At 35.5% G+C, this 72,089-nt stretch overlaps 1 protein-coding gene across 6 annotated transcripts; it reads right to left on the minus strand.

Moving 5' to 3' along the window:
- Nucleotides 1–28,414: 28,414 nt before the first annotated feature.
- LOC138700332 (uncharacterized) lies at nucleotides 28,415–56,268 on the minus strand. Of its 6 annotated transcripts, XM_069826886.1 has the most exons (6): nucleotides 56,173–56,264; nucleotides 51,656–51,696; nucleotides 45,185–45,229; nucleotides 39,881–39,925; nucleotides 31,772–31,816; nucleotides 28,415–28,888 (listed from the first exon to the last, which is right to left on the minus strand). In XM_069826886.1, exons 1-6 carry the CDS (start codon nucleotides 56,222–56,224, stop codon nucleotides 28,589–28,591), a joined length of 528 nt encoding a protein of 175 aa, XP_069682987.1. In that variant the 5' UTR covers nucleotides 56,225–56,264; the 3' UTR covers nucleotides 28,415–28,588. The 6 variants fall into 6 exon arrangements, with proteins under 6 accessions (XP_069682987.1, XP_069682988.1, XP_069682989.1 ...); XM_069826887.1 differs by lacking the exon at nucleotides 31,772–31,816 and having other exon boundaries at nucleotides 56,173–56,267; XM_069826888.1 differs by lacking the exon at nucleotides 45,185–45,229 and having other exon boundaries at nucleotides 56,173–56,265.
- Nucleotides 56,269–72,089: the final 15,821 nt, after the last annotated feature.

The raw sequence follows: 72,089 nt of genomic DNA on the forward strand, positions 1-72,089 counted from the left end.
TTTTTGTTAAAAGTTACATAGAGTGGCCAGTGTTGAGGAACATGTGATATGCTCAATTGTCAGGATCATGGAATTGAATTAGGGATAAGATTGTCCACATTATAGCGCTGTCAAAGTACTTCCCGTATTAATTTCAAAGAGAATTTACCAGCAGGGACCAACATTTTTTTATCTTTTATAAAATAAAACTGCACTTCCTATTTTATTTTAGATTTTCCATTTATAGTTTATATGAATTTTTTGTGACTTCATTACTACATAACAATGATTGCATCCATTAGTTTCTAAGGTGAATTGTCATGCAGTTCTATCATAATTTCTGTTCTGTACTTATTTTTTTAGGGATTATAATAGACTTGGTGTTGTGTTGATCCCATGTCACTGAGTCCTGCCATTTGTATTTCTGTTTAGTGTAAGATGGAGACTTGTTTAACAGAACAAGAGAGGCTAAATCTCGACAAGGATAACATGCCTATAAAGAGAATCAACTTTAACTAAAACAATAATTGTAAATAAACCACTGAATAATTCCCCACCTTAATTTAGATTATATATACCTGGGGGAGGGGGGAGGTAGCAAAGCAAAAGATTAAAGTTATGAAATGCTTCACTATAGATTTATGATTATTACTTTCTATGAACTTTATTCAGGATACGAATATGTAGGATATTTCTTTCAGGGTTTAATTAAATCTTAAGATGATGCTTCCTATTTTTATGGAAGTCTTGAGTACGTGAAGTGCAGTATTTTGATATCCTGATAAAGAAGAATAAATGGAAATCTGGTATTGAACCTGATTAAAAATGTGTTCTTCCTATTATTTAAATAATTCTTTTCACCACTACGATCATCTTCACAGAATAAAGCTCACATGTTGTTCTCTCATTTCTATCAATTACCTCTCTCTTTTTGGCTTCTATTTTTATTGTTTGTCTCGATATTCTATTTTTTTTCCATCTTATGTGGAAATTCCAGTTAACTAGACATTTTGTGTTGTTCATTTAAGCTGCATACAATTTCCTTTGTATTTTATTCAATTTTTAAATTACCAATTTGATAAAATCTTTTTATGATCTCAGACAATGTATTTCTACTGTTTTCCATTATACAGGTGTCTTGTAGTTCGTTCAGTTTTCTCAAGTGCAGTTTTACAGAAAAGATTTTGCCGACTGACCCTCTATTGCTCCTTACTAATTGGTTATAAATAAATGTCTTTCTTTACTGGGGCAGAATCTTGTCTTCGTCTGTTAATAACCAACCACAACCATCGTTTAGAAAAACTGACGGCTTCCCTTCATCTCTACATGAAGAGTTGTCACATCTGTGAATAAACTGAAGTAGCTTTCATTGAGGGGTCGAGATTGCTAAGAATGTGGCAACTGTGTAGAGTTGTTTGTGTAGAAAGTCGCAATTCAATTAATCTTTGCTCAAATTCTCTGTCATTATACATAAAAACAATTCATGTCTGTCACGGAAATGCTTTCTTCTTAATATTTTTTCTTTCTAAAATTTCTTCATCAGAAGAATCCATTATGTCGAAAACAATATTGTTACGCTGTAACTATTTACTATATAAATTACAGTAACTGCACTATAAAGAGAACAACATAAATACTTGATCAATGATCAGTCACTTAACCAGCAAAAATCTGTTGATCAAATCTGATGGAAGACTGATCTCCGATCAAATACTGATTGTTCTTTCTGCAACAGAAATAGAACTGATGGCCAATCAAACCCTCCTTGATCGCCAGTCATAGTTTGATTGGTGTTTGTGCAACCGGGCCTGAAAATTACTCATCCTCTATCCCTCATCATCTCCTTTGTTTTTACTTGTCTTTAATCCAGTTCTATATTTAATACAGGCATAACTACTCTCTTGTGGAATGTTTTTTTTTTCTATTCTTATCTTGTTTTATTTACTTTCTAGCTATTGTTTTACATATTGATTGAAATTAAGTTTTCTTTATTTTTATGTCGAAATTTTCATTGGAAGTACAAGTAGTCTAAAAAGAGAAAGAGACTTATGAGTTTGTCTTCAGTGATCAATTTTGAACAGAAAATTTGAAATTTTGAGAATAAAATTTAAGAAGAACCTATATTTTTGGACAACATGACAAATTTACACTAGCACAAACTTCAACGCGATACAAACCAAGTCTGCTTGGTCTCATATGCAATCTTACATTGAAGTGTTTTGGCCACATATTAAGAAATGAAGACTTATTACATAAAACTATTCCACATGGATATTTCGAGGGAAGACTATTGAGACGCCCCTTATGTACTCTAGTATCTCAGGAAATAAACATTTGATTGGTCCCTTAAGCTGGTAGATGCTTCTTGTTAGAATATTCCTTTTCAGTTCTAGAAAAGTGAATAGACGTTCCAGATTAGATTACTTTAGTGTGGAGGGTTCTAAAATTTTGGAATGGTGGGCTCTGAATGGCAACAGGTTTTGAGATTTTGTTAAAATCATTAAAAATAGACGAAGGCCTTTATTAATAATTGTAATAAATAATAATAATGAAGATAGAAAAGGAAAGTCATGTTTCCAGAAAACTGTTACACTTGAAGGTGTGTTGTTGTATACAATAACTCTTGTTGGAGCTTTATGTTTTAAGATACTCCAGGGATTGGCTGAAGCAAGCAATACATAGCAATCCCAGCGTGAAGAAGCCTTCTTAACGAACGTGTTTGTACATGGTGGTGTTGTGCTATGTGTGTAACTTTTTAAACGATGTGTTGTTGTATGCCAGTATTAGCATGAACATGTAAATTTGCTTTCAAAAATGCTAATAACAAACACCATTACATAAAGAGTATTATTTTGTTTGAGATACTTAAATGTGTAACATATCATTAATAAAAATTGCACCAAATAGCTTTCTTCTCAATTGAAACTCTATCCACTTCACAAATGTAATGATCCCCTCATCAAGCCCCCTTGCCAGTGTTACCAGTGGCGGCTCGTGATAAAATGTTACGTGCGTTCACAATTTTGTGTTCCAAAACCGAATAGAATTTGAAATCGTACGTTTAGCCTAATATGAAATGTCATCGAAAAACCGTAAATAATAATAATAATAATAATAATAATAATAATAATAATAATAATAATAATAGTACCCAGTCTCTTTATTTCCAGTTTTTCCTGGTAAGTCAGTTTACCCAGTTCTTTACTGTTCAAAATTGCTTGAACACAGTTCATTGTTTACATTTGTTAAAAATTGAGTGCCGTTATTTAAAAAAGCGTGTTCAGTAATACATTTTGGTTTACAACACACTGATACACTATAGCCTATACCAGTACTGTGATCCCATTCGCATCGATTGATTACTATAAATACATGCCAGTAAATATTATTTTTAAATAATATAGACCACCATATAGATACTTAAATTCATACCACCATCACATTCAGCCAGCACGTGTTTGAAAGCCATATTATGCTAACACTAAAGTGTAGTAATTCACGAACTACTCTCTCGTAGCAGCACTGTACACACATCCACACAAAGTAAACGCTCAGAGGGTGAGAAATGCTGACATCTACAGGCTAAAATACAGACTATTAAATTTCCTCCTCGAGAAATAGCACGTGTACGATAGGCATCGATGCACCTGATATCTGTAGGATAGATTCACTGTTCACTTAACGCTTTGTGCTCTTGACGAGTCATAAGCGGCCAGCGAAAGACAATTTTCTCCCGCGCATGCGTGAAATTCCTGTAACCTTCTTGAAAAGAGCACGGCTTGTACGTGAACGGATGTTGCTAAGTTTACATAAGAAGATTATGCAAGATGCGGGAAGTTTAAAATACTCGATTCTGATATTATACATCCCCACTACGCCAATACGGTATTAAATAATAAAACTAGTCGGAAATTAATGGAAACAAGGCGTTCACGTGCTCTTGTGCTCTTATTGACGCACCGCCACTGAGTGTTACCATACATAAAGTTAGTCAAAACAGCTTAAGTGAAAGCAAGAGGAAAAATGAAACTAGTGTAGAACGCAAATTATACCTGTGTGTGTGTGTGTGTGCTCGTACCACAGCTGTGACTATGTGACAGACCTCGAGGGAGTCCCTTGTCTCTATTTCAGTTGCATCATTATGTATGTATTTATTCACACTGCAATGGGTATATACCCGGTGGCAGTGGTAACTAATTCCTCAATAATGACAATAATAAATTTATTAATTAAAAATGCAATTAATAATAATAATAACAGGGAATATCCTAAATTCAATGAAGCACGATCACTTAAAATAACATTTAGAATAAATCTAATTTGTATCTTAAATCTAAGTTCGAACTAAAACCCACGACTATGATATGTTCATATCTGCACAAGTACCTTTCAACACTACACTCATTTCGCTGTCAACTCACTCACTGCACTGGAACTACGACACATTTCACTGATTCTCTCCTGATTTCACTAACACTTCAAAAACATTTCACTGTTCAAATACTTTGCACTGCCACTATAACCTATACAGCTTCACTGACAGGAACACGTTTCACTTACACAGCACACTTCACTGACACTACATAATTCTTCACTGATACAACACTTCAATAACAACATATCATTTACACCCTTTAAATACTGTGTATAATTACCGTCTATTAGTAAAGTCCTTAAGCCTATTTTTAAATACATTTTTGGTTGTTGGTAAAGCCTTTAGTAAGTCTGCAGGTAAAGCATTCCAGTCCCTGATAGTACGAAGGAAAAATATTTGAATACTGAAGAAATTTTGAAGTATTGGCAAAAGAGCAAAACTGAAGCTGTTCATTGTCTTGATATCTAGTGTTAACTTGCATAAAAATGACGTCAAGTATTTAAAAAATAATTGTTTGTACTTCTGAAAAAGTTCACCTTCTGACAGCTTAATATAGCCTATTTCCGCCCTGAAAATTCACCCCTTTCTTTAGCCTTTTAACTGACAAAAACTTCATCTGTTTTCACGAAATCCATCCGAGTTCCATGCCGATTTTTTAATTCCAACTAACAAACAGGGCCAACAAAACAATTTTTCCAAATAACTACCGCACAGCCACTGGTATTCACTGTACCACGCACTTTTAAAATGTTTGGCGTAAGATCTTGCACCTTTCCTTTTTATCTTTTTTGGCAATATATTAATAAGTGTTGGTTTCTCCGCTAACAATTTTTTTTTTATTTTAGTCGGTTATTTAATGACGCTGTATCAACTACGAGGTTATTTAGCGTCGATGAGATTGGTGATAGCGAGATGAGGCCGATGATTCGCCACAGATTACCGGTACCTGAAATTCACTTTACAGTTGGGGAAAATCTCGAAAAAAACCGAACCAGGTAATCAGCCCAAGCGGAGATCGAACCCGCGCCCGAGCGCAACTTCAGACCGGCAGGCAAGCGCCTTAACCGACTGAGCCACGCCGGTGGTTTCCCCGCTAACAATACATCTCTTTCATCACCTTCAGTCTATTGCGAAAATGGTGTCTGTAACACGCTACACACTATATCGTTTATAGGATACATTCCTCGTTGTTAATAAAAATATTTGAGTCACCACTTTTAATAGTACATTATGCAACGAGCCTATAATGGTAGCAATTAAGACGCAAGTATGTTTGTTCATGAAACGAGCGCAAGCGAGTTTCATAATTTTCATACGAGCGTCTTAATTACCATTATAGGCAAGTTTCATACGACTTTTTATGCTCGACCATATTTCTAACTTGAAATTATTCAAAATTAGGTCATGTTATGGTTATGTGCGAACTGACCTGAATTGTGAGATGTGCGCAGACGCGAAAGTATTGATTTTTTTCCGAGGCCGAATGTCATTGACCTTGATAGAGAATAAGATGAACATTAGTCTGATATAACCTGGAAATTGATTTAGAATTGAAAAACGAGATGACAAATTGAATTTATTTGAATATTATTTACAATTAACGCTAATTATTATAGTAACAGAACATAACCTTCTGCGACAGTATTGGATTTCCAGCCTTCGTGACTTTTCGCTAATTGTCTTTCGATTGCATATCCGAGAATAATCGATACTTGCGGTTTTATAGCGGTACAAAGGTGACTTGTCATTGGCTGAACACCTGAACTTTAATGAATAGGTGTACTTTAATTAGGTGCATTAAAGGGCTACTACCAGGTGTATAATTACTACATTTCGGCATGGTCGAGCATAAAAATAATTATAAAACTATCACTAAAGATAAATAACTGCTTAGTTAACTTAATCTTCTAATATATCGTTTTAGCAACAAGACATAGCACAGTCACTTTATTCACAAGTCTCACAAACTGAAGTTAACAGGTACAAAGAAGTGTGAACACTGTGAAAGACAAGGAATTTCATCTCATTGTATTCGCTTGCCGTTATTTTCCTTTCAAAAGAGCCAAGCCAGGAGGCTGTAAGAGTGTTTGCAGCTACAAAAGAAATGTTTTGTCAGCGATTCAAGTACCTTCGCAGACAGGCTCTATAGAAATCTTACAAGGGTTCGTTGCCATGGTTACCCGTAAACAAATTCGCAAATTGAGAAGCTGTACCTCTGAAAGAGGGATATAGCTGCAATTGTCACCCCTTCCTCTGCGCCAACCAATAGTGACAATAGGACAAAAATGAAGTGAAATAAAATAAAATATTAAAATACTTGTAAATAAATGAAGTTGCGCTTAGTAAACAGGTGAAGTGCCCTTTTATGAGCTTCACCCAAAAAACCGCCCCTGGTATATAATAGACTGTGGTGATAATGTAAGTAGTGAAACGTTTCTATTGGTGAAGAAGTGATTATTCAGTTTGCAAAGATTAATAGAAGTGAATATGAAAGTGACATATCGGAGAAAAGAAAAACGGTAAATGTGAAACACAAGAAGAAATGGGAGGCAATAATGACTAGCTTTATTATGACGACAATCGAGACGGCTCGACGTGTTCTGTAACGCGATAACCTCGAATGCTATAGGCCTATTCTTCAGTCTAGCGTTGGGAACGAAAATCTAAAACAGGTCTGCACAAACGGCGCTCATCGAGCGCGGCCACTCCTTCGGAGCGGGAGAGCCGTCCAAACAGCTCGCCGGAAAGGTACGTCGAAATGACGTATGCCTACTATAGGTAGAGAACAGTCCACGCAGCTATCTGGTGTAGCTATTTCCCTTTGCCTATCTAGGCTACATAATGGAGGAATCTAAAAGACGGAAAAGTGATCATCAGGCAAATTCTTTCAGTATTGCAAGGGAGAATGCTTATTGTTTCACAGCAGCTGCAGTCAATACTTATCTGCCACAAGAGTTTGAAAGAAAGAGGAAAACATAATATAATGCGTCATGACTAGTCCACGCATAGAGATACGATGGTTTTGTTGGTGAAGATCGCAGTGAAAAGGTTCAGGAATTGAAAGTTGCATTATTACATGAGGTAGGGTACGTTAGAATTTATTAGGCTAATCTTCAACGATTTATAAATATCTCTCTTCAGGGAAAAGGCCAGCTCATTGTTGATGTGTTGAATAAATTACGGGATTTCAGTCGTAAACTTACACTTTTCGTAAGTCATTTTTCGGGAAGGTAATATGGCTCACTTTCGAACAATATAAACTGCTCGTGATGAAGCCATGTTAAACCATTATGTACAAATATTAATTGAAATTCAAAATGAATTTAATTCTAGGTCCCAAGATCTTGCCTTAATTGGAAAGAAGTTTAAAGTTATAATAAATTCCTTCAACACCAGTTGAAACAATGTCATACATAACATTTAAGTGTGCTTAAATGCGACAGGCTCAAAATTCCGGCACACGGGCGACGCTGATATTACCTCGGCAGTTGCGAGCGTCGTTAAATAAAACATAACATTTAACGATTTACAGCTCGGACTTATTGATCTTCAATGTGACCTAAGGGCTAAAGATCGTTTGAATAATACTACTAGCCTGGTTGAGTTTTACAAGATTAAACATTAGCAATAATGTCCACGACTACACAGGCTGGCTGTGAAAATGATTGCTATGTTTGGCTCAACATTTATATTTGTGAGCAACTGTTTTCTATAATCAACTTTAATAAAGGCAGACATCGAACATCTGTAACTGGTGTTTCATTACGATCAGTAGGCTACTGTTCCTTTCAGCTGCCAACAGCATAAAACCTCGTTTTCATGTACTGGTAAATAAAAATATAACAAAATGATATTGTACATTTAAGTAGCTATGAAATGTCTATTACTTCTGTAAAATAAATATTTCTTTATTAATTAATAATAGTCCAAGATAGTTTTGCAAACACTGAACGGGAATTCATTTCATAAGCACTCGTAATAGTACTTCCTTTTGTGTACATTTTGTACGAGATCACCCCTTCTTCCAGTCCACCCTATACAGAGCGCAGCTAATATCTGCATTCCGCTCCTGAGCTGTGAGCCGGCTCGGAGAGCGCAAACCTTGTGCAGGCCTGGTCTAAAAGAACTTGTGTTCGTTTGTGGTGCTTGCCAGTTTCTACAGACACAGCAGAACGATCTTTCAGCGCAATGACTCGCATTTGCATAAGACTCCGAAATCGAATAGGACAAGAGAAATTTAATACATGCATGAAAATCTGTATTGAAAGACCAGAGGAATTACCCACCAATTTCATAGAGGAAGTGATGGACATATGCCAGGCAAAAATCTCGGCGGATAAGAATATTGTAAAGGTAACACAAGCTTCAAATTCATTATTATTTGCTTTAATATTTGTGTAGGCTACTCGTTGGAACTTTTTATTTCAGAGTCATTTTATAGTGGACAAAGGAGAAATATGCGAAAGTCAACATAAAAAAAATTGCTGTAAATAGTAACTTTCAATGCAAAATATTAAACCAATATAAAATAACTCTGAAATAAATAGTTCCCGCAATAAATGTTTTTATAATTGCTCTTCAAAATTTTCAACCCCTCTTGGGGAATCATTCCCCCCCCCCCAAACCAAAGTGGCTGGATTCAACCCTGTTCCGAGGTTTTCCCAGCCGTAAGGTGAATGCCGTGGCGAATCGGTCATCTCGCCAAATACCATGTCGCTATCACCAACCCCATCGACGCTAAATAACCTAGTAGTTGATACATCGTCGTTAAATATCCAACTAAAAAATCACACGAAAACTATCCGTACTCATAGTAAGGGTTCAAGTTTTGGTTGCAGAAAACAAAGCGTTTTTGGCAGTTTGACGGTAAGGAATCAATGAATAACAGTAAATAATATTTGTAATAACGAAAACTCATTAAAGACAAATGCCATGCGCTCGATTCCCGCTTGGTTTGATTACCTGGTTGGGTTTTTCCGAGGTTTTTGTAAGACAAATGTCAGGTAATGTATGGCGAATCCTCGGCCTCATCTCGCCAAATGCCATCTCGCTATTACCAATTCCATCGGCGCTAAATGACATCGTAGTTGATACAGCCTTAAGCGTCAAAATTACATAAATTCTTACTTAACAGATTAATTACTTATTAATATTTGTTACCAATAATGAAACTAGCATCTGTCTATTCTTATTATTACCATAAATTTCTCTAAATGGAATACAACACTTCTAATGGCAAAATTTCATTACATTAATATTCTCATTATATAAATATATTTTAGATTTATATTTTTTCTCCCTGTAACATAGTTCTAGTAAACTTATATTAAATTAATTCTCATCATTTTACTAGCTATTTCAACTTAATTATAATTGATTATTACTTTATTTTATAGGTTTATCTAAATTACTGAACTAAGCCAGTGGCGGCTACGATGTTAGTGCAACAGTTAAAGTGTTAGCTTTTTATGCTATTGGACAGAGTTGAAATCTCGGTGCATTCAGGTGGAATTTCTGAAGAGTTGTTTTCTCGTGTTACTCCCGTCTTCCCCTTCATCTACCATTTACATATCTAATTGCCTGCCGATCAGGAGTTGCGCTCGGACGCGGGTTCGATTCCCGCTTGGTTTGATTATCTGGTTGGGGTTTTCCGAGGTTTTTGTAAGACAAATGTCAGGTAATCTATGGCGCATCCTCGGCCTCATCTCGCCAAATGCCATCTCGCTGTTACCAATTCCATCGGCGCTAAATGACATCGTAGTTGATACAGCGTCGTTAAATAACCAAGTAAAAACAGAACAAAAAATCGTAACTATGGCGAATCATCTCGCTATTATCAATTTCATCGACGCTAAATAACCCAGTAATACAGCGTCGTTAAATAACCAAGTAAAAAAAAAGAAACATCGTAGTATGATGTACAGATTTTAAATTTTAAGGATGTTATAATCTGACAATCGCTGTATAAGTAAAGACTTGTTTACAGCTAAATTATATTTGTTCACGGTGTCTCGAAATACCACCGTGGCATCTATACCTAATATTGTGATTAACTTCCTAGCTATGCAAATGAATGAGATACAAGAATTTCACTTTGTTTTAGATTTTTAGCTACAAACGTCTTTAACTTCCAACTACATATACAAGGCAACGAACATGTCTTTGAAGACTGAACTTGAATTTTTTATACCTTAGTCCTCTCCAACTAGCTTCCCCGTCTCTTGTTTCAGCTTACATGCACGTGTTGCAGCAGTGAACAGTTTGGTATATTTGACAGTGATTTAAAGTCTTCAGTCCAGTTCTGTGTGATTGTGTCGTTGTTCATTTGCTGTAGATTTAATTTAGTGAGGAAAATTGATAAAGAAATTGTGTAAGTGAAGTGATATTGCAAGTGTGTCGCAAGTTACAAATATTAATACAGATCAAAGGAATTGTTACTATATAAGGAGTACCTTCGAGACTGGAGACAATCTATGCGAGACTGTGTAAGTAAACAGACAACCTGTATAAAGACGGTTTTAATTTAAGTTAGAAGCTTCTAATTAAAAACATATTATAGAATTAACTAAGTGAATTCCAGATCCCATGTTAGCAACCTCTTAGATAGGCTATATTAATTCCATATAACAAGACTGACGGCCACCGGCGTGGCTCAGTCGGTTAAGGTTTCTTCCGAGGTTTTCCCCAGCCATGGGACTGAAGCCGGGTGGTCTATGGCGAGTCCTCGGCATCAACCCCTTTGATTTGATTACGTGGTTGGGTTTTTTCCGAGGTTTTCTCCAACCAAAAGGCAAATGCCGGGTAATCTTTTGCCGAATCCTCGGACCTCACCTCATGTCACTACATCTCGCCAAAATATTGTAAAAAATTGCACAAAATTGTAAAGATTGTAGAAAATTACTAAATTGTAAAACTGTAAAAATTTGTAAAAATTGTAATTGTAATATTGTAAAATGTTGACTTGTTCCACATCTTAAAGCTTCATTGCTCATGTAAGATCTATGGAATAGAATGAATGAATGAATGAATGAATGTATGAATGAATAAGGCGCTTGCCTGCCGATCTGAAGTTGCGCTCGGGCGCGGATTCGATCCCCGCTTGGGCTGATTACCTGGTTGGGTTTTTTTTCCGAGGTTTTCCCCAACCGTAAGGTGAATGCCAGGTAATCTATGGCGAATCCTCGGCCTCATTTTGCCAAATATCATCTCACTATCACCAATCTCATCGACGCTAAATAACCTCGTAGTTGATACAGCGTCGTTAAATAACCAACTAAAAAAAACAAGACTGATAGCTACCGGCGTAGATATGCGATGTGCATTTCACTGCTGGTCCGGAGCTGCGCTCGTGCATGGGTTCGATCCCCACTTGGACTGATTACCTGGTTGTGTTTTTCAGAGGCCTTCCACAGCTGTAGGACGAATATCAGGTAATCTAAAACGAATCCTCGGACTCGAGACGCTGTTATCAATTCCATCAGTGCCAAATAATCTAGTAGTTGATTCAGTTAAATAACACAGTAAGAAAATAACACTGACTCATGCTTACGTGATTTTTAAACAAACACAATCGTGGAGCGCTGAAGTATACGACAATATATGAGGAAATGCCGTCGTTGTTATGTTTCCATAGTTACCAAGTATGTTTGCTGTTATGTTTATGTTTCCATCGTGAATGATGGTATGACTTCTTGATTTTACCGTAACGTTTATATTCTTAAGTTAACGCTTACGTTATGTTTAATTTTCATTGTGAATGAGCCTTAAGGTTTGACATCTAACATACTGAATTAAATTACCAGTAAAGTAAATAAGATAAATCTAGATCTACCACCGCCATTATAAAGTATTAACGACTTTATATACATATCCATTATACACCACCTTCATAGCACATAATCACTTAGCCTATGGCCTATGACTAGAGCCCTGCGTTTGGTTTTCTAGTCACCAAGCAGCCCGTTACAGTGTAGTTGCGTATAGATCAGTGACACTGAATCCCAGGTACACAGTTCAGATCTACCTTCAGTGAGTAAGGCAGTGAACATGCCGAAACAAAACAAGAAGCAAGTAGTCAATGTAAATAATTTTGTTTTTACTACGATTTATTGAATTATTTATACAGGGACATCATTTTATTTTTACCAACATTTTTAATATTAACCTGGCTATACCTTTGGATCAACGCCGTTTGCTACCCCCTTCCACGACTGGACTTCTATGATACTGGCGTAATGTACAAACAAATCACTTTACTAGGTATAGGAGGGAAGAAAAGTAGTTCATCCATTTACGTAAAGTAGGAAATATCGCGATTCTGAGTTTGATCATTTTCATTAGGTTTTTGTTTAATCAAAATACAGTACAGTATTAACAATGAGTGTTTTTACTTACGAACTGAGCTGTCCATGTGGACGTATTCATTATGCAGTGTATATTATACTGTCTATAGCACATTAGCGTACAATATAGAGAATGAAGTTAAATTGAAAAATAATCATAATATGGATATTTAAACACATTTTTGAAAATGGTGAACGTTCATTTCGATACAGGCTTCAGTTCTAAAGTGTATATTTTCGCACTATAGACTATTGTACCTAATCTCAATTACCAGTTTCGTCCTTCGTACTAGTAACTCATGTTGAAATAATTCTGTACCTACTCTATAAAAGAGTACCTTACGTACTGTAAATTCAATCTTCACTTCTGCCCGATCCGAAAAGATAAAATTACTCAGACATGCTATCTACTGTCCGTCCAAGTGGTTATGTCGTAGGGTCGTAGAAAGGGAGGAAATCATGTGACAGTTAATTACTTAACGGGGCCCTTTTATTTAAGTTATTTTAAATAGTTGTATAATATTACGTAGACGTGTAATTCCTAACAGAAATTAATGTTTTCAGAAAAGAGCTAAGACGGCCCAGCCACTAGCTGGCGAATAAAAGTAGGTGGGGGAAACCGGGATACGACGTAGGCAAATGGACGACAATACCTGTGCGAAAATGATTCAATATTGAATGCTATGATATTTTTCTCGGTCTTCAATTTGTTTTTTTGATAATATTGTTGCTGTTACTATAATAATTGTTGATAATAATATAATTATGATAATAGAATATATTGTTAATATAATTATTTATCTTGCTTATACAAACTTTTTGATTGGAAGTCAAATATACTACGCAAACATATTTTTGGAATGTACTGTTCACTATGACCGTAAGGCTACTATGCCTGTATATGCGGTCTTGGATCTGTGTGGAGGACGGTTGAACTTCATTAGTGGAAGGGTTGGTATTGAAGTACATTAAAAAACTCAGGTACAATAAAAATTGAAGTAAAAATAAAATGATGTCCCTGTACATATTGTATTCATGTATTTATTTATTTATTTATTTATTTATTTATTTATTTATTTATTTATTTATTTATTTATAGATCTGTACATACAGTAAATAGCCTGTGTTCACGTGTAGAACAAGTATTCATAATTTATACAATCTGGCATTAGAGACGGTAATACAGGGAGACAAACAAACCTACGAACATTTCTAAATGAACGAAATATGAAACATCAGGGTCGAAATATATTGTATATAGACTTACTTATGGCTTTTAAGGAACCCGGAGGTTCATTACCGCCCTCACATAAGCCCGCCATTGGTCCCTATCCTGAGCAAGATTCATCCAGTCTCTATCATCATACCCCACCTCCCTCAAATCTATTTTAACATTATCCTCCGCTCTACGTCTCGGCCTCCTCAAAGATCTTTTTCCCTCCGGTCTCCCAACTAACCTCTATATGCATTTCTGGATTCGCCCATACGTGCTACATGCCCTGCCCATCTCAAACGTCTGGATTTAATGTTCCTAATTATGCCAGGTGAAGAATACAATGCGTGCAGCTCTGTGCTGTGTAACTTTCTCCATTCTCCTGTAACTTCATCCCTCTTAGCCCCAAATATTTTCCTAAGAACCTTATTCTCAAACACCCTTAATCTCTGTTCCTCTCTCAATGTGAGAGTCCAAGTCTCAAAACCATACAGAACAACCGGTAATATAACTGTTTTATAAATTCTAACTTTATGATTTTTTGACAGCATACTAGACGACAAAAGCTTCTCAACCGAATAATAACAGGCATTTCGTATATTTATTCTGGGTTTAATTGCCTCCCGATTATCATTTATATTTGTTACTGTTGCTCCAAGATATTTGAACTTCTCCACCTCTTCAAAAGATAAATTTCCAATTTTTATATTTCTATTTCGTACATTATTCTGGTCACCAGACATAATCATATACTTAATCTTTTCGGGATTTACTTCCAAACCTATCGCTATGGTACATATTTCAGTAGTAACTCATTTTCAATTGTGAATATTCAAATTTCAATCTTTTCAATAACTTGTCATATTATTTATTTCTAAACTTATTTTCATTTTGATAAATATATCTTTGCAATCATAGCATTAAAACACGCTTGGTATGACCCGTTTATGGTGATCAGTTTCACGTGCTAAAATAAACTAAGTTTATAAATATCTAGTTGACTAGTTTCAGCTTAGTAGGCCTAGCAGCCATCTTCTGAACATAAAATACAGATAGTTGATTTTTATAAAACACTTCAGACAATAAATATTTCACATTTGTTTTTGTTACTGTAATGCTGCGGGATTTCTCTTTCAGTCCGCCTCGTGTTGTATTTGAGTGCGGATGTGTTGTTACGAAGCTCTGCGTAGTTTTTTTGTGTCTGCCTAACTTCGGGATAAATTCAGGTAAAAATACAGTCTTATTATTCTATTTTGCTGTATTAGTTATATTCGTACTTAATATTTTTCACATTTAAAATAGTCTTGAATAATCAGGTCTACTTTGCAATATTAAATAATTCAATGAATTTACATGTTACATGTATAGACAAATATTGACATTGCTTTTATTCTGTTGTATCTAAAGTAAAATTATAGCTATTATATTTAGAAATGTGTTATCACTTGATGAAACGGCAGTTTTAGGAGTATAAAAGCTCATTCACAATGAAAATTAAACGTAACGTAAGCGTTAATTTAAGAATATAAACGTTGCTGTAAAATCAAGAAGTCATACCATCATTCACGATGGGACACAAATATAACAGCAAACTTATTTGGTAACCATGGAAACATAACAACGACGCCATTTCCTCGTATACTTCAGCGCTCCACGATTGTGTTCTGTTGCAAATCACGTAGCCTATTGTTCTATTGTGCTATATTAATTATATTTTTCACATTTAAAATAGTCTTGAATAATCAGGTCTATTTTACAATATTAAAAAATTCAATGAATTTACATGTTGCATGTATGGACAAATATTCTGTTGTATCTAAATTAAAATTATAGCTATTATAATTAGAACGGTGTTATCACTTGATGAAACGGTAGTTTTAGGAGTATAAAGGCTCATTCACAATGAAAATTAAACATAACGTAAGCGTTAACTTAAGAATATAAACGTTATGGTAAAATCAAGAAGTCATACCATCATTCACGATGGGAACATAAACATAACAGCAAACATACTTGGTAACCATGGAAACATAACAACGACGCCATTTCCTCGTATTCTGTCGTATACTTCAGCTCTCCACGATTGTGTTCTGTTTGCAAATCACGTAGCCTATTGTTCTATTGTGCTATATTAATTATATTCGCACTTAATATTTTTCACATTTAAAATAGTCTTGAATAATCAGGTCTATTTTGCAATATTAAAAAATTCAATGAGTTTACATGTTACATGTATGGACAAATATTGACATTGCTTTTATTCTGTTGTATCTAAAGTAAAATTATAGCTATTATAATTAGAACTGTGTTATCACTTGATGAAACGGCAGTTTTAGGAGTATATTAATACTGCAGGAAGCTGGAACAGCAACTTGCTTTGATGGGACGTAGTTCCAGAAGAAGTATAAAAGTTATCTTCATTGTGTAGAGTCGTATTTGCAATTTGCATTTTGTGCTGTAGTGAATTTTCCACATACCTTACTGCTACAGAAGCATAGTACCAGCCACCATGTCTTTCATCTGTCAGAGTATCGCCTTCTCTATTATTTAGTAAAGTTGCAGACGTTCTTCTGAATTCATGTCCAGTATACAAATCTGGATCTTCTAGTTTGAGAAACGTGGCAATGTTAAAGAGGCACTCGTCCCATAATATTTATTCCAATAACTTGATTTACGGATTTGCCATTACGAATTATGTAAAACCAACAGGATTTCATTTTTTAGGTCTCAGTTTTACATACGGTAGGCCTACCTTCGATAAATGTACAAAAAATTGACTTCTAGGTTGGATTTGTTAGAAATAGTAAATGTTCGAAGTATAGATCTATTTGTCTGTGTAATAGATAGGCCTAGATCAGCGGTGACCAAACTGGGTATCGTGATTACATCGTGTAATCAAAGACATTCATACTTGTAAGGGGAGTTTCCTGTACATTGCTCTCTGTCTCGCTCACGTACTGAAGGTAAGCAGTGTCGGTACCATGTCGCTCTACAAGCCCTCTGTCTCTAGCAGGAACAGAAGGTTTCGTACAGAATGGGAAGAGGAATTTATTCGCTGTTCTGTCGGAGAAAATGTAATATGTTGCTTTGCTCAACGGTTCAATTAGTACAGGGACATCATTTTATTTTTACTTCAATTTTTATTGTACTTGAGTTTTTGAATGTACTTCACTCCCACCCCCTCTACTTACAACCGTCCACCACACAGAACCAAGGCCGCGTATACAGTCAAAGTCGCCGTACAGTACTGAGTTAGTAAGTATAGTACGTTTAAGAAATATTTTCGAGTTTTCCAGTGACGAAAGAGCTTTCAATATTGAACCAATTTTCGCACAGGTACTATTTGGGCTGTCTTAGCTCTTTTCTGAAAACATTAATTTCTGTTAGGAATTGGACTTCTATGTAATTTTATACAACTGTTTAAAATAACTTAAATAAAACAGCCTCGTTAAGTAATTAATTGTCACGTGATTCTTCTCCTTTCTACGACCCTGCGACAAACTCACTTGGACGGACAGTAGATAGTATGTCTGAGTACTTTTATCTTTTCGGATCGGGCAGAAGTGAAGATTGAATTTACAGTACGTAAGGTACTCTTTTATGCAGTAGGTACACAATTAATTTAACATGAGTTACTAGTACGAAGGACGAAACTGGTAGGCCTAATTCAAATTAGGTACAATAGGCTATATTTCGATAATATGCACAAAAGAACTGAAGCCTGTATTGAAATGAACGGCCACCATTTTCAAAAATGTATTTAAATATCCATATTATGATAATTTTTCAATTTAACTTCATTCTCTATATTGTACGCTAATGTGCTGTAGACAGTATAATACACACTGCATAATGAATACGTCCGCATGGACAACTCAGTTCGTGAGTAAAAACACTCATTGTTAATACAGTACTGTATTTTTATTAAAGAAAATCCTAATGAAAATTATCAAACTCAAAATCGCGATATTTCCTAGTTTACGTAAATGGATGAACTACTTTTCTTCCCTCCTATACCTAGTAAAGTGATTTGTTTGTATTTTACTCCAGTGTCGTCGAACTCCAGTCGTGGAAGGGGGTAGCAAATGGTGTTTCCGTTTCTAAATTGTTAATCCTAAGGTATAGCCAGGTTAATATTAGAAATGTTAGTAAAAAGAAAATGATGTCTCTGTAGTAGTATATAGAAGCGACATTACAGGGCACTACGCTGAATACACAGGCATAACAGGTATTATTATTATTATTATTATTATTATTATTATTATTATTATTATTATTATTATTATTATTATTATTATTATTTATTAGCAAGTGTTACCATAATTCTTGTATACGTGCCTCAATATATAGGCCTACATCTTCCCTTGAACTATAAAATAATTACTACGTTACATCTCCATTTTAATTTCTTTTTTTAATCTTTTGATTATTATCAGTTATTTACTAGTTACTGATTTAATAATAATAATATAAATAATTGATAAAATGGCGATCTTACTCGTGTTAATTATGTAAGCATGTGCGGCTTACAGCTGTTTCGGTGCTACTTGACACCATCCTCAGAGCCTTCTGTGTCTCGGCGCCATCTCAACTTCGCTGCCTGTTGTGTGGGTGCGTTCGTGTGATGAAGAGTTGTGTCAAATAGTGTGTGTGTTCTGAAATTGATCTGTGTGTTGAGAATTTGATCAGGGTGTGTTTTAGTGTGTCTGTATATTATTTCGTATTGTTCTAGTGTGTTGAGTTTTTGGGTTGTATGTGTAGGATTTCCATGTCTGTATTTATGTTATTGTATGTATGGTTAGCATTAGTTATGTGATCGGCGTATGTAGATGTATTGTGTCCTCTGGTTATTGCTTTAATGTGTTCTTTGTATCGAGTTTGGAATGATCTGCCTGTCTGTCCAATGTAGAAACTGTCGCAACTATTGCATGTGAGTTTGTATACCCTGTGTGGTCGTATTTATTTGTTTGTGTGTTTGAGATGTCTTTGTAATGTGTTTTCTGTTCTGTATGCTATGTTGTATTTCTGTTTTCTGAATGAGGATGCGATCTTGTGTGTGTTTTTGTTTTCGTATGTTAGTGTGATGTATTTCTTGTGTTCTTGTTGTACATGCTTACACAATTGACACGAGTAAGATCGCCATTTAATCAATTATTTATATTCAAGTGTTAAAAGTAGTGTACGAAAGATTCAACATGGATAATAATAATAATAATAATAATAATAATAATAATAATAATAATAATAATAATAATAATAATAATCTATACTAATAATAAATCTGTAGCCGACATTTTTCTGGTAATTTTCGATTTTCCAAAAATAATTGGTCCTAACATATATAATTAACCACCCTGAAACCGGAAATCGCATTTTTGAAATTTTTGTTTGTATGTCTGTATGTTTGTTACTTTTTCACGCGATAATGGCTGAACCGATTTATATGAAAATTGGAATATAAATTAAGTTCGTTGTAACTTAGATTTTAGGCTATATGGCATTCAAAATACTTTATTTAAAAGGGGGGTTATAAGGGGGCCTGAATTAAATAAATCGAAATATCTCGTTTATTATTGATTTTTGTGAAAAATGTTACATAACAAAAGTTTGTTTAAAAATGATTTCCGATAAGTTTTATTCTTTACAAACGTTTGATAGGACTGATATTTAATGAGATAAATGAGTTTTAAAATTAAAATAACGCCATCTAAGACGGTGCAATGAAATAACAAATGACTTCTTCTATAAGGGGCCTTGGACAACAACAATCGAAACAGGGGCCTTGGACATCAACAATCGAAAGCTATTAAACATAGCCTACAGAGAATGTTTCTGTATTTGTAAGAAGTAATATTGGAAGCTAAATTAACCGATTTGTATAATTAATTATTATTTCACCATTGGAAAGTGTAGTTTCTCTAGATGGACATAATGCTATAATGTTATTACAGTAACTTCTGAGTGAATCGAGGACAGGTAAGATTAAAATAGCTTCTTATGCACAGAAAACTTGATAGGCTATACTGTACATTCGTTTCATGTGTTTCCTACAATAATTTTTATGTATATATTCATTTTTATCTCAGAGAATTAACGAACAACGAGAGTGTATTGATTTAGTATGCAGTAATAGTACGTTAGCTTAGCAATCCATTATTGTATAATTCAGATTTTAACTATGCTCAATTGAATCGTGTTAAAATACATAAAATATATATGCAATAAATGCAATGCAAAAAATTGGGTAATGAGCCAAGCAGATTATCTTGCGCTGTTGTAAAAGTTGTTCCCTGGATCAAACGTCCTATTTTAATTATGTAATTACTTTATATTTATTTCTAACAGGTGCAGCGGAGCGCACGGGTACGGCTAATAATAATAATAATAATAATAATAATAATAATAATAATAATAATAATAATAATTAATAATAATATAATAGGGAACTGATTGAATATCACGTGCTAGTGTAGTAATGAAGTGATCTATTAAACTCGAAGAACTGAAATCAGCTTAAAAGCTGTTAATTTTTTCAAAAGAGCACGATATCGAAAGTACAATACATTTTATCGTCTGCTAGGCAAAGGGTGTGTGATGAGGCGATAGTAGCGATCCTGGTGGTTAGCAACTATCTATGGATGCATATTTATACGATAGTCGACTTTGGGAAGTCTTCATCCAAAGTCTCGTTTATGAATACGACCGTAAAACACGTGCATTACAACAACATGCTTGACGTGAAACTCTAATCGACACCGTACCATTATTGGTTGCACGTGAGGCAAACTATTGCATTTTGCATTTCGTATATGATTATGGGTTCCAATTCAGAGGATAATTTACAAAGAGGATTGTATACATTAAATAAAATATTAAAAGATTTTGGGATGGAAATTTCAGCACAAAAATCAAAAGTAATGGCATTTTTAGGACAAGACCCAGTCAGAAGTAAGATAATACACAAAACCAATGCCTCGAACAAGTGCAAAATTTCAATTATCTGGGTTGTGAAATATCTTATCAAAATGAAAGAGATGTGAACAAGAAAATTACCAAATTTACACAAATTCTAGGAATAATAAACAATACATTAAAAGCTAAATTAGAACAAAAATCTACAAGAATAAAAATATATAATGCACTAGCATTACCCTCCCTTTTATACGGAAGCGAGATTTGGTCATTAAAGAAAAAAGACATGAACAGAATCAAAGCAACGGAAATGAAATTTTTCAGGAGAACAGCAGGATATACTCTTTTAGACCGAAAAAGGAATGAAGAAATTTTAGAACAATTAGAAGTAGAGTCAGTAGAAGAAAAAATCAGCAGATACAAATTCAATTGGCTAGATCATGTAAGAAGAATGGAAAATTCAAGAATCCCAAAAATTATGATGCAGTATAAACCTAGAGGACATCATCGACCAGGAAGACCTTTAAGAAGACTGCTAGATGGGGCCGAAACAGGTCTACAGAGGCCTAATTCGTGAAGGATGATTATGATGATTATGGGAATTGTACTGTGTTTATGGAATCAACTATGAATTCGTATAGGCCTCGAGTGAACACAGACGGCTGCTGTAAACGATTTGTAGTAGTCATATTGGACCAGAACGCACCTACCGAGAAGGCAAACGTGGTCAAAGTTTACTGTTTTGTGGCGTTCGTGAGAAGAGTCTTCTGTGAACAACAGAAATATTGAAAGGTCTCTGATAACAGTGACATAAGTACTAATAGCAGTAGCAGCAAAGAGTACTACGTACTGTAGATAGTAGTAAACTACCCGATATCTCAAAAGTGACACCGACAGCAGGGGCGGCCCGTCCTTATGTGCTACAGTACAATGATATTTTTTGCTCAAATAAAGTGTTTGCAATACCATAGTATTTGATCTGCCATTTGACAATTTTCCGTGGTTATGTTCATGCCGCGTTATAGAGTGTTTAGTCTTCGCTCTTCGTTCTTTGGTGCCTCAGGGGGGTACGTTGTGCTACTCAAAACTTACATGAGAATGTAGACAGTTAATGCGCATGTGCGAAGCTGAAATAACTGCTCTGATTGGCTATTTTTACGCGGGGAAGTGCTGTAGTCAGCTTCAGCACAACACAGCTTGGAGATTGCAAAAGTAAAGCATAAGGAAAGAATGCTTGTTTGTGGAGGAACTCGGAACCACAGTCTAAGACATACAGTCACGCAACTCATACGTATAAAATATGCCAACATTTGACAGCTGGCGCGACAGTAGCCCTCTAGCGGCAGGCAAGTTAAAAGTGTGCACACGACATATGATAACATATCAGAAAACGGGTTTTGCGTAATTTGTTTTATATTTTTATGCTATACAGTAAGTGTATATGATTCTTATTAATTTTAATTTAGAATCCTAGAAGAATTTCACACGCAGTTAATCTACAAGTTTCAGAAGCTGAGAATAAACGTAATTCTTTCTGCTCCTTACAACTGAATCATGGAGCTGTTCACGTATCATGGTTTGAAATAATATAATTGTTCGTACGTGGATGGTTAATTAAATTCATTCCTGAATATATTTATGAATCATTAGAACTCTATATTTCCTGTGAGAAGAGTCAAAATTAGTAGCTTCAAAATTGTAGGTTACATTGCGTGGTGAACGCCTCTCCCTATTTCCTGAGAAATTAACTATTTTCCATACCGCAAATTGGGGTAAACTCGGCCGCTGAGGTAAACTTGAAAATAAAAAAGGGGAAGATTTAAACCTTAATATGACAGACATTGATTTATGAAGTTTATTATTTTTCATTTCTTAAGAACCGGTATTTCCTTTATTATTTTGAGTGACAAATAGTGCTGATATTATGGTTTAAATGTTTATGGCAAGTTTACCGCATTTTACATTACATTTCCAGTTTTCACACATAATGCCTAATTTTAACTTATCCTACCTATATAATACGTAATTTACATGCCCTTACTGTTAATATGACGTAGGTGAAAACAAATAAATGAACACACAATTTTGTTGAAAAAATTGTGACTTCAATTAACTCAGAAAATGTAGGCCTAATTTTATTTTCAGAGCAGAAGTGGTGTAAGTCAAAATGGGTAATGAGGGTTAAAGTAAACATTCTTTAAAATACAGCGCAAAGTAGCAGTTAATATTGAATTTATTTAAACTATTAGTAGTCAGTGAATAGCACGAAGGATATATTAATTGCTACTTTGCGCTGTATTTTACAGAATATTTACTTTAAATTTCATTACCTAATTTTGACTTACACCACTTCTGCTCTGAACAGCTCAAATAATCACTGGGAATGTAAAATCAACACCAATAACAGTCATGCAAATTATTACAGAAAAGATTGCTTTTTATATTAAGTTTAAAAAGGCTCTTGAGAACTTAATACGTCTGCCACATGAATCTACACCAACACATCAGAAATCTATCGACACAGTCTGGATTTATTCAAGAAGTGAATATTTTGCAAAAGGATTACAATACTCCATGAATTCTTGAAAAATTAACACCATGATCCCTACTTGAATGCAATATAACGTTCAACTTTTGAAAAATATATAGAAAAAAAACACGAATACAAAAAGTATGGAATTACTTGCATTAAAAACTGTAGATACATTATCCAAAATCGGAATGGTTACACATTTACACATATGATTTCTACAAAAAAATAATATACTGTAACAGGTATTTACTTTGTTTTTATTTAAACTCTCCTTCCTGACATACAAATAGGTAACTGATAAGTAATAATAATGTTTTATAGAACACAATACGTAGGCTACCTACAACGTGGATTATTGGTTATTCCTGAGTTATGATTTTCTCATGGTCTTTACGGAATCTGAAGAACGACAAATTCGGAGATTTAAACTTGTTGTTACTGCAATTTTCGTCATTGCACACATTGCCTTTATTCCGACGCATGATTAAAACGTTATTATAACATCTCGCATCCCTTTAAAGCACGTGCTGGCTGAACGAGACTATGGCCAGTGCCTTGCCTGCCGCTTGGGCGCTAGTGTCGCGAATGTTGGCAGAAAAAGTGTTGATGTTTCGTGACTGTATGTCTTAGACTGTGCTCGGAACTATGTACAATATATTTGGTAATTCAAATGTTCGACTGCTGCTGCCATCTACCAGTTTTTTGAGGTTCCTCCTGAATCAATCAGCAAGCGACGGAAAATTGAATCCCAGAAAATTGATGCCAAGGAGGTATGTAACCGTATAATTCAGGAAACTACTCATCGTTTCCAATCTTTAAGCTACCTAGACGCAACAAAATTGTTAAACAGCGAATTTTTTGTCAATTTTTTGCATAATTTTCCTGAACGCGAACTTGAAGTTGCTGTCAACAGCTATACTGTACTGAACAAAAGAGTGTTAAAGACACAACTTGGAGTTCTATACGGAAGATCCGACTTCCGAAATATAGATGGCTGTTCAATTGTTACAAAACATAGTCTCCAACAATTCACGGGATTCATTCTGTGAAGTAACGAAGTTGTTAAATATTTTGGTTACAACACCAATGACCACTGCTGAGCCAGAAAGATGTTTTTCTTGCTTGAAACGCATAAAAACGTTTTTAAGGAACACTATGTCCCAGGATCGCCTCACTGCTCTTGCAATACTGTCAATAGAAAAGAGTATAATGTCCAGGATGGAGGGATTTAACGTTTAACACCAGGGTAGTTGACAAGTTCTGCAGTAGGAAGGAACTCTGGACATATTTCGTCACTAGGCGAGTCTCAAATTAAGATAAATACATGTAAGTGTATACAGTAGGCCGATATAGAGATTGTAGCACACTCATTATTTTGACCACCAGCCGCTACTGACCGACAGATTGTGAAAAACCTGTGCGAAAGCAAGTGGCACTTATTATTCAAAATGTCTAAAAATATTTAAAAAATGCGGGCAGTATTTTGCCCTTATGCGATTTTGTTGAAGCAACTGGAGTACCACGAACAACAGCGAAGACCCCTCTATACTAGTTCCCAGGTTTTAAGGGTCACTGAGACTGGGTCTTGAAACTTCGGAAATTTTTGATCAATTCCTTTCAAATTCGGTGGATTTGTTGTATATGTATATTTAAATAATACTACCAAATTGTCGGCCTCGGGAGCGTAGTTGGTATAGTCCTGGCCTTCTGTGCTCGAGATTGCGGGTTCAATCCCGGCCCAGGTCGATGGCATTTTAAGTGTGTTTAAATGCGACAGGCTCACGTCAGTAGATTTACTGGCATGTAAAAGAACTCCTGCGGAACAAAATTCCGGCACACCGGCGACGCTGATATAACCTCTGCAGTTGCGAGCGTCGTTAAATAAACCGTAATTTAATTTACTACCGAATTTAATCAGTACCATCGCGATTCAGCAGCTGAGAATGTTGTAAATAAGATGGATACCAACAATCATTGACCCAACTACATCCAACATTTGATGAAAAAAGAGAACGAGTTCTGTGCTTTAGATGGCATTCATAGTTTTATTAACATAGGGAAGCATGGCAATTCATTAGAGGACTCGAAATAGTAATATACGTTACAAGAGCGGTATGTTGACGTTTTCATGTTCGAGGAAAAGATTGAAAAAGCGAAACGTAGTTGAGCTTTTTTAATTTCCGAGAACATGAAAACAAACATACCGCTCGTGTATCGTACATTATTTTGTGCGAAGATCGTTTATTACATACCTGAAAGACGAATTTCTAATTAGTTGCAATGAAATCTCCATCTTGGTTTCTGTTTAATGACGGCAACTTTAGAAAACAAAAATATCTATACTCCAGCAGGCCGTGATATACGTCTGTCTTTTTTTCCCCCCAGTCTATAAATGCGAACTTAAAACAAACGGTAAGGTTATGTAATGATTTATTTTTCATTTTAATATTTTAATAATATTATTTATATAACATATTGCAGTAATAACATCGGCATCTGGAATCTCGTTGATTTTTTTCACGGCTTCCTTAATGTTATTTGTATCAGGAATGCAATACGTTTCGTGAAGCAGTATACTTTACTTAATTTTTGCAAATATTTAAAAACAATAATTAACATTGCAATTTAGGTGAAATTGCAGTGGTAAGTTTCCAATTTATAATTATTACTATGTTAAACGTCTCTAAAAATAATATGTTAAAGCCTAAAGCAGTAAAATGACTGTCGCGCTTAAGCAGTAAGAAGAGGGAAATTGTTATGTGTGTTAGGTTGGGAATACTGAATGTGGTATTTCACACTTACCGCGTATTGGTTCTGTGCGGAAAACAAGCAAATACGCACGATCTCGCACAAAATAAATTTAAGTTTCTTAAATAGTCGAGTAAAGGAAATATTACAACCCAGATCTTGTAATGGATTTCATTGCAGTATCTATAGTCCCGTCGCTCTTACTTCCGACACGTCTAGCCGCGAAACCAGGTGGCCCGGGTTCGATTCCCGGTAGGGACAAGTTACCTGGTTGAGGTTTTTTCCGGGGTTTTCCCTCAACCCAAACCCAACATGAGCAAATGCTGGGTAACTTTCGGTGTTGGATCCCGGACTCATTTCACCGGCATTATCACCTTCATTTCATTCAGACGCTAAATAACCTAAGCTGTTGATAAAGCGTCGTAAAATAACCTACTGAAATTAAAAAAATATTACTTCCGACAACCAATCACATTGCAGATCGACTACATTTAAACGTGTGCATCTTGTCATTCGCTGCTGATGACGTTATGCACTTCCTAAGGCTCGATAAATACTTAATACAATCGCCCGCCATTTTTGTTCTTTCGTTGGCGTTAGCAGAAAGCACACGAGGACGTTATTTGCCGCTCAATTACAGTGCGTTTGATTTGTTATCATAGGAGCTACGACATGATAATGTTTAACTGTGTGGCAAATAGATTCCTCGTCTGGTAGCTCGGCAACGAAAGAACAAAAATGGCGAACGATACTACCTACCTAGCAGTGGCGGCTCCTGCATGTTTCTTAAGATGAGGAAAGAAGTTAACAGCGCAAAATGACACCTTCTTGAAAGAAATATGCTACAAATTAGCCTACATGCATACATGTAAGACCAGGTAGTGTTGGGGTTGGCCTTCCGTTTTGTATAGCAATAATCTGTTTTTGTGAACTGAGTTTCCTAAATTGTCCAAAATATATCATGTTTTCACTTCCATTCATTGTTGAATAATTGCGCAAATTAACAATTACAAGGAAATTCACAACCTCGCAGCATTTTTCGAGCACACTACAGCATCACACGTGTTGGAAGAGACTAGCTACTAACTCGTAACCGAAACCGTTTTACGGAAATGGGAATGAGAAAGTAATAATCTGGTAGGAAAGCGAGAACACTGCACCCACCCACGTGGTCTGTGTTGCCACATGTACATTTTACAAGTTCAGTATCACATGCTTTTGAAGAATATCGGTTCTTGTAAAGTCATACTACCATTATTGTTCAAAGCTACCGGTGGCCGATTAATTTTTTTATGTTAAAAATAATGTAGTTTGGAGTACCTACTTTCAATTTCAAATATATTTGTACAAAACTGAAAACTTGGCTGTTGCCCTGTCTAGTAGACAATGAATGGAAGTGAATTTCAGGGGTCAAAAAGATCTCGGATACTAACGTAGAACTACTTCCTCTTTATTTTATATAAATCCAACTTCAACTTTCACATATCCTCGAAAGTTTCAAACCATGAATATAGCTTATGTAGTGCAATGAATATATTTTTATTTATAATTAAAAAAAAAGTGCATATGGTGTCTTTCATAGCGTTGCGTTAAAACTGTTTTTATTGTGTCTCCTCCTAGATGTGTTATAGTCTGGTTGAATGCAGCATCGTTAGATGGCAGCGGTAGCGAGCTTGCTGCACGACTAGTCGGTTTCTATTTCCCGCCCATACGCTGATTCAGAGGAGGATCTCCTCCCTCTCCGTTCATTTACTTGCTTTAAAACTCCGCTTCTTTCTCTGGCCGCTAGTGCGCTGTTGTCTATGTGTGTTAACTGCAGTAGAGGAGGAATGGATTGACTTTCCTCCACACAAACAATCTCGCATCTTTCTCACAGTTTTCTAGTAGCACGTGAGTGCACGTAGTTTAAAACTCGATCAACCGAGGTTTTCTTATAGCTGTGAACTTAAAAATTATCGAATCTTCCTCGAATTTCAAGGCATCTATTTCATTTTGTATTTACTCTCAAAAGAAGAAAAATGTGAGGAGGACGTTCCTCCCTTCCCTCCCCCGAGGAACCGCCACTGCTACCCAGACTTTATAGAGCCTTCACTTCCTAAGGCGTAAGCAAAGAGGAGGAGTCACGCCGGAAATAACAGCGACGCGACTATACTTACCTTCCTTCTCCAGCCGATCGAAATAACCCTGCCCGTATGTACCCAGTTGCGCACACAAGGTCACAAATACCGTATGTTGTGGGAAGTTGTGATGAGGAATCAGAATAATAGGAATATCTTTATCGAGAGATAGTCAAAAAACTTTTTTGTACAATGTACACTGCATTTAATAATTTTATTTAGACCTATAAAATTATAACTGTATATGTAGGTCTACTTGATTCCGATACATGCTATTTTATTCCTGAATTCACTAAACATCCGATACAGAAGATTTTAGGAGTAATGTAGATATTCGTATAGTTGAATTCTTCACAATTGGATCAGAAGTTAGACTGCTGGATCCTCAGTCGGATCGCCAGTTACAGGTTCCTCAGTTGAATTATCAGACAGTGGATCGGCAGTTGGACTGTCAGCTACTGGACCCTCGGATGAATCTTCAGGTACTGAAACTTCTGTTGCAATTTCTGTTGCCGGAGCTTCTGTAGAAGTCTCTGCCCCTGGAGCCGCTGACGAAGTATCAGCTTTTGAAGCTGCTGTTGTGCTGTCTGTTACTTGGGGTGTAGATGAATGACCTTGGAGGAGATCATTAATTTGACTCCAGAAAGGACCGCGACCAGGATTTCTGACCTATGCAGAAAATTGTAGTATATGCAAAATAATGTAATTATACCATAATTCTCACGTCAAAAATTATATCAGTGGACAAAAAAAATTTATGCTCGACCATGCCGAAATGTAGTAATTATACACCTGGTAGTAGCCCTTTAATGGAACTCATTAAAGTACACCTATTCGTTATAATTCAGTTGTTCAGCCAATGAGAAATCACCATTGTACCATTATAAAACCGCAAGTATCGATTATTCTCGGATATACAATCGAAAGACAATTATCGAATAGTCACGGAGGCTGGAAATCCAATACTGTCGCAGAAGGTTATGTTCTGTTACTATAATAATTAGCGTTAATTGTAAATAATATTCAAATAAATTCAATTTGTCATGTCGTTTTTCAATTCTAAATCAATTTCCAGGTTATACATTCTCTGCATTACATCAAGGTCAATGACATTATTGTTCCTCGGAAAAAATCAATACTTTCGCGTCTGCGCACATCTCACAATTCAAGAGCTATGAACAAGGTCACTTCCGATCTTCTGTCAGATACAAATAAAATAAATACTTCTGAATAATTTAAAGTTAGAAATATGGTCGAGCATAAAAAGTCGTATGAAATTTGCCTATAATGGTAATTAAGATGCTCGTATGAAAATCATGAAACTAGCTTGCGCTCGTTTCATAAACAAACATACTTGCGTCTTAATTACTATCATTATAGGCTCGTTGCATAATGTACTATTACAGCAGTATTTTACTAAGAAATATCATATCTCTACAAAAAACAAATTTCCAATTACGACACTATTTAACTGGGAGTGCGATATGCCGATAGGACCTAAGAGGCTAGAAGGACAGGAGGGAGCAATTCAAGGAAAAATACTTGAAATCGGTGCGACGGATATGACGTAAAATTACACATTCTAGGCCCCATAATCCTCCGCGAAATACTGCCAAATATTAAATTGCTGCTATCGGTTTCAATCATACGTAAACGCTTTAGAATGGATATGGAGGTAACAGGAGTATTAGTAGATTATTATATCGATGTGCATTTCACTGTATTTATTAAAAGTGTTACGGTTGTGACATGGACTGAACATTTCATTTCCACATTCTTTTATCAAGAAGGATGTTGGCGCTCCTTCATATGTTAAAGCATAGGGACACATATTCTACAGATGAACCGAACAGAATATAAGCTTATTTATTAAAAGAATAACACCCGCTCAATTTGACTACACTTTTAAAATATTCACAACAACACGAAACAGAATTCGTAATCGTAATAATACTAAGAAAACAGCTGATTACACACCGGAAAAGAGATGAACTATGAGTAATTTGACGGCCATATTAATACACCTTTTTGTTTCCACCGTTGCAAGTTATGCTCCCTCCTATCTTTTCATCCTCTCAGGCTAGGACCAGTCGACATGATTTAACGAAAGTGAGAATAGTTTGTGTGGTAAGCTAATGCCACATGTAAAATATGATGCAACGAGAACAATAAAATACAGCGTTGCTAAATGATCATAATACTGGTGACAGACTACAGTCACTAATCGTGATCGGGTTTGTAGTGTGTCACCGTCCTGATCGCGATCAGGAGCTAAATCCTGTTTCCAGAACAAGATAATCGCGCTGAGGCACGGCCCAGTGGAAGAAAGTAACATTTTAGTAATCTTTGGTTTCGAATCACCTGATTTATATTATTTAGGAAGTCGTGATAGCTTCTGCTGTGGAATTTTGTTACCCCTTCCATTGTATTATATGAAATAGAAACGAAAATGAATGGCTAGAAAATGAATTGGGCTACTATTAGACGTAGTGGAGAAATTTAATGCAGATGTGAGAAAAGTAAAAAGAAATATATTAACAAATGACAGACGAATTATTCATGTTTCATATACCTATATAGAAAGAAATAGAAGGCTGCTGAAAGATCTTTCATGTCAGTAAGTAATGGATTAGAACCTGAAACTGGTTTCTTTTTCAGATTTTCAATTTCAGTCTCCATTACGACGCTATCGTTGAGGTTAGGGTTGATTTTAAAAATGTGTTTTATTACAAAATAATATAAATTTTTGGCAGGACGATATAAATTTTATCGGTTATAAAATCTCTTTTCAAAATAATATAAATAGTAATGATATAAATTGTATCAGTTTACATTGTAAACCATATAACAATTTTAACAAATAAATTCCCATATCAAGCTGCAAGAAACAACAAGAAAAAGGGGGGGGGGAAACAATGAACAAACATCAAAAGAAAGTATGAACTTTAGGTGTTGTCCAGGAGGGGAACAAACATATACGCATGTACATAGAGAAAATCGTTTCCTCTATGGTAATTCAGCTGTTGACGTGACCTAGTGTGTACCACATTTTCGGTAATCGCGATCGGAGCTAAAGGCGATTAGTACTGTAGTCTGTCACCAGTATAACTATGTATGATGTGCTGACTGATGCCCTCCCTCTCTCCCTGCCAGGCAAGATCCAATCAACAGTTTTCATTGTTATTTTAATGTTCAGCACCTCAAAATTAGTAAACTTTAGCTATTTTCATTTTAGAAGAAAATTATGTGCTATCTCTCCGTGCGTACCCGGCCCAGTCGTCGTTCACTTAGTAGCTGACGGGCTCTTACTAAACGGATGTGATGATGTTTCTGAGCAGATTTGGTGAAATATATAGATAGTATGCGACTTCGTCTCTTCTTGCCGTTCTGATGATGTCATAGTTTCAATGTCGCATTATCATCAACTTATCATCTCTCAATACAATATTTTGCAGTTGAAAAGAATCGTTAATTAAAGGAATTTCATTGTTAATTACAGTGCATACTTATAGTAGAGAGTATAAGTAATTAAGTAAGTCTGGTGGTACTTACACGGCCATTGTCATCTCTGTTGAATATGGGTATTGGTGGAAATATCTGCAACACAGGATTATGAAAAATTGAGCGTGTAGTCTCTACGTTCGGCAGAAGTGAAGCTTCTAAAGCGTAAATATGTAGTAAGCGTTTAAAAGTTCGTGCAAGGAGGGTTAAATTTAATCTAATGCAGGGACATCATTTTATTTTTACTAACATTTTTAATATTAACCTGGCTATACCTTTGGATCAACGCCGTTTGCTACCCCCTTCCATGACTGGACTTCGATGATACTGGCGTAATGTACAAACAAATCACTTTACTAGATATAGGAGGAAAGAAAAGTAGTTCATCCATTTACGTAAACTAGGAAATATCGCGATTTTCAGTTTGATCATTTTCAGTAGGTTTTTGTTTAATCAAAATACAATACAGTATTAACAATGAGTGTTTTTACTCACGAACTGAGCTGTCCATGTGGACGTATTCATTATGCAGTGTATATTATACTTTCTACAGCACATTAGCGTACAATATAGAGAATGAAGTTAAATTGAAAAATAATCATAACATGGATATTTAAACACATTTTTGAAAATGGTGGCCGTTCATTTCGATACAGGCTTCAGTTCTAATGTGCATATTATCGCGCTGTAGACTATTGCATCTAATTCCAATTACCAGTTTCGTCCTTCGTACTAGTAACTCATGTTGAAATAATTCTGTACCTACTCTATAAAAGAGTACCTTACGTACTGTAAATTCAATCTTCACTTCTGCCCGATCCGAAAAGATAAAATTACTCAGACATGCTATTTACTGTCCGTCCAAGTGGTTATGTCGCAGGGTCGTAGAAAGGGAGAAAATCACGTGACAGTTAATTACTTAATAAGGCCCTTTCATTTAAGTTATTTTAAACAATTGTATGGGTATAATATTACGTAGACGTCCAATTCCTAACAGAAATTAATGTTCTCAGAAAAGAGCTAAGACGCGAATAGAAGCTGGTGGGGGAAACCGGGATGCGACCTAGGCAAACGGACGACAGTACCTGTGCGAAAATGATTCAATATTGAAAGCTCTTTCATCACTGGAAAACGCGAACATATTTTTGGAACATACTGTTTACTATGACCGTAAGACTACTATGACTCTATATGCGGTCTTGGTTCCGTGTGGAGGATAGTTGAACTTCATTAGTAGAAGGGGTGGGAGTGAAGTACATTAAAAAACTCAGGTAAAATAAAAATTGAAGTAAAAATAAAATGATGTCCCTGTACATTTCACTGTATATTTATTAAAAGTGTTACGGTTGTGACATGGACTGAACATTTCATTTCCACATTCTTTTATCAAGAAGGATGTTGCCACTCCTTCATATGTTAAAGCATAGGGGGGACATATTCTACAGATGAACCGAACAGAATATAAGCTTATTCATAAAATAAAAATAACACCCGCTGAATTTGACTACGCTTTTGAAATACAAAAACACGAAACAGAATTCGTAATCGTAATAATAGCACAGTCTAGTATAATTATACAATCACGAAGCTCAATACTTACTAAATATGCAAACATAGACAGTTGAAATATGCATCCATAGATAGTTGCTCACCACCAGGATCGCTACTATCGCCTCATCACAGACCCTTTCCCTAGCAGGCGATAAAATGTATTGTACTTTCGATAGCGTATTCTTTTGAAAAAATTAACACCTTCCTTCCACTATTGAAATATGAAATGCATGAGGTTTATATATTATTTTCATAAGGCATATTTTATAAACTCACTTTCCTGGATCTTTCGGAAGAAGGATAACTCTGACCTCTTTTTCTTACAATATTTATAGTGCCACAAACGTCTCCTTGTCCCATATTATTATTCAAATTATTGTATTTTAGCCATTTACAGTTATTACAACCAATAACGAACATTTTACAGTTTACAAAACTTTCACAACAAAGCGAAATACGGCACAGTCAATGCCTTTTCGATCTATACCAGGCCGTAATGTATGTTCGGGTTTTCTATTTCAGTGTATGGAGCTCAGTGAAATATTATATTATAACTTTATTGCGTATCATTGCTAAGTTGTATTTAGTGTAATGTGTCCATAAGTTCCGTTTACTTCTTGTTACATATGTTGCAGAAATAATTACAAAACTGTGTTATTTTAATGTGAAGAGAATTTTACGTGTTAACATAATCTGTTCGCATCAACATTTTAAGTTTAGATGGAAGCTATTTTGAGGTTCAATAAAAACGAATTTATATTGTGATTTTAATTTAGCACATCTACCTTCCTTAATTGTAGACAGAAAATATTCTATATCACTTCTATAAATTAGTGTACGTACGATTGTATTACTTCGTCTCTTAGGTAGTAGATAAATACAATAATTCATTACTCAATTGTAGTATTAAAATACAGACAAATAGAATGTGACGGGTGTCATTATGTTTAATTATACTGTATAATTGCGAATATAGGAATATGAGTTAAATATAGTAAACATAACCTATAATTTCCATATGACATAACATACATATGTAGTGGCAGGGCATTGGAGACCACTACAATTAGACAGAAAGGGGCAACTGGTACAGTAAACATAACCCATAATTTCAACATATCTAAATATTCGTACGGGGAGCGACGCTGATATAACCTCTGCAGTTGCGAGCGTCGTTAAATAAAACATAACATTTTTTATTGGTACGGTGCAACTGAAAATTATTGAATCGTGCATAAATGAATGTACAAGAATTTTACAATATTTAATCGAAATAAAGGCAGGTATTACACATATACACAACGTAATTTTCACACAAAAAATAATATTACATCTTAACTCGCAAGGTATTATGTCTGAGGTGTCTCCTAATCATTGTTTTAAATTTTATTAATGCAATTACACTACATTTTAGATAAATATATGTTACTCTTTATGCATTCCAATTAATTTATATGGTTGAAACGCCGCCCTTCGTGATCGGGTTAAGCGAGTCACATAGCCTGCCTTACGGCCTGTATTAGATCACGATGGCAGTGACACAGTCTATTGTTCCTAGTACTTACAGCGCTCCAAGCGGCTAGCAACTATCGCGAGAAATGCAAAAAAATCATCCCAAGGTTCGTGGCTGTATACAGTAGCCTGTGATAATACTAAGAAAACAGCTGATTGCACACCGGAAAAGAGATGAACTATGGGTAATTTGACGGCCATATTAATACACCTTTTTGTTTCCACCGTTTCAAGCTTATGCTTCCTCCTATCTTTTCATCCTCTCAGGCTAGGACCAGTCGTCATGATATTTTAACCGAAGTGATTCAACTGCGTGACGGAATACGAACTACTGAGAATAGTTTGTGTGGTAAGCTAATGCCACGTGTGCTATATGATGCAACTGGCTGCAACGAGAACAGTAAAATACAGCGTTGCTAAATGATCCTAACTACAGAGGTGTGAAAATAATTAGAATAATCTTAATTTTAAAGGTTTTTTAATAGTTCCTTCACAAATATTAATTGAATTGATGAATATTGGTATATATTACTATACAAATGTAGGATATATTTACTACTAACAATGCCGGAAAGCATTGTTGTACATTGGTATTTTTCTTATTTTACAATTGTTATGGGAATTCAGAAATTATTATATTATGTTGGCGGAATTGGAAACATAAAAAATTATATGCACAAAACAGATGTATACGTTCATTTGAACCTTCACAACAATGTAAACGCAAAGAACAATTTGTTTAAAGCATTTCTTAATTAATTTTTGATGTTTCCAATTCCGCCAACATAATATAATAATTTCTGAATTCCCATAACAATTGTAAAATAAGAAAAATACCAATGTACAACAATGCTTTCCGCCATTGTTAGTAGTAAATATATCCTACATCAGTATAGTAATATTATATACCAATATTCATCAATTCAATGAATATTTGTGAAGGAACTACTAAAAAACCTTTAAAATTAAGATTATTCTAATAATTTTCACACCTCTGTATGTATGCTGTGCTGACTGATGCCCTCGTCCAGAGCCTTCTTCAGTTACAAGCCGGAGCCATACGTCGGCAACACTGTAATTAACTGTCAATCGGAGGCCGACCATACAGAACACGTGTGTGTGCTAATGCCGATTTTCAATGTAAATTAATGTTACAATATAAGTGTGTGTCGATGGAATTATGTTCGCGGTCGTACCAAACGTTAATTGTTGATTTATTATAAACTATGTGCGTGTTGGCGATAAAAACAGGACAATAAATGAAAAAAAAAAATGGTTGCAGTCTTTGGAAATTTTTACGGTTAGTGGTGACTAGACTTCGTGGAATTTCCACGAGATTCGCAAGGTTTACTGTGCACGCAGTATAGACTGTATGAGAAGGGGGCGTGTCTCTGATGTAAACACTGAGCAGTATACTGCGGTTACAATAAAACCTGTATCCTACATTCAAGAAATGTAATGAATGATCATTGAAGTAGGAAATGTCTAAACACGTAAATATACAATTATTTTGTAGTGAGATATATTAACTCTTAAAATTTAATGTAAGATACATCATCCATGAATATGTGCATTGCAGTAAAGAGTTACGTACATTTTGACCGACTGCAAAGTAACCTCCTCCGATGGTCACTTAAACAGTTTGTATATTGGGAACTTGTAGTTCAACGTCACACGATGTAATACGTGCATTTCTTAAGAACGGGAAGTCACTACTTTTTAGTACACCAACTTCAGACGTCTTGTCGTGATCTGATAGTACATAATTTATAATACGAAGTTGTGAATAGGCAGAATTTTTAGCAATAATGTTTCTCAACTTAAATTTCACTTTTTCTGAAATTAGTGAATTGTTATTTTGGATAATGGTATGTGATAAATCCACTATATTAAGGGCTTCTGAGAGTTGTAGTTTAGACGATTCTAACAGGATGATGCTTTTGGACACGATTTTATAATTAGAATCAATGACAGAATATCTTTCAATAGCTGTTCAGAAGGCAATGATTTTACAGCTGCAACAGCGGAACTGTCTGTGCTATCCAGTGCATCAATTACCTCCATTATTTTGCCGTAATGTTCTGCATAATAATTAACAGAATTCAACCACGTTCCCCAACGGGTCAAGACAGGCTGCGGGGGTAAGGGTATTCCAGGAGTAATTATTTGGAACAGCAACACTCTCATTGTAGTATGTTTGATTGAATTCTTGTCTGCACTGAACAAATGTTAAACTTTGACTATTCCAACCACAGTAATGCAAAAACAAGTGCTTACATAGGTATACATTAGCTGTAGCTGCTCTATCTATTTGGACCGGTCACAACTCTTAACATGAACTGCTTGTACTACGAGACCGGGCGGTCGCTCGCCTCCTCTATACTACCGTACATCGGCAACCTCATTGCATGCTGCGTGTGGCAATTCAACGAAGTCTAGTGATGACAAAGTAAATATTAAATATTGTATTAACTACATTTTTATAGTCTTACTTGTGGTTTGTGGTGTATCAGAATTGTAGCCAGATTGTTGGGTCTCGCCTGCTATATCAATAAAGTTACGCCGTTGATTTTCAAGTTCATTGTAAACAGCTGTTTTGTGATCCCATAAAATAAGTTGCAGTTTTGGAGATTCGGAATGCCTGCTATACGTCAGAACGATCTATAGTTTGTAGATGCATACACTCACTTGGTTGGTTTTCAAGGTTTATTTATTAATATTATTCCTTTTGTAGTAAATTGATTATAAACATGGTTCTTTTCACTTCCTATTTACAGGATTTAAAGTTCACTAAGTTTACGCTAATTGGCACATACTTAATAGATAATGATGTGTTTTGTTACGTATGTTGAAGGTATTTTTCTTATTTTTTTCATAGATCTTTATACTTGGCCTTGACTTATTTAAAATTATATTTTAAAAAATTTATAACAAATAATTTAGGATAACAGTATTGTTATGATGACTGGCCAGGTTCAAACTAAAACTGGCTTCCTGGGTATCGGAAATATTTATTGAAAACACGACAGATCACATGGAATTAAAATGTAGGCCTATATGATATTCTAGACCTTTCACGTCAGAGGTGAAACAACATAAAGCGACAAAACATTGTCAATTTAATAGCCACATAATGGTTAATTGATTGGAATAGGGTATTGCGAAAGTACGTCGTTATTTTATTTATTTTTGGTACAAGTAACATTTCTTTAAGTATTTATTTATTTTCCCTAGTACCATCAATTGAAAACGCGTATGATTTTAATTTTTTTGAAGTTATAAGTGGCTGTATGCAAGTACTTACGCGGTATTCTGAAATTAAAATAAAATACCATTTCGGATTCCGTAATAAATTACGTACATCAATACGCTGAATCTTGATCATATGCACTTAGTTTTGTATCAATTAATGTCGAAAATGCACATGTGACAACGAAATCAAAGCACTAAAACGTCAAACGTCATGCCTTTATTTCGCCTCCGACCGCCTCCATTCTGCGTTGCCAAACCTACCCATGCTCGGCTTGTAACTGAAGAAGGCTCTGCCTTGTCTCTCCCTGCCAAGCAAGATCCAATCAACAGTTTTCATTGTTATTTTAGTGTTCAGCACCTCAAAATTAGTAAACTTTAGCTATTTTTATTTTAGAAGAAAATTCTGTGCTATCTCTCCGTGCGTACCCGGTCCAGTCGTCGTTCGCTTAGTAGCTGACGGCCCCTTACTGAACGGATGTGATGATGTTTCTGAGCAGATTTGGTGAAATATGTAGATAGAATGCGGCTGTATAATAGATTTACTAGAGAACTTCGGCTGCTCTTGCCATTCCGATGTTGACACTGTTTCATTGTCGCCATATCATCAACTTATCGTCGCTTAATACAATAATTCAATTGAAAAGGATCGTTAATTAAGGAATTTCATTGTTAATTACCAGTGGCGTAGCGTCAATGTAAGCTAAAAAGCTTAGCTTCCCCAGTTAATAATAATCTCATAATAAACCTGCAGTTTATGGAGAAAATTATTTATTAATTTTAATAGAATTTATATTTAGGCGTTAAATATTGTGATGCGGCAGCTCAGGATGATTTGTGATGCAGCAGTAAACAAGAAGCCTGCACACATCAGCTTCCAAGCAAACTGGTTTCTTTTGTGTAACCCACCCCGCAGATTTTCCATCCCTTTCTAACTAAACTATCCTGGTCGCAAGGCCCGCAAGAAGCTAGCTTTGACATTTAAAATAAGTGATTTCCGAGTTATCCCTTTTCGTCAGTTGTGTTCAGTTGAAGTGTTAGTGTGCATTGTGGCTGATGTAATAAATAATGAGCGAAATAACAGTTCCTGACACCAATTTACTTTAATTTTTTTAGGACAATTATATTATCAAGACTGACTTACGAATAAAAGTGTGACTTAAAAAACAAATGACCGACTCCCTTGCTGTCAATGAAGGACACAACCAAAAGACAGACGCATACTTACGTAATGATACTAATATTGTGATTTCTCTAAGTATGACAGGGAGTGAGCTAATGTTATACGTATACGTGTCTATTTGTTAGAGATATATGTAAACCGAGAAATCATATTTTACTACGTATCATTTGAGGTCATGCCTTATTGCCTAGATCATATATGTAACAGATAACTCCTCGCTACGTTAAAATCGGCAGCACTTTGAAGAGAACAACCGCCAGGATCGCCACCCGTCCACCGTAAACGAACACGAGATGGCAGCATAGTCGCTAATGCAATTCAAATGGGAATTATGACGTGACTCCTTATGTAGCAACTAGATGGCAGCGTAGTAAACCTGACAAAAGTTGTTAACCTCAAAGCCTATAAGCCCGACACATCTGTTACATATATGATCTAGGCTTATTGGTGTTATTTACGAGGTTCCAACCAATCTTCGATTGCTGACTTGACATTGACTACTATTTATTTTAAGACTGTATTTTTGTAATACATTTTCTCATATTGCATGAAAGACAACTTGAGTTAGCTTCCCCTGCTCAAAATTTCATGCGACGCCACTGTTAATTACTGTGCATACTTATCACAGAAGGCATAAGCAATTAAGTAAGTCTGGTGGTACTTACACGGCCATCGCCATCTCTGTTGAATATGGGTCTTGGTGGAAATACCTGCAACACAGGATTATGAAAAATTGAGCGTGTAGTCTCTACGTTCGGCAGAAGTGAAGCTTCTGAAGCGTAAAGATAGGAAGTTTTTAAAAGTGTGTGCAATGGGAGACGATGAATTGGAGTTAAATGTAATCCAATACCCTAGTACTTTTCACTCAACACTCTTCAGAATTTAAAACATGAAATAATTTGAAAACCGCACCTGATCACAAATGAAGTACAACAAACAAATTGATTGCTTATAACTGGATTATTAAAAATTAATGGCAATTAAAATTTTCATTTTAGAAGCAAACTGCAGTGAATGTGGGAAGAATTCGCACGACGATTTTTTTTTACTACAAATTGAGACGTAAATGAAGTACTATTAACTCTTGGTATGAAATAAACTGTTCACGTATAATAATAATGCATCACATAGCAAGTACACAAAATAAATTTTCATAATTTTGCGTGTAAGTTCTGTCATAGTTCAATAAATTGAATGCCTAACGAAATTACAGCGTAAAAAGTATTCGCACACTCATCTCTGTTGACGATTGAAAGCACTCATGCGGAATGCAGCAGGCCAGCCGTGGCGAAAAGGCCATGGTGCGCCGAGCCACTGTGTAAGCTGCAACGTGCATAGCACCTATGGAGGGAGGCGGACACCCGAAGGGGAAGTTAATGTTTAGGACGTGTAACGAAGAAAGGAATGAACAAGCAAACATAGGACACATTATCACAACCTAAAATTAACTGTCTTCAGAATGTCTCTGCGACAGAGTTTCAAAATCAGGAATTATGTCACTTACTGCCAGTCGTAGTTGATCACGAAGGTATTTGTCTGTCAGTCGTGATCTAAATTTGGTTTTTACTATTTTCATTGTTGAAAATAATTTTTCACAAACGTAAGTTACAGCGAACATGGCTTCAACAGAGTAGGCGAAAGAACGAAGCTTCAAATATTTATTTTTTTTCCAAAGATTTGAAAAGTTCAACATTTGTCAAGTCCTTACATCTAGCTTTCATTTAACGTCACATTGTAAATCTGTGAGTTTAAATTGAAAATCTAACCGCATTATTCGTACATCTGCTGAAAAAGAATCGACGTACAGAGGTGATAATAATAATAATAATAATAATAATAATAATAATAATAATAATAATAATAATAATAATAACACTTAACCTTTTAATGTTTCATCAGTAACACGTAGTAACTTATAATGCCGTTTTATGTTATACAACCGTTTTCCTAGTAATATTTGTGAACAAATCATTCATTTAATATTTTCATCATATTGTAAGCAAAAGAATGCGTCCTCCCATCCTACTTGAAACTACTGTTTTTTATAGAGGTGCATGGTTTCGAGAGAGATATTGCGACGATACGCCACTCGCAGGTCAGAGACAAATACAAATGGAACGGAGTTTGACTCCAGTGAGTAAGAGGGTGGGGGTTGTAGGTAGGAAGCGAGAGAAAAGCACTGCGAGCCACAATGTGCTCGTGAGCCGCATTTTCGCCACGGCTGCAGTAGGCACATGGTACTAAGAAAACGCTCGTAATGCATGTTGCAAGTCTGTTTGATTCTAGAATCACAAGTAGTATATAGCTATCGTGTCAAATGGGACGAAGAGGGAAAGAAACTTCTAAGGAAGAAAGGGCTACTATCATTCGTCTGCATAATCAATGCAAAACACTGAGTGATTGTGAATACAGGTAAGTCAACCATCAAGGGAATCGTAGACAGGTACGGGGAAAGAAAATCGAACGAAAATTTAAGGAGACGTGGTCGGCCGTGTAAAATAAATGAATACAGTGGCAGAGCAATCATACGAAAAATTAAAAAGAATCCACATATTAGTGCGGCAGAGCTTCGATGTGATCTCGGTGTAAGTGTGTGTAACAGTACAATCCGAAATTGCCTAAGGAGCAGCGAATGCCATGGTAGAATCGACCATAGGAAATACTACATCAGGAAAGTTAATAAGAGTAAAAGATTAGACTTGCTGAAACAAATCTTGACCGGTCCCAGGAATTTTGGAACAGAATGCTTTTCACTGATGAAAATAAGTTCAATATATTTCAGTCTGATGGGAAAAGTTTCGTGTGGAGAAAAAAAAAATGCTGAACTGGAAAAGAATAATAATAATAATAATAATAATAATAATAATAATAATAATAATTTATTTAACCTGACAGGATTAAGGCCATAAGGCCTTCTCTTCCATCCTACGAGATAGCACATATAAATACAAAAAAGAAATACAAACACTGATGAAAATGATACAAATTAAGTTAAAGCCCTATAGAGGGTCAACAGAGTCAAAAGTACATTATAGAGCTCTCATCAAGCTAATACAACGAAAAGAAAGAAAACAGAGATAGCAATGATGATATTGATAACTGAAAATAATAATAATAATAATAATAATAATAATAATAATAATAATAATAATAATAATAATAATAATAAATACATTACATATTAATTGTCAATTTTACAACAGCATAGTTACAATATTTACTACATGTCATGGGTTAAGGTGAAGTTGCGCAACCTGACATGTGTTCAACAAGCAATTCCACGAACTAGAATGTGATTTTTTAATTTAAATTTGAATTTTGATATTGTCCGACAGTCTCTGACGTGGTCAGGGAGAGAATTCCAGAGGCGTGGAGTAGATATGCTGAAAGATGATGAATAGAAGGATGTTCTGTGCAGAGGAATAGAGAGAAGGTACATGTTCCGGGTTCGAGGTAGTGGAAGGTAAACAAAACGAGATGCTAGGTAAGAGGGCGTGGAGGTGTGGATGATTTTAAATAGTAATAAGAGAGAGTTGAAGAATCTTCTTTCCTTAAGTGGGCTGCAAGACAACAATTCTAGTGACGGTATTACATGATCGAATTTTATAACATTACAAACGAAACGAACGCAGATATTGTGAACACGCTGTAGTCTATGGGCAAGATCAGTATTTAGATTCGTGAATAAAGAATCGCAATAATCGAAGTGGGGCATCACTAAAGTTTGGATCAGGTTCTTTTTAAGGCTGAGAGGTAAAACATTGGTTAAGTGTTTGAGGGAATGAATTATGGGAAAAGTTTTCTTACATATGTAGGTCACTTGACTTTGAAAATTTAAATTTGAATCTAAATATACCCCTAATTTTTTTACTGTCTTACTATATGTAATTGTAGTATTAGTAGTGTTTTGCATTGATTATGCAGACGAATGATAGTAGCCCTTTCTTCCTTAGAAGTTTCTTTCCCTCTAGTGGCTAGATCTATTTCATCTTCATCTCACAGTGAAACACGGTGGAGGTTGAATGCTAGTATAGGGTGCATGAGTTCATCAAGAGTGGAGTCGTTGGCTTTTGCAGAGGGCAATGTGGATCACCAACGTTACACTGATATTCCGAAGGATCATGTAGTGCCAAGTGCCCAAAAATTGGGCATCGGAGACAATTTCATATTCATGCAAGACAACGACCCCAAACATTCGACCCACAATACTCGACTGTGGATCCTCTATAGCATCCCTTCGAACCTTCAGACACCTCCCCAGTCACCAGACATGAATCTAATCGAGACCTTTGGGATTATTTAGAAATAAGACTTAGAACCAGGCATACTACCAGCAAAGAGTCTCTAAAGACTGTAATCGTAGAAGAGTGGAACATTCCAGCAAGTATTACTTCAAATTTAGTTAATTCTATTCCCAGAAGGTTAGAGGCTATTGTAAAATGCAAGGCCTGCCTTACAAAGTATTGAAATTGAAAAGGAACTGACTAAAGTGTGACCAGTGTGTGAATACTTTTTGTCCGTATTTTTGTTTGGTATCATTGCTCTAGAGTATGCCATTAGGAAAGTCCAGGATAACAGAGAGGGCTTGGAATTGAACGGGTTACATCAGCTGCTTGTCTATGCGGATGACGTGAATATGTTAGGAGAAAATCCACAAACAATTAGGGAAAACACGGGAATTTTACTGGAAGCAAGTAAAGAGATAGGTTTGGAAGTAAATCCCGAAAAGACAAAGTATATGATTATGTCTCGTGACCAGAATATTGTACGAAATGGAAATATAAACATTGGAAATTTATCTTTTGAAGAGGTGGAGAAGTTCAAATATCTTGGAGCAACAGTAACAAATATAAATGATATTCGGGAGGAAATTAAACACAGATGCCTGTTATTATTCGGTTGAGAAGCTTTTATCATCCAGTCTGCTGTCAAAAAATCTGAAAGTTAGAATTTATAAAACAGTTATATTACCGGTTGTTCTTTATGGTTGTGAAACTTGGACTCTCACTTTGAGAAAGGAACATAGGTTAAGTGTGTTTGAGAATAAGGTACTTAGGAAAATATTTGGGGCTAAGAGGGATGAAGTTACAGGAGAATGAAGAAAGTTACACAACACAGAACTGCACGCATTGTATTCTTCACCTGATATAATTAGGAACATTAAATCCAGACGTTTGAGATGGGCAGGACATGTAGCACGTCTGGCGAATCCAGAAATGCATATAGAGTGTTAGTTGGGAGGCCGGAGGGAAAAAGACCTTTGGGAAGGCCGAGACGTAGATGGGAGGATAATATTAAAATGGATTTGGGGGAGGTGGGATATGTTGACAGAGATTGGATTAATCTTGCTCAGGATAGGGACCAATGGCGGGCTTATGTGAGGGCGGCAATGAACCTCCGGGTTCCTTAAAAGCCAGTAAGTAAGTATCATTGTGTTTTAATCAAACATAATTGTTTATTTTGAGAATTGTGCAGTTATTTTTGTGTTTATATGTAAACAAATAACAGAGAATGTGTATACTTGTACGTAACTTGTGTTCATGTCTAAAATGTTGACAGTACGGTATAGGATTTGAAGCGCATTTATTATTGCTATATATTTGTATTACCCATCGTGCGAATACTTTTTACACTCGCTGTATTTTCTATCTCTCCGTGCGTACCCGGCCCAGTCGTTGTTCACTTAGTAGCTGACGGCCTCTTACTAAACGGATGTGATCATGTTTCTGAGCAGATTTGGTGAAATATGTAGATAGAATGCGGCTGTATAATAGATTTACTAGAGAACTTCGGCTGCTCTTGCCATTCCGATGTTGACACTGTTTCATTGTCGCCATATCATCAACTTATCGTCTCTTAATACAATAATTCTATTGAAAAGGATCGTTAATTAAGGAATTTCACTGTTAATTACAGTGCATACTTATCGCTGAAGGCGTAAGCAATTAAGTAAGTCTGGTGGTACTTACACGGCCATTGTCGTCTCTGTTGAATGTGGGTATTTGTGGAAATATCTGCAACACAGGATTATGAAAAATTGAGCGTGTAGTCTCTACGTTCGGCAGAAGTGAAGCTTCTAAAGCGTAAATATAGGAAGTTTTTAAAAGTGTGTGCAATGGGAGACGATGAATTGGAGTTAAATGTAATCCAGTACCCTAGTACTTTTTACTCAACACTCTTCAGAATTTAAAACATGAATAGTACATTGTGCAACGAGCCTATAGTGATAGTAATTAAGAAGCGAGTATGGATGTTTATGAAACGAGCGCAAGCGAGTTTCATAATTTTCATACGAGCTTCTTAATTACCATTATAGGTGAGTTTCATACGACTTTTTATGCTCGACCATATTTCTAACTTGAAATTATTCAGATGTGTACATTTTATTTGTAACTGACAAGATCGGAAGTGACCTTGTTCTAGGTCGTGAATTGTGAGATGTGCGCAGACGCGAAAGTATTGATTTTTTCCGAGGAACAATAATGTCATTGACCTTGATGTAATCCTGTTATACTTGGTATAACCTTGATTATTGAATTCGACATTGAAAAACGAGATGACAAATTGAATATATTTGAATATTATTTACAATTAACGCTAATTATTATAGTAACAGAACATAACCTTCTGCGACAGTATTGGATTTCCAGCCTCCGTGACTTTTCGCTAATTCTCTTTCGATTGCATATCCGAGAATATTCGATACTTGCGGTTTTATAACGGTACAGCTGACTTGCCATTGGCTGAACACCTGTAAGCTGAGTTGTCATTGGCTGAAAACACCTGTACTTTAATGAGTAGGTGTACTTTAACGACATGCATTAAAGGACTGCTACCAGGTGTATAATTACTACATTTCGGCATGGTCGAGCATAAATAATTTTAAAACCGCACCTGATCACAAATGAAACACAAAATACAAATTGATTGTTTATAACTGGGTCATTAAAAATTAGTGGAAATTAAAACCTATTTCACAAAGGTATGGTGTTGTACATTACAAATTACTGATGAAAGTTGTTGTAAAGTATGACGTTATATCTTTCTGTTCCACGAAAGAATTAAAGTGCGTTCTACATTACCAATGAAACGCTACAAGTGTCGTCATATCAATAAACATACTATGTCATAACATGAAACAGCTGTTTGTCTTCGTATTTCATTCATTGAATTAGGTTATGTTTGCCTCTTTAATTGTAATGTATTGTAAGGTTGGTTATAGAACAAAGATTCGTAGATTCTAAGAATTTCTTAATCCTGCAGTGTAATTTATTTTAATTTATTTTTTTATAGTGAGACATTTACTTTCTTATTATTATCATTATTACAATGATCAGTCTGTAGTTTAAAATTAATAGCTGATAAATATCGCATATACATATCCACGGGAAAAACAAAAATAATGCATTCTGCGGCAAAGATCCTGTACGAAGCAAAATTTGTATTGTCGGACCATCGGATCTGTGCCCCTTCAGCGCTGTCGTCGTTCTTGGAAAAGTTAACGCCTGTACTCACTCCATTCCACCCGCTTTCCTCCCACCACGTTAAACAGCAGGCCACGAACCTTGCCGAATAGGGATGTTGCCAAACTTCCGTCAAACGGTGTCATAAATAACTGGTCCTCCATGCTACAATATCATTTCTTTCAATCAAAATACATCTTGTATTTCTACATTTTTTAAACCTAAATCCCATGTCTCGAATCACTTTCCGTAGTTTTTCTCTCCAACCTTGGAAATTATTGCTTCTCTCGCAAGCTTCAGTAATATCTTCAATGTTGAAACTTCTATCTGAACGGTATAAAATTCTTGTATCTTTCTTCTTAAAATACATCGGTTCATATCATCTACAATAATTAAAAGTTCCCTTGGTCTGTTCTTCTCTGATGATTCTAGCTTTTCATTTCCTGCACAGACTCCCTCTCTCCTGATTTTCTTTATTAGGAGTTCTGACCTGCCTATATAAATTACATAAAATGTTTTATTATTAGTATTAGTTAAGTAAGTAATTTTAATACATAATAAATTGAAATAAAATAAGCCTCACCTGTGATATCAGTTGCTCTTTTCGTTCCTGATTTATAGGAAACAGATATTGACCTGTTTGTTTCTCTTCATCGCAAAATGCTATTACGTACTTGCTTAATAATATTTCTTTCACCACTCCGTACTACAATATTCATGTTGAGTTGACAACACTGGACTGCAAGTGCAAATATTGTAAACTGTCCCGCAAGAAGGCCAAAATTGTGAGTAGTGGGGGGACAGAAAGGGAGAGAGATAGAAAAGAGAGAGATAGGAATGCAGGGAGAGAAATGAATTACCGAGGCTGAGAAGGAATTAGGATTCAGTTCGCATATCTTACGGGGGCACAGATCCGATGGTCCGACTATATAAATGGTAACATTTTAGAAAGGGTTAATGAGTTCAATAATTATCTTGGTTTCAAACTCTCCTCTCTACCTCATCTAGATATCTCACAAAAATGTTTAAATGCAATAAATCTGCAGGCATTATCAACAGTATAATGAAACCTTCTTTGGTCCAGAAACATACCCGCAATCGTCTGTATAAGACCTTAGCAAGGCCTGTCCTTTGAGCTTACGAAAAAGCGATGAAAATAGAATTACTGCCAGTGAAATGAAGTTTATGCGCCGAACAGCAGGATACCCTGAATGGGATCATAAAAGAAATGAAGACATTCTATAAGAACTGGGAATGGAACCTATACTACAGTATATTCATCAGTATCAAGACAACTGGCTTCACCATGTCAAGCGTATGCCTAGAACAAGAATTCCTCGAGTGATTTGAACTACAGACCAATAGGGAAAAGATCACTGGGTCGCCCTATGAACAGATGGCGGGAAAACTTTTGTAGACCGGAATAGTCCTTCTAGGACTATAACCTGTTAGGAAGATGATGATGATGATGATGATGATGATGATGATATCCCATGTTCTTCCGCGATCCTCACATAATGCGTCGTGATAGTTTCTCATGTTAGCCAACAGAAACCACCAGGACACGTTCGAAGTGTACGAACGCCAGATAACATTGAGCGAGTAAGAGTGGCTGTTACGAGGAGTCCACATCGATCAGCTAGACGGCAGGCTATAGCACTGCGACTTTCAGAACGTTCTGTGCGCCGAATATTGCATTCAGGCCTTAAGTCTCATCCATATAAACTTGTGATTGTTCAGCAATTGAATGAGGGAGACTATGTCCAACGCAGGACATTCGCCGAGAGAATGGTGGGAATTTTGGCTGACGGAGTTATGTTCATGAGTGACGAGGCACATTTCCATGTAAATGGTTATGTTAATAAGCAGAACTTTAAATCCTAACGAACTATACGAGCATCAGCTTCACTGAAAGGTTACAGTTTGGTGTGCTGTGTCTAGATACTGCGTCATAGGTCCGTATTTTTTTTTTAGGAAAACAGGAGCACTGTGACAGTGAATAGTGAACGCTACGTCGAAATGCTGAGGACATTTCTTCAACCAGAACTGCGTAGGCGTCTACGTGGGAATGATACACAAATTGTGTGGTTTCAGGAAGATTTTTTTTATTGGGTTATTTTACAAAGCTTTATCAACATCTAGGTTATTTAGCGTCTGAATGAAATGAAGGTGATAATGCCGGTGAAATGAGTCCGGGGTCCAGCACCGAAAGTTACCCAGCATTTGCTCATATTGGGTTGAGGGAAAACCCCGGAAAAAACCTCAACCAGGTAACTTGCCCCGACCGGGATTCGAACCCGGGCCACCTGGTTTCGCGGCCAGACGCGCTGACCGTTACTCCACATGTGTGGACGTTTCAGGAAAATGATTCCACGGCTCATACGGCAGAAAATTCAATGACAGTTCTGCGCCGCATGTTTACAGGGCACATCATTTCTCGACGTGGCGACATTCCATGGCCTCCCCGCTCGCCTGACCTTACCATCTGCTACTACTTTCTGTGGGGTTACCTGAAGTCAAAAGTCTACGTAAACAGGCTCCAAACAAATGATGACCTGAAGATTGGCATTGCCCAGGAAATCGCCAACGTTGATGGCGAAATGTTGGAAAGAGAGACACGCAACTTCAGGGAGACACTTGAAGAGTGCATAGAGAGAGACGGACATCATTTGAAGGACATAATTTTCAAGACAATCTAAATGTATGTCAACAAAATGGCATACATAGCCAGCTGTTTTGGCAGTAATAGATTTTGTTTTAATAGACATACAGTAACTACCGCGTTATTTCCATTTGGAAATTGTCCGATTCCTCTGCCGTACCATGTATTTATTTTATTGGGTTATTTTACGACGCTGTATCAACATCTAGGTTATTTAGCGTCTGAATGAAATGAAGGTGATAATGCCGGTGAAATGAGTCCGGGGTCCAGTACCGAAAGTTACCCAGCATTTGCTCGTATTGGGTTGAGGGAAAACCCCGGAAAAAAACCTCAACCAGGTAACTTGCCCCGACCGGGATTCGAACCCGGGCCACCTGGTTTCGCAGCCAGACGCGCTGACCGTTACTTCACAGGTGTGGACTGTACCATGTACGGTACATGATTATGTACATAATAATACTGCTCGTTTACATATTACGTTGTATTCATATTGTAAAGCGTCGGCTTCCTATGCTAGTAACCTGGGTTCGAATTAAATTTGTGGCGGAGAAACAGTGCTTGGTGTCTGGTTTTCGACGGTACCTAGTTTCGTTTCCGTACCGGTATTCCACCATTCCTTCATTAATAATAATAATGATGATAATAATAATAATAATAATAATAATGATAATAATAATAATAATAATAATAATAATCTATACTAATAATAAATCTGTAATCGAAATATTTCTGGTAATTTTCGATTTTCCAAAAATAATTGGTCCTAACATATATAATTAACCACCCTGAAACCGAAAATCGCTTTTTTGAAATTTTTGTTTGTCTGTCTGTATGTTTGTTACCTTTTCACGCGATAATGGCTGAACGGATTTCGATGAAAATTGGAATATAAATTCAGTTCATTGCAACTTAGATTTTAGGCTATATGGCATTCAAAATACATTATTTAAAACGGGGTTTATAAGGGGGCCTGAATTAAATAAATCGAAATATCTCGCTTATTATTGCTTTTTGTGAAAAATGTTACATAACAAAAGTTTCTTTAAAAATAATGTCCGATAAGTTTTATTTCTTGAAAAATTTTGATAGGACTGATATTTAACGAGATAAATGAGTTTTAAAATTAAAATAACTGCCATCTAAGGCGGTGTAATGAAATAAAAAAACAAATGACTTAGTCTATAAGGGGCCTTGGACAACAACAATCGAAAGCTATGAAGCATTGCGTACAGAGAATGTTTCTGTGTTTGTATGAAATAATATCGGAAGCTAAATTAACCGATTTGTATAATTAATTATTATTTCACCATTGGAAAGTGTAGTTTCTCTAGATGGTCATAATGCTGTAATGTTATTATAGTAACTTCTGATATAATATAATATAATATAATATAATATAATATAATATAATATAATATAATATAATATAATATAATATAATATAATATAATATAATATGTAATATTATATAATATAATTTAAATTATTTGAAGGGTTCAGAACCATAGTGGGCCAAGCGCCATTTCCTGAATATGTAGAAAACAAGGGTTAAAATTGAGTTATTACCATAATTCAATGGAAACCTATAACAAGTAAAATAAAATATACACATTAAATCTAAATGATGTCAATCTTCATTAAACTATGGTTGCATGTAATAAAAATTAAGAAACATGTTAAAGGAATTGTCATTGCACCAAATGAGTGTCTCTGGACCAAAATGATCGCATTTTAATTATTTGGATGCAATTTAAATTAAGTAACATATTAAACGATTTATCCTTCTATCAAACACGAATGTTCCCTGGATCAAATCTCCTGTTTTAATTATGTAATTACTTTATATTTATTCCTAACAGGTGCAGCGGAGCGCACGGGTACGGCTAATAATAATAATAATAATAATAATAATAATAATAATAATAATAATAATAATAATAATAATGCCGAGCACGATTTTATCGTGGTTAGCATGCCTGTCTTTTACTCGAGAGGTCCGAAGTTCGAGCCAAATGTCCGGCTATCCGGAGTTGGGATTTTTGTGGTTTTTCTACTCTCTCCAGGCAAATGCCCTATTAATATCTTTTACAAAGGGCTACGGCCCGCTTTATAGCCATACTCTACCCCTGAATCCTAAATTTCATAGCCAGAAGAGAATCGATATCTGAAGGACACCGCTCTCTCGTAGGATGTGTTATTATTGTATTTTTTTACGTTAACCTTAATTTTGGATTTTTGTATGTATTAAAAGAAATCTTATGTCCTAAGATGTGTTCATTTTAATTGTTATCAATTGGCATTGTCTTTCAACTTACGCTAGGAGGTCTGAACTGAGGGACGGCCGACACGTGTACTCCTGCAGACAAGAAACAGAAGAAAGAACATGAATTTCCTTTTATTTTTAAAATAGATTTTTAACTTAGACATCCATACAAATGAAGAATGCGCCTGTGCAAAAATTGAGTATGTTGGTAGACCATTGAGTATTCAGATATCCTTGGCCTTCCGTTAGCTGTTGAGTAACGGATTTGATTGGTATGTACAGGGTGGAATTGATATAACTGTACAGATTTAAACAGCTTATTCCTTGGATAAAATACAACAAAAATTACTATATTAGTCCCAAATTAATACTTTTCTCAGAAAAAATAATATTCCCCTAAATGTTAACACTATTTTACCCGGTAAAAGCTGGTTTACAATAAACCGGAAACGAGAATCGGAAGGAAAACGAAAACGGTAAAATTGTTAAAATGTGTACATTTAAATGTGAGCATTCACAATTAACGAAAAGCTTGCCGGAACCCGGGATCGGGAACGGAGAGTTGGCCAAGTTTCAACTTTGGCGTTCACGTTTCCGATCACAGCCCACTAGATTCATTCTATTGCCATCTAAAAGCTATTTTGTCGTCGTATATTTTGTAGCAAGAAGACCGTGACATAACCTATGCATTATTTTGTTCTGTGCTGTGCATCATGGAGCAAGTTTTATTTGATGAGATTCTAATATTGAGTGTTACGATAAGCGGCGCGCCTCGTATAAAGATGAGCTGCATCTTTGAACACCGATCGGAAGCGAATCATATTTTATTACAGTATTGGTTGTATTACACACTACATATTCACGCTTCAATTCAATAACTACTGTTGTCTTCATTTTTGTTCTATTACAAATATTTCTTCTCTAATTATTTTACGTTATGGTAGACTTAAAATAGGTTGTGATAATAAAGATGCATGGGCATATTTATAGTACCGTACCTAATGAAATGTTTCAGTTGAAATTTCGAAGTTGGTTAACCTGTGTTTATGTTGGCTGCTTTGTGCTCATGAGAGAACGCCATTGGTCAATTATACACAAATAACGTCAGAATGCGTAATATCGACTTTACATATCGTTATTGACATACATATCGATATGTATAGTCGTCTATGTTCTCGGTTTATTGTGAATCAAAAATTGTCATATTCACGTCCTCTGCTTCTCGTTTTCATCCTGGTTCTCGTTCCCGATTTATTGTGAACCAACCTTAAGACTGTCTTTACGATTCTGATTTTTTTTTTGCCATTAGAGAAACTGATAGGTAAGAAATGATTTGTACTTGTGCAGTTTTCGAATAAAATGGACGGATTTCTTAGAATTAAATAAAAAACATTAACACGTATCGTTATTTCCTGCCATTAGGAAATCTGGCAACCCTACTGTAGTGTCTAAGGAAAGGAATGCTGCTATTCAGACCCGAGTTCGTGTATGTATTCGTAGGTGAGCGGGCGATGCGCTGTTGCCAAACTGAGCAGATTTTCAGTATAATTTTCTAATCAACCATGCACGTAATTGCAAAACTCATAATAGGTTTTTATTTACTGTATACAAAGGATGGAGGTGAAATAAGTGAAGTAGGTTTCCAGAGTGAATTGAACATATTGAGTGTAGCAAAAGAGTCTAATAGCACAGTCTAGTATATACAGTCACGAAGCTCAATACGTAGTAAATATGCATCCGTAGATAGTTGCTGACCACTAGGATCGCTACTATCACCTCATTACAGACAATGCGAACTAGTACCTGCACAGTCTATTGTTCCTAGTACCCTCATAAACTCAAGCTTCGTGACTGTGCTAATACCATGTCGGTGGGAAGTTTATAGTAAAAAAAAAGCTTATTTTTTTTTTCGAAAATTTTAATGTTGTCGTTCTGGATAATTAATATGCTTAGGATCTTGATTTCTGTCAATGCTAATAGAGAATGTAATAAAGAATACTTTTCTGCTTTGTCATATTTTGATAGAAAGGATGGTTTTCTTGTGAATTAAATAAAAATTATTGCAGATTTGTTGCTTGACTAACATGACTGGACGTGACAATACTGTCAGCTGTTCTTGACTTTCTGTCGATAGGCGTAGGGGGTACTTCTTTACGTTATTGGTAATCAGCTCGTCTTATGCCAGTATTACGTGAATATCCAGTCGAAGTGGGTGTTAGCATGTTCCGATCTTAAGCGAAGCTTGAATTGCCATTCAAAGTAGTGTGCCACAATGCCGAGATTTTCTAACTCGGAATACCTGGACATTATTTTAATTTACGAAGAGACGAAATGTAACTACGCGCCGCTCAAGGCTTGTATGCAGAAAGGTTTCTGGTAGGATAGTACCACAGTCAAATATATACAGTTAAGAAGCTCAATACGTAATAAATATGCATCCATAGATAGTTGCTAACCACTAGGATCGCTAATATCGCCTCATTACAGACAATGTGAAATAGTACCGGCACAGTCTATTGTTCCAAGCAACCTTACAACTCAAGCTTCATGACTGTATATATGTACTAGACTTGAGAGTACCTAGTGAAATAGACTGTGTAGACGAGCTGCATCGTCGTATTTTCGAGGCTGCCGACGTCTAAAACAGTAACAATCCCGAGATTCTCGCCAGGATGAGCGAGAATTGGCTAAAATACGTGAAACGTGTGTACGGCTGCAAAAGAAATGCCGATACGAAATTATACCGTTTTCCGAGGACTTTAGCAAACATGGCGAGGTGGAAATTAGTTTTTAGAAACCTGTAAATACGGCTTTTATTAACATGTCCACGTTATTATTTAATATAAATTGATTTTAAATTCTTTGGTCGGCGGGAAAGGGCATGTAAGTCAAAAAAGTCGATTTTTCTGTTCTACCTATCACATAAGTCTAATATTTTTTCTAATTTTTTAAATAATAAATTTTCTTGTATTTTAAATTGAAAAGGGTCTTACTTTAACATATATGAATTTCATTATTATACTTATATTCAGTAAGAGTAAATTAAAAAGAAGTCTCTCCTGAAAAATTATTATTTTTGACTAATGTGCCGACCAAAGATTTAATATACTTTTATTCTACAACATTAATAAGAATACTACACGAAAATAGTGAAGCTGCAGTTTATATGGTATTTCACGGCCTTCCTTATTATCCATGGATGCTGTCATTGTTACAATCGATATACTCGGCCAGTTACGTTTCATATTGTATAAAAATAAATATAAAATTTTATTATAAATACAGAAACAACTGAAAATTGAATGCAATGCCTTCTGTGTATCTCTATTTCTATTGTTGTTTCCTAAGAAAAGTCCTAGTAACCGATAATGTTTCAATCGATAGAGACTTTGACTCTGCATTTCTTTTGCAGCCCAGTGTACAAGTAATTGGGGGGCGTCTGGAACTTCTCCTTTGGAAACCCCGTCTCCTACATCCTGAAGGTGAGTTTAAACGTTGAAATTAATCCTAAGCGGCTTGTGCTACGCATGGATACTGCTCGTTGCTGCATTTTGCAACCTTTTGTTTACATCTGACGTCAGATGAGTTCAATGCCTCTGTGTGGAATTTTGGTCATTGCGACGTTGCCAGCGATTTTAAAATTTCGATGCAGTTATTTAATTAACCATGCACTTAATCGCAAAATTTATAAGAGACTTTCCGTTTATTTTCGTGTAATATCCCCCCTTTAAATGTGCAGGTTTATATCACTTCCACTCCGTAAATACAACCAACATACCCAATATATGGTGTACACACATACACAATGTGCAACATTGAAATTTATTAAACATAATCTACCTTTTGTGATACAGATAGGGGCTAATTGAATACAATGGAGAATAGTACATTATGCAATGAGCCTATAATGGTAGTAATTAAGACGTGAGTATGTTTGTTTATCAAACGAGCGCAAGCGAGTTTCATAATTTTCATACGAGCGTCTTAATTACCATTATAGGCAAGTTTCATACGACGTTTTGTGCTCGACCATATTTCTAACTTGAAATTATTCATAAGTATTCATGTTATTCTTATCTGGCTGGGGAGCGGAACTGACCTTGTGCAATATCTCGTAAATTGTGAGATGTGCGCAGACGCGAAAGTATTGATTTTTTCCGAGGAACAAATGTCGACATTGACCTTGATATAATCTAGAGAGTAAAATAAACATAATCTTGATATAATCTTGAAATTGATATAGACATTGAAAAACGAGATGACAAATTGAATTTATTTGAATATTATTTACAATTGACGCTAATTATTATAGTAACAGAACATAACCTTCTGCGACAGTATTGGATTTCGAGCCTCCGTGACGTTTCGCTAATTGTCTTTCGATTGCATATCCGAGAATAATCGATACTTGCGGTTTTATAATGGTACAATGGTGATTTCTCATTGGCTGAACATCTGAACTATAATGAATAGGTGTACTTTAGTGAGGTGCATTAAAGGGCTGCTACCAGGTGTATAATTACTACATTTCGGCATGGTCGAGCATAAAGTAAATTTTCGCACACTTACCAATGGAGACACAGATGGTCAGAAAGGTCGCAAGTAGGAGTCTTTGGTTCATGGTGAGGACTGATGGTGAGTCCCCACCGTAGCATCATATAAATACTAATAGTTCCTCAGTGGGCGGTTCATTTTCTGTCACAAGAATATCCCTTCTGTGATTAATCTGATTAATGGATAATATAATAATAAATCATACATTATGTTCATGTACGCTAATGCAAGGCCAGACTGGTTCGATATCTGGACCTCTTTGTTGACGATCTGAAAGACACTCCCACCGAGCGATATTTGTGTCGTTATATGCGTCAACACTAGCTTCAAGATACTCTAATTGCCGTGTGTATGCAAATAGCTGTCATGAAGATGACTCATACTTTCTCATTATTCATTTTATGCATCTCGCTAACGTTTCAGTTCTTTGTCATAATTAGGGGACTAAAAAACGACAAAAATGCAAGCACGCATGCACTTGAAAACTAGATTATATGTAGTGATGGAGAAAATAAATTAAATACCGATATATTGATATTGCAATATATTGCAAACCTAATTTCGATAAACGATATATATCGCAGAAAATATATCGATATATCGAACGATTATCGATATGTCGCTATGCCGTAAGCAAATTGCATTTTCAGGCGTACATTTACTGTATTACAATAAAATTACTGAAATTTTAATATTCCTTTTTACCATTGAAATTAACATCATAACAGTCAAAAGCATAAATGTAAAATTGTAACAATAAACAGTACATTTTCAGTACCATATTCTAATGTTATATAGGATTAAATCCAGGACACAGATATAATGCTCTTTTCTACCTAACAACGTAATCACTTTTAAATGTAAGTAAACAAACATTTAATTATTTTAAATGTAAGTAAACCGCACTTAGAACGTTACAAGTTTTAACAAACTTCACAGTTGATTTGATACAATCCTTCTATAGTAAGTTCCCATTGCAAGTTATTGTTACGCTTTAACATTCCAAATAACAATGGTGATGATTAAAGGAATAGAATTTTTATGCACTAAAAGATATAATAAGAAAACAGAATGTCAGCACTAGGTTGTGTATAGAAATCATAGACGTAAACAAATGTCACGTCGGTATTAAATCCTTGTTTCTCTTTCCATTTCAGAATATAGAAATTAAAGTTTTGATACCCGTTTTGAGGTCAGACGGTTCCCTTTCAGGGTGGGAATTGCTCTCCTGCCTTGCAGAACATTAATAACAATATTAAAACAGTAGTAGATAAAGCTCCCGTCTGTCTCACGCTCGCACACGCTGCATTTTGAATTTTGTGCTACATATTAAACAGTTTGAATTCGAATTCCAGTCCAGCCAATTAGAACAAGGTATTGAGTGAGGTTGCACAATTATGTAACTGTCCACCTTCAGTAGCGCTATCTCTTGGGAATTATCGGAGTTGTCTAGTGTGGATTTTGTTGTTGTTGATAATGGTAATAATTCCACAAAAAATCGACAAATTTATGAGAAAACCGATATATTATACGATATATTGAATCAAAATTTCGATATCGATATATCGCTATATCGAAACGAAAATATCGGTGTTTCGTAAAAACCGATATATAAAAAAAACGGACACTTCTATATTTGCTTGTATTTTGTTGCCAATTATTTCAAAATGAAACAAAACCCATTTAAACAAAATAATGTTTCATTTAGCACCTTATACAAGATTTAAAAAAAATCTCTGATGAGAAAATTTACAAAAAATTACAAAGGGCGTATAACTATGGCATCGTTTGGTCTAACTGTTTTTTTTTTTCATTTTATGGTGCCTTAAACATTAAAAACTCTTTTTAGTAACGGGTATTACCCCCTCTGGCTTGAATAACTGCATCCATATGTCTTGGCATGCTCTCAATTTGGTTAGCAATGTCTTCTTGAGGAATAAGTTCCCATTCTTCGCCAAGTGCTCGCCTCAACTCTTGTAACGATTCTGGTCTCGGTCGTCTATTCTTAACACGCCGTCCCAGCATGGCCCACACGTGTTCAATTGGGTTCATGTCTGGACTCCTTGCTGGCCATGGAAGAACATGGATTCCCACTTCTTGGAAATAATCTCCGACTGCATGGGCAATATGCGGCCGTGCATTATCATGCATTAAAACAAAATTATTGCCTACAAATTGGCCAAATGGCACAACATGATCAGCCAAACATTCATTTACCTATCAGCTGTTAGTCTTCCATTTTCAACAAAAACCAACTCTGTACGAGCATCCGTACACACTCCTGCCCAAACCATCACTCCACCACCTCCATACGGCACATTTTCGGAAATGCAACACTGTGAAAATCGTTCTCTCCTCCTTCTCCAAACTCTTTCACGTCCATCAGGTGAGCACAGATTGAAACGGGACTCATCGGTGAACAGAACACAGCTCCACTGTCCATTTCTCCAATCCCTGTGATCATTTGCAAAACGCAGTCGTTCAACTCGATGCATCCTGAGAAGTCTGGGACCAGTTGCAGGTCTACTTGATATCAGTCCACTTGCTTTCAACCTCCTTCTAACTGTTTTGGCCGAAATTGGGCATCCATGCATGTTAACAAATTGCTGGGCTACACTAGTAGATGGCAGGTTGCGCTCCCTAAGAACTCTCAACACCATATACCTGTCTTCATTTGGATTTGTAGCTCTTGGACGACCCGAGCCTGGCCTTCTGGTATATTCTAGGGTCTCTCTATACCGTTTTATGGCATCATGGGTTGTGCTTCTAGCCATATTCATAACATTTGCAATGTAACGTACACTGCGTCCATCATCGTAAAGGACAACAGCTCGAGCCACATCTTCAGGTCGCATCTTGTTTTAATACAAATGTTACAACCCCACTTAAACTCAGAAAATGTAAAAATAACGAATGATAACGATAATGAAGCACAAAATGGTTGAGACAAAATTGTTATAGCTGAGACTCCGAAAGCAAAATTGGAATATTTGGTTGTAATGGTTTGTTTATAAAACAAAAAACAATCAATAATGTATACACGTCTCCATAACAACAGATGGCTACCATAATATTATATGAGAAGATAATGTTTTGCAAAATACCAGCAAATATTAAAGTGTCCGGTTTTTTGTCCCTGAGTGTATATATATATATATATATATATATATATATATATATATATATATATATATATATCGTTCCCATCTCTAATTACATGCACTAAAAAAACAAAATATACACGATAAAATTGAAATAAATTTTAATAATATTTTATTTGAAGCAATTTACTATTATTGTTGGTTTACTGTTATATAAGATTATTCAAAAGGTAGTTTCCATTATGAAACAGCTGTACCTCCTATACATATCAGCAATTTGGTTTCATATAGGTATTTTTAAATTTTTTAAATTGTTAACTTCCTCCCATTGGAGGTAACCCAGAAGGACTCAGTATATTCTCCTATATGAAATTTTTAATGTTTACATAAATTTGTTGACAGAAAATTAAAATAAACATATATGAATTACAAAGTGAAGAAAGAGAAATTAAACAAAGTGAATATGATGACTCAGAATTTGGCAAGAGCGTTTCAAAACTGAAGTTATGATGTCAGCAGTAAGCGTCAGTGGTAGTTCAAAAGTCTTCCTGAAGCTTTCAAAGAACTTGGGAATCACACCACGAGCTCCAATAAGAAGACCAATCACCTCAATATTTTCAAGCTGGTATTTTGCTTTGAAGTAATCAATTGTTGGCGGATAAATGTTGATCTTTTCTTGATTGACATCCTCCGGCTGGCTACTCCCCGTTTCAATCCTTATGGTAGGATCAATTATATATCCTTTCTTGGTAGTCTGGGAATACGCTATGATGTCAATACGTCTAGAGGAGCCATTAGTAGCAAGGCAAAAAACTTCGTCTTCTACTAACTGTCCAAGACTTTTTTTTCAAAGCAGTTGCAATTGAGGATCGAACATGATGGTGTCTGGCATTTCGGAGGAGTAAACCTCTGTTACACTGACCTTGGACGTGGGCAAGGGTTTCAGTCTCCGGGCAGCCATGTCTGCACCGGGATCCGTCCAAAGAGCGACCAGGTACTCCTCTAACTGCTGCTAATTTGGCGTTCATTTTAAGGCAGGTTACCCATTCAGATGAATTACTGTTTGGAAGGTTTGCTTTTTTTTTTAATCGATGCGTGTTTCGTTGCTATGGTAACTGTGGCATGGCCTTTGTTCAATAACTTTTGTGCGAGGTCGTGCGTATTTGCTTGTTTTCCGTACAGAACCAATACGCGGTAAGTGTGAAATACCACATTCAGTATTCCCAACGTAACACACATAACAATTTCCCTCTTCTTACCGCTTAAGCGCGACATTCATTTTACTGCTTTAGGCTTTTAACATATTATTTTTAGAGACGTTTAACATAGTAATAATTATAAATTGGAAACTTACCACTGCAATTTCACCTAAATTGCAATGTTAATTATTATTTTTAAATATTTTAAAAAATTAAGTAAAGTCTACTACTCCACGAAACTTATTGCATTCCTGATGCAAGTAACATTAAGGAAGCCGTGAAAAAAATCAACGAGATTCCAGATGCGGATGTTATTACTGCAATATGTTATATAAATAATATTATTAAAATATTAAAATGAAAAATAAATCATTACATAACCTTACCGTTTGTTTTAAGTTCGCATTTATAGACTGGGGGAAAAAAAAGACAGACGTATATCACGGCCTGCTGGAGTATAGTAAACACAGAAAACATTTTACAGCAACAATGTTGAAGAAAGATATTTTGGTGTTCCGAAGTTGGCGTCATTAAACAGAAACCAACATGGAGATTTCATTGCAACTAATTAGAAATTCGTCTTTCAGGTATGTAATAAACGATCTTCGCACAAAATAATGTACGATACACGAGCGGTATGTTTGTTTTCATGTTCTCGGAAATTAAAAAAGCTCAACTACGTTTCGCTTTTTCAATCTTTTCCTCGACCATGAAAACGTCAACATACCGCTCTTGTAACGCATATTACTATGTTTTTAAACACGGGGGTTGTTTGAAAAGTTCATATTCAGACATAGAAACTGAAGTAGGATTATTCTGAAACAATCTTTATTTCTCAACATAATCCCCCCTGAGATTAGCACACTTGGTACACCGGTGCTGCAATGCTGTTATATCTTGTACACAAATTCCTCGAGGTCTGCAAACAGCTTCTGCTGCTGCTATAGAATCTTAATTTGACGAACATTTCTTCCCAGTCAAGTGAGTTCTGAGCTTTGGGAAAAAGAAAGAAGTCCGAGGTTGTGAGATCTGGTGATTAAGAGGTGCGGTAACAATTCGAACCGTAGTTCGTATAGTTTAGCAACCGCGATTGCAGACGATTGAGTAGGTGCATTGTCGTGACAAAAACACTTCCTTCTTGGCTATACCCGTCTCTTCTCTCAAATTTTCCCCGTTAAATTGCTGCAGGAGATTTGATTAATATTCTCCGGTTATTGTTCACCCTTTGCTAGGTAGTCAATCATGATTATCCCCTTAGAATCCCAAAACACTGACGTCATGACTTTCCCAGCCGATTGAACAGCTTTTGCTTTGTTCGGAGATGGATAATCACTGAGATTTCATTGTTTCGACTGCTGTTTTGCCTCTGGTATGTAGTAATGGATCCATGTTTCATCAGTGGTTATAAACCGCCTACAAAATCGAGAGTATTTTTCTTGAATCGAGTCAAACAATCCCTCGAAATTTGATATCGGACGTGCTTTTGTTCCGGTGTTAACAAACACGGAACCCACCTTGCGGAGACGGACATGCTGAAGACAGTGACGATGGCCTTATGGCCTTAATCCTGTCAGATTAAATAAATAAATAAATAAATAAATAAATAAATAAATAAATAAATAAATAAACTAATTAACAAATAAACTAATAAACTAATAAAGAAATAAACTAATAAACTAATAAACTAATAAACAAATAAACAAATAAACAAATAAACTAATAAACAAATAAACTAATAAACAAATAAACTAATAAACTAATACAAATAAACAAATAAACAAATAAACAAATAAACTAATAAACAAATAAACAAATAAACTAATAAACTAATAAAGAAATAAACTAATAAACAAACAAATAAACAAATAAACAAATAAACTAATAAATAAATAAATAAATAAATAAATAAAATAAGATGTGACGCACCCGTTCAGTTGAGATACGCATAACCTCGCTAATTTTCCGCACTTTTAGTCGACGGTCATTCAACACCATATCATGGATTTTTTCTACGATTTCTTCACTTGTTGCTGTTACTGGACGTCCACTGTGGGAGGTCGTCTTCCACACTCTCTCGACCATGTTTAAATAGTATCGTCCAGTTTTTCACAGTTGAAACGCTGGAGCGGATTCCCCCTGAATAGCATCCATGTCTGTTTTAATTTCTGTTGGACTCATTCCCCTTTTTTTTACGAAATATTTAATGACAGCACGAAGCTCGATATTTTCCATTTTTGTCAATCCATTATGCGCACTAACTTCAAAATTAAACTGCACAAAATGTAGTCAACAGAAATTTATGATTTATCATGCTTGAACTAATGTAAAATGGCCGCTAACAATGACGGTATTGTTGACACGTTTTCAATGCCATCTATGTGTCAGGTCACGAACTTTTCAACCTCGTATTCTAGGAAATTGTCTCGCACCGTGGCGTCGTGGTCTAAGGCATCCTGCCTAGGACTCGCGTTACTGAATACGCGCAGGTTCGAGTCCTCATGGGGGAAGAAATTTTCTCATGAAATTTCGGCCAGTGTAGAGGACCGGTGCTCACCCAGCATTGTGGTGCACTTGGGTAGCTACGATAGGTAGCGAAATCCGGTTACGCAAACCAGCTATAACGGCTGGGGACTCATCGTGCTAACCACATGATACCTTCATTCTGGTTGGATGATCGTCCACCTCTGCTTCGGCATGTGGCCGTGAGGCCAGCAGTCGGTTGGTCGGTCTTGGCTCATCGTGTGCTGTAGCGCCACGGATTATTATTATTCCAGGAAATTAATATAACAGAACAATACAAAATAAAAAATTGTTTGGAACAGATGCAATATAGGGGCCACCCATCACACATTATACGCAAAAAAGGGTCAGCGGAAGTAATGGTTCGATTAGCGTTTTTAGCATTCGATATTCGATAAGCATTAAATGCTACCAAATTAAAAAAATTAAATAAAAGAATTTAAACAGTTTGTTACTACTGATGTGATTTTAGTCACCTTGTATTATATTTTTGGTCCAGGGAAAAATATTTTACTATTATTGCCTTCATTTCCATTTTGAAGTAGGCTACAAGTCAACAATATAAAACTGACTGTTGATTTATAAATTGTAAACATATTTTATGTCGATTATAACAACATTACATATCGATAGTAGCATTTATACCTTTCAACCAATAAGGAGATTGGCCCCTACAATGCATCTGTGCCAATTGTTTCATACATTTCGATTACTTTTTAAGTTTCCATATTTCTTGACATGACTTGGAAATCTCCCGCTAGGGATCTCTGTCATCGCCGTAGCAATAATGGTAAAATCTGAAAGACGAAAAGAGCGAAAGAAAGACTAGTAGAACTGGTAAACAGTTTACAAAAACATTAATTATTGTATATTCTTACACGAGTATTTTTCCTGGACAAAAAATATAATAATAGAACACTAATAGAAATGAACAGTTTTACGAAGGCATTTGTCATTTTACGCTTTTCGCTCTGTAAAGGAATTCTGCAATGTTACATTTGTTCGGATCAAATTTCTGCACATTTAAAGGACAAAACTAAAATTCCTTCAATCGTTTATCATAATACACTGACCTCTTAAAGCAGGCATGTCAAAACCCTGCACATTGTGCAGTAGTCTCTGTGCGATGTGCACTTTCTATTCCCCTACCTGGAGGGAGTGAGGGAGCACTATCACCTTTACTTTTTAACTTCGCTCTAGAATATGCCATTAGGAAAGTTCAGGATAATAGACAGGGTTTGGAGTTGAACGGGTTACATCAGCTTCTTGTCTATGCGGATGACGTGAATATGCTAGGAGAAAATGCACAAACCATTAGGGAAAACGCGGAAATTCTAGTTGAAGCAAGTAAAGCGATAGGGTTGGAAGTAAATCCCGAAAAGACAAAGTATATGATTATGTCTCGTGACCAGAATATTGTACGAAATGGAAATATAAAAATTGGAGATTTATCTTTCGAAGAGGTGGAAAAATTCAAATATCTTGGAGCAACAGTAACAAATATAAATGACACTCGGGAAGAAATTAAACGCAGAATAAATATGGGAAATGCCTGTTATTATTCGGTTGAGAAGTTTTTGTCATCTAGTCTTCCGTCAAAAAATCTGAAAGTTAGAAATTTTAAAACCGTTATATTACCGGCTGTTCTGTATGGTTGTGAAACTTGGACTCTCACTTTGAGAGAGGAACAGAGATTAAGGGTGTTTGAGAATAAGGTTCTTAGGAAAATATTTGGGGCTAAAAGGGATGAAGTTACAGGAGAATGGAGAAAGTTACACAACACAGAACTGCACGCATTGTATACTTCACCTGACATAATTAGGAACATTAAATCCACACGTTTGAGATGGGCAGGGCATGTAGCACGTATGGGCGAATCCAGAAATGCATATGGAGTGTTAGTTGGGAGGCCTGAGGGAAAAAGACCTTTGGGGAGGCCGAGACATAGGTGGGAAGATAATATTAAAATGTATTTGAGGGAGGTGGGATATGATGATAGAGACTGGATTAATCTTGCTCAGGATAGGGACCAATGGCGGGCTTATGTGAGGGCGGCAATGAACCTCCGGGTTCGTTAAAAGCCAGTAAGTAGGTAAGTATAAGAATTGCTAATCATGTTTTCCTCAGCCAACAATAATTATTTTAAAATGAAAGGTTTTGATCAGCCCATGTCGAGGTAATAGTGTTGTGACAGTTTAGATCAGATTAGTAAAGTTAATCAGTACTCTCACGGCAAAACGAACTTGACATTGGCGTTGTTTTACAGTCTGTACTAACACAGCCATCAAAGATTAGACGACTTACGACTTTCATTTCATAAGCTGGTAAGTGATGAGAATATTGTGAGGAATACATTAAGGCTCTTGAGGTTGTAAGGTGCGAAGAAAGCAACTATTTGCAAGGCGGAAAAATTTTTTGGAAAAATATATAAAGGCAGATTTTCCGTTTCACATCACTATATTATGCTAATATACTTACGTTAATAAATCTTTAAATCTGACATAAATAGAATATCGTCGCTTCACAGCTTGTGAACTACACTTTTAATTTCTTTCAGTAATGCTTCCAACTTGTCGATACTTGCTCTCAACTTTTTCTAAATGAACTATATGTGAATTTAAATTCTAAGTTTAATATATATCATTTATTAATATCAATGTTAATTTATATTGACATACAGCAAGGAAATTATTTCAGTGTAAAAACTTCACAATGTCCTATTGCATTTAATTAATTGGGAGTATATTTTCTTTAACATTTGTGTACCAATGGTCCCAATAAATGATAATGCTTGACAAACAATGAAAGAATAGGGTCTTTTGTTTAAAATAATTTGTACCTACTACGTAAAATGAAATACTGTGTTCGTTTTTTGTTGTTTCGAAATTACTGCAATATTCTTTTTCTTTAAATACTGTATAAAAATCATATTAATAAATTATGCTTTACAAACCACTACTTTGTCAAGTATAACTGAGTAGGGGAGACTGTTGTACCTTTAGACATTTTTCACATTTTTTTTTTTAATTTTGAGAAATAAAAATTTTTTAATGAAAAAATGCTTGAAATAATTATTGAAGATTCCTTTACAACTTCCTGTATGTATTTTTCTGTTTTACAGATCTATTAAGGCTGGAAAAAATAAAACGAAGGGATATGTAATGTGTTCAAAGGTACAACAGGTTCATGTACCTTGGAACATACCTTCTTGTAAGTTGGAACACATGGAATATAGGTGGGAAAATAGTTGTAAGAACTGACAATCATATTTAAAATGTATTTGCCATCATAAACCAGAGCAGGCTTCTCTGATTGAGATTTTATTTCCTGGAGGAGCAATGACTGCTTCAACAGCTTTCTTCAAGGCATCCGGATCAATTGGGGGCCTCTTAACTCCAGACTTACTTCGTGACATGATCTTAAAACAAAAGAAAAACAAAAACCGATAGTATCTCATACTTTGGAACATGTTCCATGGTACAAGATGTTTGTGTTCAAAGGTACAAGAGGGTGCACGTTTAAACAAATATAGGTTCCAAAACTAGAGATTCGAAAAAATCATGGAAATTAAAATATGTTATTACTCACCAGATGATAGGAAACACTCCGTACTTGAAAGATATTAACAAATACAATCTGGTTTTGTGTTAGAAAACATATAGCAATGAACGAAATGTTTACTTTTAGTACTAAAAAAAACTTCTTTTGTCCACGGAACTCACACTTTGCAATAAATCAAACTGAAACTATGACCAGAGCTACTTAGCGGCTTTCTCTACAATCTACTTCAGTTTGAGTCCTCTAGGTAGCAGCAAAAATTAAAAAACAAAAAATGTTCAAAGGTACACTATGCTAAAGGTACAACAGTCTCCCCTAAGCCTAAAGTTTCTTGTATTACAATTGTCAAGTATAGACACTGACAATAACCGTTTTTTTTCTTCTGCTGTCCAAATGCCTATTTAATCCAACCCTAGAAGCGCAGAATAGATTATTGTACACCCCCCAGCTAAGAACGGGTAAGAGCAACCCTTGAATGATGCAGTCCTAACAGACCGGCGTTCCGCGCACGTAACTGCACATTCAGAGTCTGATTTCTGGCATGCCTGTCTTAAACTGATGAGAATATTGGGGATTATATTGATGACTTTCTCAAATTAAGCTATGAAATAATTGATATGAAACAATGTTTATCTCGAAAAGGAAACAAAAACCACCAAAATTGTGTTACATTATTTTGTTTGAAATATCTCAAAGCATAACTCCCTGGAAGTAGTTATATTACTTAGGTTGCCCCTGTAGGCCTATATAGCAAATTATCTACCTGAGAAATGTAGCCGAGTGCTAAACCCTGGCACGCATGTTGTTGCGAATGAGGCAAATTGCCAAAGAAGTTCACCTATTTTATGACACTTTGGTTTTTTCAGACATTATAAATACCAAAACCGTTCTCTTTTATGATTTTAAAGCGTTGTTTGTTAACATATTGTGTAATTAAATGCCAAAAGTGTATTATATATATTGGATATCTAAAAAAATTAAACAAATGAAGACACAGACCATTGGATTTCATTTTTCTTGAAAGTTTTATTTTAAGACGTGAAAGATTTGGAAAACTAATCATTACATTCAATGGAAAAAAAAAAAGATCTTGAGAATAATAAATTAAATTTTCACATTTTTGTGAACAAGGACTAGAGTTACTAGAAACAGTCCTTCTATCTTGCTGAAAATTGATGGTGTTGGCATATTAAATTTCATTGACTTTTTATCTTGTACTACGTAGTTTCACAGTGAGTGGTCAGCCATTTTTCCTGTCACTCGAAAAGAATACCTTTTTGATTAATGACAAATGTAATAAATAGGCCAATAAGTGTTACAGTATTTTTAGAATTACATTAATGCAAGACCAAAGAAGTTCATATCTGGATCTTTCTGTCGTCAATTTACACGACACTCCTAATAGCTTGCACTTGCATATTATGTGTCATCGTTATTTATTGCAAATTCTACTCGTGAAAACATAATAGAGTATTTTAAAATATTATGCAATAGTTTCCTTCTTCATACTTTAACAGTAAATGTTTCACTTAGAGATGAGCTTAAACGATATCTTCAAGTATCTGTGACAACTGTGATTGTGACAATTAAATATCTGTGACTTTTATCGGTGATTTTGTCACACCGATATTTTATATCGATAAGTAAGCACAATATGCATGAATTACACCGATATTTTGTCACACCGATAAAAATTAGCAGGAAATATTGAAGAGCAGAGAAATATGAATACGATTTCTCTATACACACCACTCATCAGTGAATTATATGGGAAAATGCAACAAAGAAATTATGTACATGTACCATTAACAAATAAATACTTACCTAACTGAACAGTAACGTGTCGAAAGTTAACCTCATGTACCAAGAAGTTATATTGTATATATTGAACCAGTTGATCATTTTTAAATGTAGTTGGGTATGGAGAAATTGAGGTTATGTGATTATCCTAATCGTTTTAAAAATTGATCCTTTTTATTGTATATAATATAATGGATAAATTATTTTAAGTCGTGCATTAACATTATAATATTGAGTCAGAGAATAAAAATTAACGAAATATAAGTATTCGGAAAAACATTGGAAAATAATTAGAAAACAAAACAGTTGTTCAGACAGGATTTTACACAAGATTAAGTACTGGTAACCAATGGTGTTATTATTTAAATCGTGTAATAACTGCATAATTTATAATAAGATGGAGAAACTATCGCCCGATTGCTGTTATTGTATCATGCGCAAGCGCAAACCTACGACGTAGAGGAGAAAATATCAGTCACAGAGTACTGAATACGGAGCAGATTTCGATAGCGGTATTTTGTTACAGATATTTCGCGTCATCAGACACAGGTTTATCTGTGAGAAAAAAATACCTGTGACAAAATATCGGTTTGCGAAATATCGGCCATCTCTAGTTTCACTCTTAAACATAAATATACAAGGTGGACCATAAGTAATGCCATTAATTCTGGTGGACGATTTCTGTAGTAAAAGGTAACAAAAAAAGTCTAATATCATTTTGCTGTAGTTTAAATAGTTTTATAGAAAAATGTGCAATTTAAAATACATGAATTACGAGATCGTACAACGTTGTGTAATGAGCAGAGAGTGTACATAAGGCTGTGTTACTCTGAACAACCCCTTCACCTGGCTTGTTGAACAGGAAAGTTGAAGGTCATTGCCAAGTACAGTAGTGGCAAAAAAAAACCGGACCGACGGAATAATCAAAGTCCCCGAAATGATCCACTGCGCATGCCACGCCCGCATTCACAAGATAGCGAGTAATCTATTGAAATTGTTGTAGTTTCGACTGCTGATGTAGCCCATTTCGAAAGCCATTAGAAAATAAGCTGGTAAAATTCATGTTCTGGGAATAATAAGTTAATTAAGTAGTAAAATATCGCTGCAATCGAAAAGTATTGGGAATAAATTTGAATAAGGAACAAAAAAGGGTTTCCTTCCCAGGCAGGATTCGAACCACGAAAGTCTTATACGATGAAAGAGTAATGGAACGTGCTGATGCTTTATCCACTAAGCCACACCGGATACCCTTCCTGGTGTCGGACAGAATCGTCTCTTGGGTTCTGTCCGACACCGGGATGGGTATCTGGTGTGGCTTAGTGGATAAAACATCAGCACGTAGAGCTGAAAAACCAGGGTTCAAATCCCGGTGCCGGAGAGAATTTTTCTCCGTTCCATTACTCTTTCATCGTATGATGACGCAGAATATCTGCATGGAAATATCATATGTACCTCGGTACATTAAAATATATACGAAAGTCTTAGTTACCAGTCTATCGTGCTGTCACTGTGAACAAGGCTCTGAAAAGGGTCGGTCCGGGTTTTTTTTTCCACTACTGTACATTGTTTTTAAACTCATAAGAAAAATACAGATGATATACTGTTTAATGTTTGTGTTTAATCTGTGTTAGAGAGCGGAGAATGAAATCTGTTCATTTCGCGTTAAGTAAAATTTAATTTTAATTAAATGTTCAGAAAACGCAAACAACAGGATACGCTTATTTCAAACTAAATCGAAAAGATTGACATAGGCTACTCTCCGCTTCCAAATGAATGTTCTAAAGAACGTAAACAATAATGATGCTTATGTCACGTTATAAAAATAAAATTTTAAAATATCTAAAACTCTAGAGGAAAAAATAAAAACACGATATGCTTATTTTACTTTAAACGAACTGAATTAAATATAGTATTTTTAAACTCTTCGATTTAATTTTAATTAAGTATTCAGTGAATACAGACAACAAGAAAAGTTTATTTTACGTGTACAAATCTAATTAGTGATTCAGAAAATCTCCGTTTGTCATGCTACAAACATTTTCTTCAACCAATTAGAAATAGTTACCTCCCACTTTAATTTTTAAAGTAGCAACCGGTAAGCTTACATACAAGAAATAAAATTTCCCTTGTGTTACTTTTACATTTCCCGTTGTCTCATCCATATCTCGCATTACGCGAGCCGCCTCTATCCAGCAGGCAATAACCTTTACAGGGTTGTCAGAGTGCATCAGGTTTTAATATTCCTTTGAAGAACGAAAACTTACATTTGTTGGGATCAAATTTCTGCACATTTAAAGAACAAAACTAAAATTATTTCAATTATTTATCAACAGTAATCTCACTAGAGGTTTTGATTTATCTAGAGAAAATCAAAACTCGAGTGGGATTTAATTGACTATTACACGATTAGAAGAAAGTATACAAAGATCAGAAGTAACGAAGTACTTCAGTGCAATAAGATATTAATTGATTTACGAAAATACAAAACTGTCTTCAAATTTGTACCATCTCAACATTATAAATATTACGCTAGTAGATGGCAGTAGTGTGTTATGAATAGCTGTTTTCTTATCAGTTGTGCCAACTATGGAATCTTCATTAAACTCTGTGGACGGTTACTGGTCAAGAAGGTTTTGTTGATTCAGTTTCATTTTTATTAAAACATTTGCATTCCATTTCAATCATCCGGATCCCAGTAATCAACGTCACTTGACAGATGATTTTCAATAGATCTTAATATTAAACAATCTCTGATACGTGACTATCCATAATATCATATGGCAGAAGCTATAACATAACCTAAATAGTATAAACAAGTGTTAGAAAAGTTTAATTAGGGATGATGAAATAAACAAGAAATGTTTCAATTAACGATGATGAAATAAAAAATAAACATGAATAATTTTAAAAGAAACAATTATTGAAAGTACAATTTTCAAATTTGAATGTTTTAGTGGTTGGTGGTTCAGTTGATGTTATATTGGACGTGTGCGTAAAAGAAGTGAACTCGATGTACATGGTGTATCCCTCAACTTATTCAGGATTTCCGAATGGTGCTCTTCATATATGACCAGTGATCTTTATTAATTCTTGTTCTTGAATGCCAATGCGAGTCATATTTTAAACTGCTGTGCATCGACTGGAGTGGTTTGTAATTTTCTGTTTTTTGACGTCCAGACCAGTGCAGTTTGAAATGTTGGCAAACAGAGAAACAAATGCTAGGGTAGTGATAAAATTAAACAAATGCTAGGGACGCGATAAAATTGTGCGATAAGCAGCCATGATTGGTTGAAAGACGTCCTTTCGTACCGTTTTATTGGTCAAAAATAGTGTACGTAGTAAAAGTGTAATAGTCACCATAATACACTGCTCTCTTAAATTGACTGAACATATGGGAAATTAAATCAATAGTTTTTCCAAAATACGTTATGAAATGTACATATAAAATAATTTTTTCCCCGAAAAGGAAGTAAAAACGAGGAATATTGTATTAAACTTTTTTGTTTGAAATATCTCAAAGAATAACCTTTTAAACTTAATGACAATACTGATCCACCCTGTATAGTTCGATGTATATAAATGTATTGCATGTAACATTTTATAGTAAAAGTAAAAAACAACATTATATTGCGAGCAATATTCAGTACATTTTTAAAGACTGTATAATGAAAATATATGTTCCATTCCGACCCTCGCAGTAGCGTTGTGGTCTAAATCTAAAGAAGCATTTTTCAACCTTTTTTTTTTATCATGT

This window comes from Periplaneta americana, chromosome 5 (assembly GCF_040183065.1).
Source record: "Periplaneta americana isolate PAMFEO1 chromosome 5, P.americana_PAMFEO1_priV1, whole genome shotgun sequence".
Classification (NCBI taxonomy): domain Eukaryota; kingdom Metazoa; phylum Arthropoda; class Insecta; order Blattodea; family Blattidae; genus Periplaneta; species Periplaneta americana.

Bases quoted from the DNA above. Each gene is read 5' to 3' on its own strand.
- LOC138700332 (XM_069826886.1), bottom strand. From the start codon at position 56,224: ATGAACCAAAGACTCCTACTTGCGACCTTTCTGACCATCTGTGTCTCC. The intron at 51,697-56,172 runs GTAAGTGTGCGA...TCTTGTCTGCAG, and splicing joins GACCATCTGTGTCTCCATTG to GAGTACACGTGTCGGCCGTC. The intron at 28,889-31,771 runs GTAAGTACCACC...TTTTCTGCATAG, and splicing joins ACAGAGATGACAATGGCCGT to GTCAGAAATCCTGGTCGCGG.